Genomic DNA, 72,089 nt, shown 5'->3' with positions numbered 1-72,089 from the left:
GATTCGGTAATGGGGGGAACACATACAAGGGTGGCAGGGTGTCACATTGACACCCTGTTGCACCCCTGATTCGGCCATGTGTGCACATGTGGCACACATACATGCCCTAAGGGCATGTATGTATGCCACATTGCACACTGCTACGCGCGTAAAAATGCATTAACACATACATTAATTATTTACCACCAACTATAAGTTGGTGGTAAATACCGACTCTTAAACACACACACACACTCCCCCTACATCTCGATTTTGGTTTCGGAATTTACCGAATCGGTAAAATTACCGATTCGGAAAAGTTACCGATTCGGTAACATTACCGATTCGGTATTATTACCGAATCGGTAATTTTACCGATTCGGTAAATTCCGAAACCAAAATTCGTCCCCCTACATACCAATAGCCAAAATACCGGTATGTAACGGTATAATTACCAAAAATCGGCCGTTACCGACCGGTATTTGGCTACCTACATGAGGCCCCAACACACTAAGACATTAAAACACTAAAACACTCTAAAACACTAAAACACTCTAACACACAAAACACTCTTACACACTAAAACACTCTAACACACTAAAACAATAAAACACTAAAACAATAAAACACTAACACTAAAACACTCTAACACACTAAAACACTCTAAAACACTAAAACACTCTAACACACAAAAACACTCTTACACACTAAAACACTAAAACACTAAAACACTCTAAAACACTAAAACACTCTTAAACACTAAAACACAAAAACACTAACACTAAAACAATAAACCACTAAAACAATAAACCACTAAAACAATAAAACACTAAAACACTAACACACTAAAACACTAAAACACTCTAACACACTAAAACACTCTTAAACACTAAAACACAAAAACACTAACAATAAAACTATAAAACAATAAAACAATAAAACACTAAAACAATAAAACACTCTAACACTCTAACACACTAAAACACTCTAACACACTAAAACACTAAAACACTCTAAAACACTAAAACACTCTAACACACTAAAACACTCTAACACACTAAAACACTAAAACACTAACACACTAAAACATTAAAACACTAAAACACTAAAACACGCTAACACTCTAACACTCTAACACACTAAAACACTAAAACAGTAACACACTAAAACATTAAAGCACTAAAACACTAAAACATTAAAGCACTAAAACACTCTAACACACTAAAACACTCTTAAACACTAAAACACAAAAACACTAACAATAAAACAATAAAACACTAAAACACTAAAACAATAAAACACTAAAACAATAAAACACTAAAACAATTAACCACTAAAACAATAAACCACTAAAACAATAAACCACTAAAACAATAAAATACTAAAACAATAAAACACTAACACACTAAGACATTAAAACACTAAAACACTCTAACACACAAAAACACTCTAAAACACTCTAACACACTAAAACACTCAAACACTAAAACACAAAAACAATAAAAACAATAAAAACTATAAAACAATAAAACAATAAAACACTAAAACAATAAAACACTCTAACACTCTAACACACTAAAATACTAAAACACTCTAAAACACTAAAACACTCTAACACACTAAAACACTCTAACACACTAAAACACTAAAACACTAACACACTAAAACATTAAAACACTAAAACACTCTAAAACACTCAAACACTAAAACACAAAAACAATAAAAACAATAAAAACTATAAAACAATAAAACAATAAAACACTAAAACAATAAAACACTCTAACACTCTAACACACTAAAATACTAAAACACTCTAAAACACTAAAACACTCTAACAGACTAAAACACTAAAACACTAACACACTAAAACATTAAAACACTAAAACACTCTAAAACACTAAAACACTACAACACTAAAACACGCTAACACTCTAACACTCTAACACACTAAAACACTAAAACAGAAACACACTAAAACATTAAAGCACTAAAACACTCTAACACACTAAAACACTCTTAAACACTAAAACACAAAAACACTAACAATAAAACAGTAAAACACTAAAACAATAAAACACTAAAACAATAAAACACTAAAACAATAAAACACTAAAACAATTAACCACTAAAACAATAAACCACTAAAACAATAAAACACTAACACACTAAAACACTAAAACAGTAACACACTAAAACATTAAAGCACTAAAACACTAAAACATTAAAGCACTAAAACACTCTAACACACTAAAACACTCTTAAACACTAAAACACAAAAACACTAACAATAAAACAATAAAACACTAAAACACTAAAACAATAAAACACTAAAACAATAAAACACAAACAATTAACCACTAAAACAATAAACCACTAAAACAATAAACCACTAAAACAATAAAATACTAAAACAATAAAACACTAACACACTAAGACATTAAAACACTAAAACACTCTAACACACAAAAACACTCTAAAACACTCTAACACACTAAAACACTCAAACACTAAAACACAAAAACAATAAAAACAATAAAAACTATAAAACAATAAAACAATAAAACACTAAAACAATAAAACACTCTAACACTCTAACACACTAAAATACTAAAACACTCTAAAACACTAAAACACTCTAACAGACTAAAACACTCTAACACACTAAAACACTAAAACACTAACACACTAAAACATTAAAACACTAAAACACTCTAAAACACTAAAACACTACAACACTAAAACACGCTAACACTCTAACACTCTAACACACTAAAACACTCTTAAACACTAAAACACAAAAACACTAACAATAAAACAGTAAAACACTAAAACAATAAAACACTAAAACAATAAAACACTAAAACAATTAACCACTAAAACAATAAACCACTAAAACAATAAAACACTAAAACAATAAAACACTTACACACTAACACACTAAAACACTAAAACACTAACACGCTCTAAAACACTAAAACACTCTAACACACTAAAACACTCTAACACACTAAAACACTAAAACAATTAACCACTAAAACAATAAACCACTAAAACAATAAAACACTAACACATTAACACACTAAAACACTAAAACACTCTAAAACACTAAAACACTCTAACACACTAAAACACTCTAACACACTAAAACACTAAAACACTAACACACTAAAACATTAAAACACTAAAACACTCTAAAACAATAAAACACTACAACACTAAAACACGCTAACACTAAAACACTCTAACACACTAAAACACTCTTAAACACTAAAACACAAAAACACTAACAATAAAACTATAAAACACTAAAACAATAAAACAATAAAACAATAAAACACTAAAACAATAAAACACTAATACAATTAACCACTAAAACAATTAACCACTAAAACAATAAACCACTAAAACAATAAAACACTAAAACACTAAGACATTAAAACACTAAAACACTCTAAAACACTAAAACCCTCTAAAACACTAAAACACTCTAAAACACTAAAACACTCTAACACAAAAACACTCTAACACACTAAAACACTCTTAAACACTAAAACACAAACACACTAACAATAAAACTATAAAACAATAAAACAATAAAACACTAAAACAATAAAACACTCTAACACTCTAACACACTAAAACACTCTAACACTCTAACACACTAAAACACTCTAACACACTAAAACACTAAAACACTCTAAAACACTAAAACGCTCTAACACACTAAAACACTCTAACACACTAAAACACTAAAACACTAACACACTAAAACATTAAAACACTAAAACACTAAAACACGCTAACACTCTAACACTCTAACACACTAAAACACTAAAACAGTAACACACTAAAACATTAAAGCACTAAAACACTAAAACATTAAAGCACTAAAACACTCTAACACACTAAAACACTCTTAAACACTAAAACACAAAAACACTAACAATAAAACAATAAAACACTAAAACACTAAAACAATAAAACACTAAAACAATAAAACACTAAAACAATTAACCACTAAAACAATAAACCACTAAAACAATAAATCACTAAAACAATAAAATACTAAAACAATAAAACACTAACACACTAAGACATTAAAACACTAAAACACTCTAACACACAAAAACACTCTAAAACACTCTAACACACTAAAACACTCAAACACTAAAACACAAAAACAATAAAAACAATAAAAACTATAAAACAATAAAACAATAAAACACTAAAACAATAAAACACTCTAACACTCTAACACACTAAAATACTAAAACACTCTAAAACACTAAAACACTCTAACACACTAAAACACTCTAACACACTAAAACACTAAAACACTAACACACTAAAACATTAAAACACTAAAACACTCTAAAACACTCAAACACTAAAACACAAAAACAATAAAAACAATAAAAACTATAAAACAATAAAACACTAAAACAATAAAACACTCTAACACTCTAACACACTAAAATACTAAAACACTCTAAAACACTAAAACATTCTAACAGACTAAAACACTCTAACACACTAAAACACTCTAACACAAAAACACTCTAACACACTAAAACACTCTTAAACACTAAAACACAAACACACTAACAATAAAACTATAAAACAATAAAACAATAAAACACTAAAACAATAAAACACTCTAACACTCTAACACACTAAAACACTCTAACACACTAAAACACTAAAACACTCTAACACACTAAAACACTCTAACACACTAAAACACTCTAACACACTAAAACACTAAAACACTAACACACTAAAACATTAAAACACTAAAACACTAAAACACGCTAACACTCTAACACACTAAAACACTAAAACAGTAACACACTAAAACATTAAAGCACTAAAACACCCTAACACACTAAAACACTCTTAAACACTAAAACACAAAAACACTAACAATAAAACAATAAACCACTAAAACAATAAAATACTAAAACAATAAAACACTAACACACTAAGACATTAAAACACTAAAACACTCTAACACACTAAAACACTAAAACACTCTAAAACACTAAAACACACAAAAACACTCTTACACACTAAAACACTAAAACACTAAAACACTCTAAAACACTCTAACACTCTAAAACACTAAAACACTCTTAAACACTAAAACACAAAAACACTAACAATAAAACAATAAACCACTAAAACAATAAAACACTAAAACACTAAGACATTAAAACACTAAAACACTCTAACACACTAAAACACTCTAAAACACTCTAACACACTAAAACACTCTTAAACACTAAAACACTAAAACACTCTAAAACACTAAAACACTCTAAAACACTAAAACACTCTAACACACTAAAACACTCTAACACACTAAAACACTAAAACACTAACACACTAAAACATTAAAACACTAAAACACTCTAAAACACTAAAACACTACAACACTAAAACACTACAACACTCTAACACTCTAACACACTAAAACACTAAAACAGAAACACACTAAAACATTAAAGCACTAAAACACTCTAACACACTAAAACACTCTTAAACACTAAAACACAAAAACACTAACAATAAAACAATAAAACACTAAAACAATAAAACAATAAAACAATAAAACACTAAAACAATTAACCACTAAAACAATAAACCACTAAAACAATAAACCACTAAAACAATAAAACAATAAAACACTAAAACAATAAAACACTAACGCACTAACACACTAAAACACTAAAACACTAAAACACTCTAAAACACTAAAACACTCTAACACACTAAAACACTCTAACACACTAAAACACTAACACACTAAAACATTAAAACACTAAAACACTCTAAAACAGTAAAACACTACAACACTAAAACACTACAACACTAAAACAGTCTAACACACTAAAACACTCTTAAACACTAAAACACAAAAACACTAACAATAAAACAATAAAACACTAAAACAATAAAACACTAAAACAATAAAACACTAAAACAATAAAACACAAACAATTAACCACTAAAACAATAAACCACTAAAACAATAATACACTAACACACTAAGACATTAAAACACAAAAACACTCTTACACACTAAAACACTAAAACACTAAAACACTCTAAAACACTCTAACACTCTAAAACACTAAAACACACTAAAACACAAAAACACTAACAATAAAACAATAAACCACTAAAACAATAAAACACTAAAACAATAAAACACTAACACACTAAGACATTAAAACACTAAAACACTCTAACACACTAAAACACTCTTAAACACTAAAACACAAAAACACTAACAATAAAACAATAAAACACTAAAACAATAAAACACTAAAACAATAAAACAATAAAACACTAAAACAATAAAACACTCTAACACTCTAACACACTAAAACACTAAAACACACTAAAACACTCTAACACACTAAGGGCCTCATGTAGGTAGCATACCAGTTACCACTTCTAAAATACCGAACGATACCGAATCGGTATTTTAGAAGTGGTAACTCGTATGTAGGTAATGAGTCGGTATTTTTTACCGAATCGTTACTAGTCAGTAATTACCGAATCGGTATTTACCGAATCGGTAATGAGGCATACCTTCCCATTGATGGGAAGGTATGCCTCATTACCGATTCGGTAAATACCGATTCGGTAATGGGGGGAACACATACAAGGGTGGCAGGGTGTCACATTGACACCCTGTTGCACCCCTGATTCGGCCATGTGTGCACATGTGGCACACATACATGCCCTAAGGGCATGTATGTATGCCACATTGCACACTGCTACGCGCGTACAAATGCATTTACACATACATTCATTATTTACCACCAACTATAAGTTGGTGGTAAATACCGACTCTTAAACACACACACACACTCCCCCTACATCTCGATTTTGCTTTCGGAATTTACCGAATCAGTAAAATTACCGATTCGGAAAAGTTACCGATTCGGTAACATTACCGATTCGGTATTATTACCGAATCGGTAATTTTACCGATTCGGTAAATTCCGAAAGCAAAATTTGTCCCCCTACATACCAATGGCCAGAATACCGGTCGGTAACGGTATAATTACCGAAAATCGGCCGTTACCGACCGGTATTTGGCTACCTACATGAGGCCCTAAAACACTAAAACACTCTAAAACACTAAAACACTCTAATACACTAAAACACTAAAACACTAACACACTAAAACATTAAAACACTAAAACACTCTAAAACACTAAAACACTACAACACTAAAACACGCTAACACTCTAACACTCTAACACACTAAAACACTAAAACACTAAAACACTCTAAAACACTAAAACACTCTAACACACTAAAACACTCTAACACACTAAAACACTAAAACACTAACACACTAAAACATTAAAACACTAAAACACTCTAAAACACTAAAACACTAACACACTAAAACACTCTAACACACTAAAACACTAAAACACTAACACACTAAAACATTAAAACACTAAGGGCCTCATGTAGGTAGCATACCAGTTACCACTTCTAAAATACCGAACGATACCGAATTGGTATTTTAGAAGTGGTAACTCGTATGTAGGTAATGAGTCGGTATTTTTTACCGATTCGTTACAGTTCGGTAATTACCGAATCGGTATTTACCGATTCGGTAATGAGGCATACCTTCCCATTGATGGGAAGGTATGCCTCATTACCGAATCGGTAAATACCGATTCGGTAATGGTGGAGAAAATGCAAGGGTGGCAGGGTGTCACATTGACACCCTGTTGCACCCCTGATTCGGCCATGTGTGCACATGTGGCACACATACATGCCCTAAGGGCATGTATGTATGCCACATTGCACACTGCTACGCGCTTCAAAATGCATACACACATACATTAATTATTTACCACCAACTATAAGTTGGTGGTAAATACCGACTCCTAAACACACCCACACACTCCCCCTACATAACATTTCTGGAATCGGAATTTACCGATTCGGTAAAATTACCGAATCGGTAAAATGACCACATCGGTAACGTTACCGATTCGGTAATTTTACCGATTCGGTAGTTTTACCGAATCGGTAAATTCCGATTCCAGAAATTGACCCCCTACATACCAATAGCCAAAATACCGGTCGGTAACGGTATAATTACCGAAAATCGGCCGTTACCGACCGGTATTTGGCTACCTACATGAGGCCCCAAAACACTCTAACACACTAAAACACTCTTAAACACTAAAACACAAAAACACTAACAATAAAACAATAAAACACTAAAACACTAAAACACTAAAACAATAAAACAATAAAACACTAAAACAATAAAACACTAAAACAATTAACCACTAAAACAATAAACCACTAAAACAATAAACCACTAAAACACTAAGACATTAAAACACTAAAACACTCTAAAACACTAAAACACTCTAAAACACTAAAACACTCTAACACACTAAAACACTCTAACACACTAAAACACTAAAACACTCTAACACACTAAAACACTCTAACACACTAAAACACTAAAACACTAACACACTAAAACATTAAAACACTAAAACACTCTAAAACACTAAAACACTACAACACTAAAACACGCTAACACTAAAACACTCTAACACACTAAAACACTCTTAAACACTAAAACACAAAAACACTAACAATAAAACAATAAAACACTAAAACAATAAAACACTAAAACAATAAAACACTAAAACACTAAAACAATAAAACACTAAAATAATTAACCACTAAAACAATAAACCACTAAAACAATAAAACACTAACACACTAAAACACTAAAACACTCTAAAACACTAAAACACTCTAACACACTAAAACACTCTAACACACTAAAACACTAAAACACTAACACACTAAAACATTAAAACACTAAAACACTCTAACACACTAAAACACTCTTAAACACTAAAACACAAAAACACTAACAATAAAACAATAAAACAATAAAACACTAAAACAATAAAACAATAAAACACTAAAACAATAAAACACTAAAACAATTAACCACTAAAACAATAAACCACTAAAACAATAAACCACTAAAACACTAAGACATTAAAACGCTAAAACACTCTAAAACACTAAAACACTCTAAAACACTAAAACACTCTAAAACACTAAAACACTCTAACACACAAAAACACTCTAACACACTAAAACACTCTTAAACACTAAAACACAAACACACTAACAATAAAACTATAAAACAATAAAACAATAAAACACTAAAACAATAAAACACTCTAACACTCTAACACACTAAAACACTCTAACACACTAAAACACTAAAACACTCTAACACACTAAAACACTCTAACACGCTAAAACACTCTAACACACTAAAACACTAAAACACTAACACACTAAAACATTAAAACACTAAAACACTAAAACACGCTAACACTCTAACACTCTAACACACTAAAACACTAAAACAGTAACACACTAAAACATTAAAGCACTAAAACACCCTAACACACTAAAACACTCTTAAACACTAAAACACAAAAACACTAACAATAAAACAATAAACCACTAAAACAATAAAATACTAAAACAATAAAACACTAACACACTAAGACATTAAAACACTAAAACACTCTAACACACTAAAACACTCTAAAACACTCTAACACACTAAAACACTCTAACACACTAAAACACTAAAACACTCTAAAACACTAAAACACTCTAACACACTAAAACACTCTAACACACTAAAACACTAAAACACTAACACACTAAAACATTAAAACACTAAAACACTCTAAAACACTAAAACACTACAACACTAAAACACTACAACACTAAAACACTCTAACACTAAAACACTCTTAAACACTAAAACACAAAAACACTAACAATAAAACAATAAAACACTAAAACAATAAAACACTAAAACAATAAAACACTAAAACACTAAAACAATAAAACACTAAAACAATTAACCACTAAAACAATAAACCACTACAACAATAAAACACTAACACATTAACACACTAAAACACTAAAACACTCTAAAACACTAAAACACTCTAACACACTAAAACACTCTAACACACTAAAACACTAAAACACTAACACACTAAAACATTAAAACACTAAAACACTCTAAAACAATAAAACACTACAACACTAAAACACGCTAATACTAAAACACTCTAACACACTAAAACACTCTTAAACACTAAAACACAAAAACACTAACAATAAAACAATAAAACACTAAAACAATAAAACACTAAAATAATAAAACAATAAAACACTAAAACAATAAAACACTAAAACAATTAACCACTAAAACAATTAAACACTAAAACAATAAACCACTAAAACAATAAAACACTAAAACACGAAGACATTAAAACACTAAAACACTCTAAAACACTAAAACCATCTAAAACACTAAAACACTCTAACACAAAAACACTCTAACACACTAAAACACTCTTAAACACTAAAACACAAACACACTAACAATAAAACTATAAAACAATAAAACAATAAAACACTAAAACAATAAAACACTCTAACACTCTAACACACTAAAACACTCTAACACACTAAAACACTAAAACACTCTAACACACTAAAACACTCTAACACACTAAAACACTCTAACACACTAAAACACTAAAACACTAACACACTAAAACATTAAAACACTAAAACACTAAAACACGCTAACACTCTAACACTCTAACACACTAAAACACTAAAACAGTAACACACTAAAACATTAAAGCACTAAAACACCCTAACACACTAAAACACTCTTAAACACTAAAACACAAAAACACTAACAATAAAACAATAAACCACTAAAACAATAAAATACTAAAACAATAAAACACTAACACACTAAGACATTAAAACAATAAAACACTCTAACACACTAAAACACTAAAACACTCTAAAACACTAAAACACACAAAAACACTCTTACACACTAAAACACTAAAACACTAAAACACTCTAAAACACTCTAACACTCTAAAACACTAAAACACTCTTAAACACTAAAACACAAAAACACTAACAATAAAACAATAAACCACTAAAACAATAAAACACTAAAACACTAAGACATTAAAACACTAAAACACTCTAACACACTAAAACACTCTAAAACACTCTAACACACTAAAACACTCTTAAACACTAAAACACTAAAACACTCTAAAACACTAAAACACTCTAAAACACTAAAACACTCTAAGACACTAAAACACTCTAACACACTAAAACACTAAAACACTAACACACTAAAACATTAAAACACTAAAACACTCTAAAACACTAAAACACTACAACACTAAAACACTACAACACTCTAACACTCTAACACACTAAAACACTAAACCAGAAACACACTAAAACATTAAAGCACTAAAACACTCTAACACACTAAAACACTCTTAAACACTAAAACACAAAAACACTAACAATAAAACAATAAAACACTAAAACAATAAAACAATAAAACACTAAAACACTAAAACAATTAACCACTAAAACAATAAACCACTAAAACAATAAACCACTAAAACAATAAAACAATAAAACACTAAAACAATAAAACACTAACGCACTAAAACACTAAAACACTAAAACACTCTAAAACACTAAAACACTCTAACACACTAAAACACTCTAACACACTAAAACACTAACACACTAAAACATTAAAACACTAAAACACTCTAAAACACTAAAACACTACAACACTAAAACACTACAACACTAAAACACTCTAACACACTAAAACACTCTTAAACACTAAAACACTCTAACACACCAAAACACTCTAACACACTAAAACACTAAAACACTAACACACTAAAACATTAAAACACTAAAACACTCTAAAACACTAAAACACTACAACACTAAAACACGCTAACACTAAAACACTCTAACACACTAAAACACTCTTAAACACTAAAACACAAAAACACTAACAATAAAACAATAAAACACTAAAACAATAAAACACTAAAACAATAAAACAATAAAACACTAAAACAATAAAACACTCTAACACTCTAACACACTAAAACACTAAAACACACTAAAACACTCTAACACACTAAAACACTAAAACACTCTAAAACACTAAAACACTCTAATACACTAAAACACTAAAACACTAACACACTAAAACACGCTAACACTCTAACACTCTAACACACTAAAACACTAAAACACTAAAACACTCTAAAACACTAAAACACTCTAACACACTAAAACACTCTAACACAAAAACACTCTAACACACTAAAACACTCTTAAACACTAAAACACAAACACACTAACAATAAAACTATAAAACAATAAAACAATAAAACACTAAAACAATAAAACACTCTAACACTCTAACACACTAAAACACTCTAACACACTAAAACACTCTAACACACTAAAACACTCTAACACACTAAAACACTAAAACAGTAACACACTAAAACATTAAAGCACTAAAACACCCTAACACTCTATAACACTCTTAAACACTAAAACACAAAAACACTAACAATAAAACAATAAACCACTAAAACAATAAAATACTAAAACAATAAAACACTAACACACTAAGACATTAAAACACTAAAACACTCTAACACACTAAAACACTAAAACACTCTAAAACACTAAAACACACAAAAACACTCTTACACACTAAAACACTAAAACACTAAAACACTCTAAAACACTCTAACACTCTAAAACACTAAAACACTCTTAAACACTAAAACACAAAAACACTAACAATAAAACAATAAACCACTAAAACAATAAAACACTAAAACACTAAGACATTAAAACACTAAAACACTCTAACACACTAAAACACTCTAACACACTAAAACACTAAAACACTAACACACTAAAACATTAAAACACTAAAACACTCTAAAACACTCAAACACTAAAACACAAAAACAATAAAAACAATAAAAACTATAAAACAATAAAACAATAAAACACTAAAACAATAAAACACTCTAACACTCTAACACACTAAAATACTAAAACACTCTAAAACACTAAAACACTAACACACTAAAACACTCTAACACACTAAAACACTAAAACACTAACACACTAAAACATTAAAACACTAAAACACTCTAAAACACTCAAACACTAAAACACAAAAACAATAAAAACAATAAAAACTATAAAACAATAAAACAATAAAACACTAAAACAATAAAACACTCTAACACTCTAACACACTAAAATACTAAAACACTCTAAAACACTAAAACACTCTAACACACTAAAACACTCTAACACACTAAAACACTAAAACACTAACACACTAAAACATTAAAACACTAAAACACTCTAAAACACTAAAACACTACAACACTAAAACACGCTAACACTCTAACACTCTAACACACTAAAACACTAAAACAGAAACACACTAAAACATTAAAGCACTAAAACACTCTAACACACTAAAACACTCTTAAACACTAAAACACAAAAACACTAACAATAAAACACTAAAACACAAAAACACTAACAATAAAACAATAAAACACTAAAACAATAAAACAATAAAACACTAAAACAATTAACCACTAAAACAATAAACCACTAAAACAATAAACCACTAAAACAATAAAACAATAAAACACTAAAACAATAAAACACTAACGCACTAACACACTAAAACACTAAAACACTAAAACACTCTAAAACACTAAAACACTCTAACACACTAAAACACTCTAACACACTAAAACACTAACACACTAAAACATTAAAACACTAAAACACTCTAAAACACTAAAACACTACAACACTAAAACACTACAACATTAAAACACTCTAACACACTAAAACACTCTTAAACACTAAAACACAAAAACACTAACAATAAAACAATAAAACACTAAAACAATAAAACACTAAAACAATAAAACACTAAAACAATAAAACACTAAAACAATTAACCACTAAAGCAATAAACCACTAAAACAATAATACACTAACACACTAAGACATTAAAACACAAAAACACTCTTACACACTAAAACACTAAAACACTAAAACACTCTAAAACACTCTAACACTCTAAAACACTAAAACACACTAAAACACAAAAACACTAACAATAAAACAATAAACCACTAAAACAATAAAACACTAAAACAATAAAACACTAACACACTAAGACATTAAAACACTAAAACACTCTAACACACTAAAACACTCTTAAACACTAAAACACAAAAACACTAACAATAAAACAATAAAACACTAAAACAATAAAACACTAAAACAATAAAACAATAAAACACTAAAACAATAAAACACTCTAACACTCTAACACACTAAAACACTAAAACACACTAAGGGCCTCATGTAGGTAGCATACCAGTTACCACTTCTAAAATACCGAACGATACCGAATCGGTATTTTAGAAGTGGTAACTCGTATGTAGGTAATGAGTCGGTATTTTTTACCGAATCGTTACTAGTCGGTAATTACCGAATCGGTATTTACCGAATCGGTAATGAGGCATACCTTCCCATTGATGGGAAGGTATGCCTCGTTACCGATTCGGTAAATACCGATTCGGTAATGGGGGGAACACATACAAGGGTGGCAGGGTGTCACATTGACACCCTGTTGCACCCCTGATTCGGCCATGTGTGCACATGTGGCACACATACATGCCCTAAGGGCATGTATGTATGCCACATTGCACACTGCTACGCGCGTACAAATGCATTTACACATACATTCATTATTTACCACCAACTATAAGTTGGTGGTAAATACCGACTCTTAAACACACACACACACTCCCCCTACATCTCGATTTTGCTTTCGGAATTTACCGAATCGGTAAAATTACCGATTCGGAAAAGTTACCGATTCGGTAACATTACCGATTCGGTATTATTACCGAATCGGTAATTTTACCGATTCGGTAAATTCCGAAAGCAAAATTTGTCCCCCTACATACCAATGGCCAGAATACCGGTCGGTAACGGTATAATTACCGAAAATCGGCCGTTACCGACCGGTATTTGGCTACCTACATGAGGCCCTAAAACACTAAAACACTCTAAAACACTAAAACACTCTAATACACTAAAACACTAAAACACTAACACACTAAAACATTAAAACACTAAAACACTACAACACTAAAACACGCTAACACTCTAACACTCTAACACACTAAAACACTAAAACACTAAAACACTCTAAAACACTAAAACACTCTAACACACTAAAACACTCTAACACACTAAAACACTAAAACACTAACACACTAAAACATTAAAACACTAAAACACTCTAAAACACTAAAACACTAACACACTAAAACACTCTAACACACTAAAACACTAAAACACTAACACACTAAAACATTAAAACACTAAGGGCCTCATGTAGGTAGCATACCAGTTACCACTTCTAAAATACCGAACGATACCGAATCGGTATTTTAGAAGTGGCAACTCGTATGTAGGTAATGAGTCGGTATTTTTTACCGATTCGTTACAGTTCGGTAATTACCGAATCGGTATTTACCGATTCGGTAATGAGGCATACCTTCCCATTGATGGGAAGGTATGCCTCATTACCGAATCGGTAAATACCGATTCGGTAATGGTGGAGAAAATGCAAGGGTGGCAGGGTGTCACATTGACACCCTGTTGCACCCCTGATTCGGCCATTTGTGCACATGTGGCACACATACATGCCCTAAGGGCATGTATGTATGCCACATTGCACACTGCTACGCGCTTCAAAATGCATACACACATACATTAATTATTTACCACCAACTATAAGTTGGTGGTAAATACCGACTCCTAAACACACCCACACACTCCCCCTACATAACATTTCTGGAATCGGAATTTACCGATTCGGTAAAATTACCGAATCGGTAAAATTACCACATCGGTAACGTTACCGATTCGGTAATTTTACCGATTCGGTAGTTTTACCGAATCGGTAAATTCCGATTCCAGAAATTGACCCCCTACATACCAATAGCCAAAATACCAGTCGGTAACGGTATAATTACCGAAAATCGGCCGTTACCGACCAGTATTTGGCTACCTACATGAGGCCCCAAAACACTCTAACACACTAAAACACTCTTAAACACTAAAACACAAAAACACTAACAATAAAACAATAAAACACTAAAACACTAAAACACTAAAACAATAAAACACTAAAACAATAAAACACTAAAACAATTAACCACTAAAACAATAAACCACTAAAACAATAAACCACTAAAACACTAAGACATTAAAACACTAAAACACTCTAAAACACTAAAACACTCTAAAACACTAAAACACTCTAACACACTAAAACACTCTAACACACAAAAACACTAAAACACTCTAAAACACTAAAACACTCTAACACACTAAAACACTCTAACACACTAAAACACTAAGGGCCTCATGTAGGTAGCCAAATACCGGTCGGTAACGGCCGATTTTCGGTAAATATGCCGTTACCGACCGGTATTCAGACAAGTGAGATGTAGGAGTCCAAAAACCACTTTTCGGTAAATATGAGGCGGTAAATACCGATTCATATATTCCGAATTCTAAAATACCGATTCAAATTTACCGAATACAAAATTAACGAATCGGTAAACATGAAGTGGTAAATATGAAGTGGTAAAATTTTAAAATGACATGTAGGAGCACTCGGTAATTAAGAAATCCTGTAAATTCGTTAAATAAGAGTCGGTAATTAACACGGATGAAAAGCAGGTGGTAACCATCAACAATGGATAAATGCAAACCCAAAATGCTACAGCGTGGACAACATGGCCGCTATGTACGTCATTGCAAGGCGCCTACGTCTACAGGCAGCAGGACTGAGGGTGTGGCGACGGGAGGAACAAATCTACAGACAGCGCATCACACTATTCCAGCTGACTGATGCAGAGATACATGAGAGGTACAGGCTAGACCCCGAAACCATCATGGACTTAATCAGGGACCTACACCCACGCCTGGACCAGCCAATAAGAAGGGCGCACGCCATACCCCCACATGTGCAGGTGCTCTGCAGCCTACATCTGCTGGCATCCGGCAGTTATCAGGTGGTGATAGCTGCGGTGGGTGGGGTATCCCAGAGTTGCCTGTCACGTTTCTTCAGGAAGTTTCTGGATGCCATGATGCAGAGAATGCACCACTACATCAGCTTCCCCAACACACAGGCTGCACTGCAGAAAACAAAAACAGACTTTTATCACATGGCACAGTTCCCCCATGTCATCGGCTGTATTGATGGTACACACATCCCAATCTGTCCACCAGCTGATACAGAGCACATCTACAGGAACAGGAAGTCCACCCACTCCATCAATGTGCAGGTGATCTGTGATGCAGGGAACATCATCACAGATATTGTTGCAAAGTTTCCTGGGAGCACCCACGACTCTTACATCTTCCAGAATAGTGGGATCTACACACGACTGAGTGCCGGAGAATTCGGAGAGGGATACCTGCTAGGTAAGTAACAGTGACGCCCCTTGAAACCTGCAAATCATAGTGTCATGAGGCATGTTACTGATGGTTCCCTTTCACTCATCCAGGCGACAGTGCATATGCATGCCGGTCATTCATCCTCACTCCCTACCTACACCCAGCAACCCAGAGTGAGAGACGATACAACGTGGCACACAAAACAACACGCAATGTGGTGGAGCGCACGTTTGGACTACTGAAGAGCAGGTTCCGCTGCCTGCACAAGAGCGGAGGCGCACGCCAGTACAAACCCATCACCTGCTGCAAGATTATTGCCACTTGTGCAATGCTGCACAACCTTGCCACGAAAAAAGGGACAGATGTGGAACTAACATATCATGAGGACAACGAGGATGAGTCAGGCCAGCCAGAGGGCAACGCAGCTAGAGTGCCAACTGCAATCGATGGGAGAGAGAGACGGGCAGAGATCACAGCCAACTATTTCTGAGTAAGTAAGGGGACACAGCGAGTTGTGAGAAGTCATGACGTAGTTTTAATGTGGCACCACGCCATGAACACATGAACAGGCCAATCTGGCAATATACCATCTATACAAGTAGTATGTCCAGGGTTACGTCACCCAAGGGAAGTGGCAAAGCAGGGCAACATCAATGTTTGCGCATACGCGCTGCAGTGGTGGGTTGCACGGCCTGTGCATCCTCACTAGAGCCAACCCCAAGCCGCCTGCTGCTCCTGCGTGCTTCTGGGACGGGGGTGTGATGCTGCTGCTGGTGTCGATGCTCTCCGCAGCATCCCCTGCAGCAGTTGTCGACGCCTGACTAGGCAATAGCACCCCTAGTGCACTTGTCACCTGCACCATCCCCCGAGACAGGTCGCTGCAGCACTGTGTGAGGCCCTCATGCATCGTCACAGAGCGCCGGCACAGTAGAGAAGTCGCAGTTGCCAGACGGTTGAGTGCCCTGCTGGTGGTGTCCCTTCTCTGGCGTTCCCGGCGCCGTGCTTCGATGTCAGCATCTAGTTTGCTGCACAACTGCTGGATAGACTGGGACATGTCCCGAATGCCCGCAGCCATGCCGCTAATGTTAGTGTCCATGTTGACTAATGTTGTCGTCATCACCCGCATGTGCCTCTGGACTGACATGACTGCCTTTGATTGCAGGCGCTGTTGCTTTAACATTTGGCCCTCGAGCCCCAAGAAGACACCATGGCCGTCAGTGGGTGCTGGTGGACTCTGGACACGCGACCTGCGGCGCCCTCTTGCTTCCGTCTGTGCTGCCTGTGAGGTGTGGGGCACAGAGGCATGGCTCCCTTCCTGGGGCCCGGTGCGGTCTTCTGGTCCCATGCTGTCGTCTGACGAGGTGTCTAAGGCTCGTAGCCTGGCTGCTGGACGCCTCCTCATTCTCACGCCTGCAAGCGGGGATGTGGCTGGTGATTCGAACATGAGTGGCGATGCTGGCTCTGGTGGTGGTGATGCTGGCTCTGGGTGAGGTGATGCTGGCTCTGTGTGCGGCGAGGCTGGCTGTGTAGGTGGTGCGGCTGCCAGTGGGCCTACTCCCTGGTCTGAACATGTGCTGGCTTGCGGCGATATATGTGGCCGGTGTGCCGTCTCTCCTGCAGCATGCCCTGTCCTGCATGGTGTCACATCTGTGGACAGAAATACAACATTGGCTCAGTGTCCCCGAAGGGCTGCATTGCATGCGTCACAATAAATCATTTCACATTCCAATATGTCCCCTGTCTCCTTGTGCCTCGAGTGCGTGACATGCCTTGTTGCCCTGTAACATTTACGTCATGGTTAGTGTTGCCCTGACTACATCTCCCGGAATGCATTGCCTGTCTGCACTGACACGTGTGGACTGCAGTGTGATTCTCGATTCACAATTGGGGGATGTGGGATAGGGGTTGGGGGGGCTACATTGCTGTGCTTTCGTCTTACCTTGGTGTGTTGCGGCTCTGGCAGAGCTGTCGGCGTCCCCAAGTCCCACGACGCTCTCTTGCTCGATTGTGGCCGCCACCAGCTCCTCCAGTTCGGTGAGGGCAGGTGCCCTGTTGGTTCCACCTCCGGTCTGGCTGGCCTCCTTCTGGATGTCGCCCATCTTCCTCTTGGTTACAATCCGGAGGTCATACCAGCGCTTTTTGAGTACCTCAATGTCCCTGTGGGTCACTCCCACAGCATTGACCTGCGCCTGGATGGCCAGCCATATGTTGCGCTTTTCCACCTCAGGCACTTGCAGGGATTGCCTTCCGAACAGCTTGTGGTGCTGCTTCACCACCTCCTCCACCAGCACCTGGAGTTCCTTGGGGCTAAATTTCAGCTTCCTCCTCCTTTCCCCTCCGTCTTTCTGTGTTCTCTGGCTGGACATGCTGTTCGTTTACCCGCTCGCACATGCAACGGCTCCTTGCCTCTCCTCTGCACTCCAAGCCTCTCCAGGGTCGGCTGATTATGTACACCTGCCTGGGTGTGGCCACTTCGGCTAATTTTGTACACCTGCCTGGGTGTGGCCTGTTCCTTGTTGGGTGGGCTGTCGTTGCACTTGATTAGCTGTTTCGTCAAGTCATGTGATTTTCTTTACCGAATCCGTACATGCCGATTCGGTATTTTCCGATTCGGTATATACCACCTCGGTATTTTCCGAGTCGGTATATACCACCTCGGTATTTTCCGAGTCGGTATATACCACCTCGGTATTTTCCGATTCGGTATATACCACCTCGGTATTTACCGATTCGGTCATTTCCGATTCTTAATTACCGAATGTTACCGATTCGGTAACTGTTACCGAATTTTTACCTACATGTAACTTACCGATTCTTATTTACCGATTCGGTACGGCTCGGTATTTTAGAACCGGTAAAATGTATTTACCTACATGAGGCCCTAAAACACTAACACACTAAAACATTAAAACACTAAAACACTCTAAAACACTAAAACACTACAACACTAAAACACGCTAACACTAAAACACTCTAACACACTAAAACACTCTTAAACACTAAAACACAAAAACACTAACAATAAAACAATAAAACACTAAAACAATAAAACACTAAAACAATAAAACACTAAAACACTAAAACAATAAAACACTAAAACAATTAACCACTAAAACAATAAACCACTAAAACAATAAAACACTAACACACTAAAACACTAAAACACTCTAAAACACTAAAACACTCTAACACACTAAAACACTCTAACACACTAAAACACTAAAACACTAACACACTAAAACATTAAAACACTAAAACACTCTAACACACTAAAACACTCTTAAACACTAAAACACAAAAACACTAACAATAAAACAATAAAACACTAAAACAATAAAACACTAAAACAATAAAACAATAAAACACTAAAACAATAAAACACTAAAACAATTAAACAATAAAACACTAAAACAATTAACCACTAAAACAATAAACCACTAAAACACTAAGACATTAAAACACTAAAACACTCTAAAACACTAAAACACTCTAAAACACTAAAACACTCTAAAACACTAAAACACTCTAACACACAAAAACACTCTAACACACTAAAACACTCTTAAACACTAAAACACAAACACACTAACAATAAAACTATAAAACAATAAAACAATAAAACACTAAAACAATAAAACACTCTAACACTCTAACACACTAAAACACTCTAACACACTAAAACACTAAAACACTCTAACACACTAAAACACTCTAACACGCTAAAACACTCTAACACACTAAGGGCCTCATGTAGGTAGCCAAATACCGGTCGGTAACGGCCGATTTTCGGTAAATATGCCGTTACCGACCGGTATTCAGACAAGTGAGATGTAGGAGTCCAAAAACCACTTTTCGGTAAATATGAGGCGGTAAATACCGATTCATATATTCCGAATTCTAAATTACCGATTCAAATTTACCGAATACAAAATTAACGAATCGGTAAACATGAAGTGGTAAATATGAAGTGGTAAAATTTTAAAATGACATGTAGGAGCACTCGGTAATTAAGAAATCCTGTAAATTCGTTAAATAAGAGTCGGTAATTAACACGGATGAAAAGCAGGTGGTAACCATCAACAATGGATAAATGCAAACCCAAAATGCTACAGCGTGGACAACATGGCCGCTATGTACGTCATTGCAAGGCGCCTACGTCTACAGGCAGCAGGACTGAGGGTGTGGCGACGGGAGGAACAAATCTACAGACAGCGCATCACACTATTCCAGCTGACTGATGCAGAGATACATGAGAGGTACAGGCTAGACCCCGAAACCATCATGGACTTAATCAGGGACCTACACCCACGCCTGGACCAGCCAATAAGAAGGGCGCACGCCATACCCCCACATGTGCAGGTGCTCTGCAGCCTACATCTGCTGGCATCCGGCAGTTATCAGGTGGTGATAGCTGCGGTGGGTGGGGTATCCCAGAGTTGCCTGTCACGTTTCTTCAGGAAGTTTCTGGATGCCATGATGCAGAGAATGCACCACTACATCAGCTTCCCCAACACACAGGCTGCACTGCAGAAAACAAAAACAGACTTTTATCACATGGCACAGTTCCCCCATGTCATCGGCTGTATTGATGGTACACACATCCCAATCTGTCCACCAGCTGATACAGAGCACATCTACAGGAACAGGAAGTCCACCCACTCCATCAATGTGCAGGTGATCTGTGATGCAGGGAACATCATCACAGATATTGTTGCAAAGTTTCCTGGGAGCACCCACGACTCTTACATCTTCCAGAATAGTGGGATCTACACACGACTGAGTGCCGGAGAATTCGGAGAGGGATACCTGCTAGGTAAGTAACAGTGACGCCCCTTGAAACCTGCAAATCATAGTGTCATGAGGCATGTTACTGATGGTTCCCTTTCACTCATCCAGGCGACAGTGCATATGCATGCCGGTCATTCATCCTCACTCCCTACCTACACCCAGCAACCCAGAGTGAGAGACGATACAACGTGGCACACAAAACAACACGCAATGTGGTGGAGCGCACGTTTGGACTACTGAAGAGCAGGTTCCGCTGCCTGCACAAGAGCGGAGGCGCACGCCAGTACAAACCCATCACCTGCTGCAAGATTATTGCCACTTGTGCAATGCTGCACAACCTTGCCACGAAAAAAGGGACAGATGTGGAACTAACATATCATGATGACAACGAGGATGAGTCAGGCCAGCCAGAGGGCAACGCAGCTAGAGTGCCAACTGCAATCGATGGGAGAGAGAGACGGGCAGAGATCACAGCCAACTATTTCTGAGTAAGTAAGGGGACACAGCGAGTTGTGAGAAGTCATGACGTAGTTTTAATGTGGCACCATGCCATGAACACATGAACAGGCCAATCTGGCAATATACCATCTATACAAGTAGTATGTCCAGGGTTACGTCACCCAATGGGAAGTGGCAAAGCAGGGCAACATCAATGTTTGCGCATACGCGCTGCAGTGGTGGGTTGCACGGCCTGTGCATCCTCACTAGAGCCAACCCCAAGCCACCTGCTGCTCCTGCGTGCTTCTGGGACGGGGGGTGTGATGCTGCTGCTGGTGTCGATGCTCTCCGCAGCATCCCCTGCAGCAGTTGTCGACGCCTGACTAGGCAATAGCACCCCTAGTGCACTTGTCACCTGCACCATCCCCCGAGACAGGTCGCTGCAGCACTGTGTGAGGCCCTCCTGCATCGTCACAGAGCGCCGGCACAGTAGAGAAGTCGCAGTTGCCAGACGGTTGAGTGCCCTGCTGGTGGTGTCCCTTCTCTGGCGTTCCCGGCGCCGTGCTTCGATGTCAGCATCTAGTTTGCTGCACAACTGCTGGATAGACTGGGACATGTCCCGAATGCCCGCAGCCATGCCGCTAATGTTAGTGTCCATGTTGACTAATGTTGTCGTCATCACCCGCATGTGCCTCTGGACTGACATGACTGCCTTTGATTGCAGGCGCTGTTGCTTTAACATTTGGCCCTCGAGCCCCAAGAAGACACCATGGCCGTCAGTGGGTGCTGGTGGACTCTGGACACGCGACCTGCGGCGCCCTCTTGCTTCCGTCTGTGCTGCCTGTGAGGTGTGGGGCACAGTGGCATGGCTCCCTTCCTGGGGCCCGGTGCGGTCTTCTGGTCCCATGCTGTCGTCTGACAAGGTGTCTAAGGCTCGTAGCCTGGCTGCTGGACGCCTCCTCATTCTCACGCCTGCAAGCGGGGATGTGGCTGGTGATTCGAACATGAGTGGCGATGCTGGCTCTGGTGGTGGTGATGCTGGCTCTGGGTGAGGTGATGCTGGCTCTGTGTGCGGCGAGGCTGGCTGTGTAGGTGGTGCGGCTGCCAGTGGGCCTGCTCCCTGGTCTGAACATGTGCTGGCTTGCGGCGATATATGTGGCCGGTGTGCCGTCTCTCCTGCAGCATGCCCTGTCCTGCATGGTGTCACATCTGTGGACAGAAATACAACATTGGCTCAGTGTCCCCGAAGGGCTGCATTGCATGCGTCACAATAAATCATTTCACATTCCAATATGTCCCCTGTCTCCTTGTGCCTCGAGTGCGTGACATGCCTTGTTGCCCTGTAACATTTACGTCATGGTTAGTGTTGCCCTGACTACATCTCCCGGAATGCATTGCCTGTCTGCACTGACACGTGTGGACTGCAGTGTGATTCTCGATTCACAATTGGGGGATGTGGGATAGGGGTTGGGGGGGCTACATTGCTGTGCTTTCGTCTTACCTTGGTGTGTTGCGGCTCTGGCAGAGCTGTCGGCGTCCCCAAGTCCCACGACGCTCTCTTGCTCGATTGTGGCCGCCACCAGCTCCTCCAGTTCGGTGAGGGCAGGTGCCCTGTTGGTTCCACCTCCGGTCTGGCTGGCCTCCTTCTGGATGTCGCCCATCTTCCTCTTGGTTACAATCCGGAGGTCATACCAGCGCTTTTTGAGTACCTCAATGTCCCTGTGGGTCACTCCCACAGCATTGACCTGCGCCTGGATGGCCAGCCATATGTTGCGCTTTTCCACCTCAGGCACTTGCAGGGATTGCCTTCCGAACAGCTTGTGGTGCTGCTTCACCACCTCCTCCACCAGCACCTGGAGTTCCTTGGGGCTAAATTTCAGCTTCCTCCTCCTTTCCCCTCCGTCTTTCCGTGTTCTCTGGCTGGACATGCTGTTCGTTTACCCGCTCGCACATGCAACGGCTCCTTGCCTCTCCTCTGCACTCCAAGCCACTCCAGGGTCGGCTGATTATGTACACCTGCCTGGGTGTGGCCACTTCGGCTAATTTTGTACACCTGCCTGGGTGTGGCCTGTTCCTTGTTGGGTGGGCTGTCGTTGCACTTGATTAGCTGTTTCGTCAAGTCATGTGATTTTCTTTACCGAATCCGTACATGCCGATTCGGTATTTTCCGATTCGGTATATACCACCTCGGTATTTTCCGAGTCGGTATATACCACCTCGGTATTTTCCGAGTCGGTATATACCACCTCGGTATTTTCCGATTCGGTATATACCACCTCGGTATTTACCGATTCGGTCATTTCCGATTCTTAATTACCGAATGTTACCGATTCGGTAACTGTTACCGAATTTTTACCTACATGTAACTTACCGATTCTTATTTACCGATTCGGTACGGCTCGGTATTTTAGAACCGGTAAAATGTATTTACCTACATGAGGCCCTAAAACACTAAAACACTAACACACTAAAACATTAAAAGACTAAAACACTAAAACACGCTAACACTCTAACACTCTAACACACTAAAACACTAAAACAGTAACACACTAAAACATTAAAGCACTAAAACACCCTAACACACTAAAACACTCTTAAACACTAAAACACAAAAACACTAACAATAAAACAATAAACCACTAAAACAATAAAATACTAAAACAATAAAACACTAACACACTAAGACATTAAAACACTAAAACACTCTAACACACTAAAACACTCTAAAACACTAACATACTAAAACCCTCTAACACACTAAAACACTTAAACACTCTAAAACATTAAAACACTCTAACACACTAAAACACTCTAACACACTAAAACACTAAACACTAACACACTAAAACATTAAAACACTAAAACACTCTAAAACACTAAAACACTACAACACTAAAACACGCTAACACTAAAACACTCTAACACACTAAAACACTCTTAAACACTAAAACACAAAAACACTAACAATAAAACAATAAAACACTAAAACAATAAAACACTAAAACAATAAAACACTAAAACACTAAAACAATAAAACACTAAAACAATTAACCACTAAAACAATAAACCACTAAAACATTAAAACACTAACACACTAAGACATTAAAACACTAAAACACTCTAACACACTAAAACACTCTAAAACACTAAAACACTCTAACACACAAAAACACTCTTACACACTAAAACACTAAAACACTAAAACACTCTAAAACACTCTAACACTCTAAAACTCTAAAACACTCTTAAACACTAAAACACAAAAACACTAACAATAAAACAATAAACCACTAAAACAATAAAACACTAAAACACTAAGACATTAAAACACTAAAACACTCTAACACACTAAAACACTCTAAAACACTCTAACACACTAAAACACTCTTAAACACTAAAACACTAACAATAAAACTATAAAACAATAAAACAATAAAACACTAAAACAATAAAACACTCTAACACTCTAACACACTAAAACACTAAAAAACACTAAAACACTCTAAAACACTAAAACACTCTAACACACCAAAACACTCTAACACACTAAAACACTAAAACACTAACACACTAAAACATTAAAACACTAAAACACTCTAAAACACTAAAACACTACAACACTAAAACACGCTAACACTAAAACACTCTAACACACTAAAACACTCTTAAACACTAAAACACAAAAACACTAACAATAAAACAATAAAACACTAAAACAATAAAACACTAAAACAATAAAACAATAAAACACTAAACCAATTAACCACTAAAACAATAAACCACCAAAACAATAAAACACTAACACACTAAGACATTAAAACACTAAAACACTCTAACACACTAAAACACGCTAAAACACTAAAACACTCTAAAACAATAAAACACTAAAACAATAAAACACTAAAACAATAAAACACTCTAACACTCTAACACACTAAAACACTCTAACACACTAAAACACTAAAACACTCTAACACACTAAAACACTCTAACACACTAAAACACTCTAACACACTAAAACACTAAAACACTAACACACTAAAACATTAAAACACTAAAACACTAAAACACGCTAACACTCTAACACTCTAACACACTAAAACACTAAAACAGTAACACACTAAAACATTAAAGCACTAAAACACTCTAACACACTAAAACAATCTTAAACACTAAAACACAAAAGCACTAACAATAAAACAATAAACCACTAAAACAATAAAATACTAAAACAATAAAACACTAACACACTAAGACATTAAAACACTCTAACACACTAAAACACTCTAAAACACTCTAACACACTAAAACACTCTAACACACTAAAACACTAAAACACTCTAAAACACTAAAACACTCTAACACACTAAAACACTCTAACACACTAAAACACTAAAACACTAACACACTAAAACATTAAAACACTAAAACACTCTAAAACACTAAAACACTACAGCACTAAAACACTACAACACTCTAACACTCTAACACACTAAAACACTAAAACAGAAACACACTAAAACATTAAAGCACTAAAACACTCTAACACACTAAAACACTCTTAAACACTAAAACACAAAAACACTAACAATAAAACAATAAAACACTAAAACAATAAAACAATAAAACAATAAAACACTAAAACAATTAACCACTAAAACAATAAACCAATAAAACAATAAAACACTAACGCACTAACACACTAAAACACTAAAACACTCTAAAACACTAAAACACTCTAACACACTAAAACACTCTAACACACTAAAACACTAACACACTAAAACATTAAAACACTAAAACACTCTAAAACACTAAAACACTACAACACTAAAACACGCTAACACTAAAACACTCTAACACACTAAAACACTTAAACACTAAAACACAAAAACACTAACAATAAAACAATAAAACACTAAAACAATAAAACACTAAAACAATAAAACACTAAAACAATAAAACACTAAAACAATTAACCACTAAAACAATAAACCACTAAAACAATAAAACACTAACACACTAAGACATTAAAACACTAAAACACTCTAAAACACTAAAACACTCTAACACACAAAAACACTCTTACACACTAAAACACTAAAACACTAAAACACTCTAAAACACTCTAACACTCTAAAACACTAAAACACTCTTAAACACTAAAACACAAAAACACTAACAATAAAACAATAAACCACTAAAACAATAAAACACTAAAACAATAAAACACTAACACACTAAGACATTAAAACACTAAAACACTCTAACACACTAAAACACTCTAAAACACTCTAACACACTAAAACACTAACAATAAAACTATAAAACAATAAAACAATAAAACACTAAAACAATAAAACACTCTAACACTCTAACACACTAAAACACTAAAACACACTAAAACACTAAAACACTCTAAAACACTAAAACACTCTAACACACTAAAACACTCTAACACACTAAAACACTAAAACACTAACACACTAAGGGCCTCATGTAGGTAGCATACCAGTTACCACTTCTAAAATACCGAACGTTACCGAATCGGTATTTTAGAAGTGGTAACTCGTATGTAGGTAATGAGTCGGTATTTTTTACCGATTCGTTACAATTCGGTAATTACCGAATCGGTATTTACCGATTCGGTAATGAGGCATACCTTCCCATTGATGGGAAGGTATGCCTCATTACCAAATTGGTAAATACCGATTCGGTAATGGTGGAGAAAATGCAAGGGTGGCAGGGTGTCACATTGACACCCTGTTGCACCCCTGATTCGGCCATGTGTGCACATGTGGCACACATACATGCCCTAAGGGCATGTATGTATGCCACATTGCACACTGCTACGCGCTTCAAAATACATACACACATACATTAATTATTTACCACCAACTATAAGTTGGTGGTAAATACCGACTCCTAAACACACCCACACACTCCCCCTACATATCATTTCTGGAATCGGAATTTACCGATTCGGTAAAATTACCGAATCAGTAAAATTACCACATCGGTAACGTTACCGATTCGGTAATTTTACCGATTCGGTAGTTTTACCGAATCGGTAAATTCCGATTCCAGAAATTGACCCCCTACATACCAATAGCCAAAATACCGGTCGGTAACGGTATAATTACCGAAAATCGGCCGTTACCGACCGGTATTTGGCTACCTACATGAGGCCCTAAAACATTAAAACACTAAAACACTCTAAAACACTAAAACACGCTAACACTAAAACACGCTAACACTAAAACACTCTAACACACTAAAACACTCTTAAACACTAAAACACAAAAACACTAACAATAAAACAATAAAACACTAAAACAATAAAACACTAAAACAATAAAACACTAAAACAATAAAACACTAAAACAATTAACCACTAAAACAATAAACCACTAACACACTAAGACATTAAAACACTAAAACACGCTAACACTCTAACACACTAAAACACTAAAACACAAAAACACTAAAACACTCTAACACACTAAAACACTCTAACACACTAAAACACTCTAAAACACTAAAACACTCTAACACACAAAAACACTCTTACACACTAAAACACTCTAACACACTAAAACACTAAAACACTAATACACTAAAACAATAAAACAATAAAACACTAAAACAATAAAACACTCTAACACTCTAACACACTAAAACACTACAACACTACAACACTGAAACACTCTAAAACACTAAAACACTCTAAAACACTAAAACACTCTAACACACTAAAACACTCTAACACACTAAAACACTGCAACACTAAAACATGCTAACACTCTAACACTCTAACACACTAAAACACTAAAACACTAACACACTAAAACATTAAAACACTAAAACACTAAAACACTCTAACACACTAAAACACTAAAACACTCTAACACACTAAAACACTCTAACACACTAAAACACTCTAACACACTAAAACACTAAAACACTAAAACACTCTAACACACTAAAACACTCTAACACACTAAAACACAAAAACACTAACACTAAAACAATAAAACAATAAAACACTCTAACACACTAAAACACTCTAACACACTAAAACACTAAAACACTCTAACACACTAAAACACAAAAACACAAAAACACTAACACTAAAACACTCTAACACACTAAAACACTCTAAAACACTAAAACACTAACACACAAAAACACTCTTACACACTAAAACACTCTAACACACTAAAACACTAAAACACTAATACACTAAAACAATAAAACAATAAAACACTAAAACAATAAAACACTCTAACACTCTAACACACTAAAACACTACAACACTACAACACTGAAACACTCTAAAACACTAAAACACTCTAAAACACTAAAACACTCTAACACACTAAAACACTCTAACACACTAAAACACTACAACACTAAAACATGCTAACACTCTAACACTCTAACACACTAAAACACTAAAACACTAACACACTAAAACATTAAAACACTAAAACACTAAAACACTCTAACACACTAAGGGCCTCATGTAGGTAGCCAAATACCGGTCGGTAACGGCCGATATTCGGTAAATATGCCGTTACCGACCGGTAGTCAGACAAGTGAGATGTAGGAGTCCAAAAACCACCTTTCGGTAAATATGAGGCGGTAAATACCGAATCATATTTACCGAATTCTAAAATACCGAATCAGATTTACCGAATACATACTTAACGAATCGGTAAATATGAAGTGGTAAATATGAAGTGGTAAAAATTAAAATGACATGTAGGAGCACTCGGTAATTAAGAAATCCAAGAAAATCGGTAAATAAGAGTCGGTAATTAACAGGGATTGAAAGCAGGTGGTAACCATCAACAGTGCATATTAGCAATCCAAAAATGCAACAGCGTGGACAACATGGCCGCTATGTATGTCATTGCAAGGCGCCTACGTCTACAGGCAGCAGGACTGAGGGTTTGGCGACGGGAGGAACGCATCTACAGACAGCGCATCACACTATTCCAGCTGACTGATGCAGAGATACATGAGAGGTACAGGCTACACCCCGAAACCATCATGGACTTAATCAGGGACCTTCACCCACTCCTAGACCAGCCAATAAGAAGGGCGCACGCCATACCCCCACATGTGCAGGTGCTCTGCAGCCTACATCTGCTGGCATCCGGCAGTTATCAGGTGGTGATAGCTGCGGTGGGTGGGGTATCCCAGAGTTGCCTGTCACGTTTCTTCAGGAAGTTCCTGGATGCCATGATGCAGAGAATGCACCACTACATCAGCTTCCCCAACACACAGGCTGCACTGCATAAAACAAAAACAGACTTTTATCACATGGCACAGTTCCCCCATGTCATCGGCTGTATTGATGGTACACACATCCCAATCTGTCCACCAGCTGACACAGAGCACATCTACAGGAACAGGAAGTCCACCCACTCCATCAATGTGCAGGTGATCTGTGATGCAGGGAACATCATCACAGATATTGTTGCAAAGTTTCCTCGAAGCACCCACGACTCTTACATCTTCCAGAATAGTGGGATCTACACACGACTGAGTGCAGGAGAATTCGGAGAGGGATACCTGCTAGGTAAGTAACAGTGACGCCCCTTGCAACCTGCAACTCATAGTGTATAGAGGCATGTTACTGATGTCACCCTTTTACTCATCTAGGCGACAGTGCATATGCATGCCGGTCATTCATCCTCACTCCCTACCTACACCCAGCAACCCAGAGTGAGAGACGATACAACGTGGCACACAAAACAACACGCAATGTGGTGGAGCGCACGTTTGGACTACTGAAGAGCAGGTTCCGCTGCCTCCACAAGAGCGGAGGCGCACGCCAGTACAAACCCATCACCTGCTGCAAGATTATCGCCACTTGTGCAATGCTGCACAACCTTGCCACGAAAAAAGGGACAGATGTGGAACTAACATATTTTGAGGACAACGAGGATGAGTCAGGACAGCCACAGGGCAACGCAGCTAGAGTGCCAACTGCAATAGATGGGAGAGAGAGACGGGCAGAGATCACATGCAACTATTTCTGAGTAAGTAAGGGGACACAGCCAGTTGTGAGAAGTCATGACGTAGTTTAATGTGGCACCACGCCATGAACACATGAACAAGCCAATCTGGCAATATCCCATCTATACAAGAAGTAAGTCCAGGGTTACGTCACCCAATGGGAAGTGGCTAAGCAGGGCCACATCAATGTTTGCGCATACGCGCTGCAGTGGTGGATGGCACGGCCTGTGCATCCTCACTAGAGCCAACCCCAAGCCGCCTGCTGCTCCTGCGTGCTTCTGGGACGGGGGGTGTGATGCTGCTCCTGCTGCTGGTGTCGATGCTCTCCGCAGCATCCCCTGCAGCAGTTGTCGACGCCTGACTAGTCAATAGCACCCCTAGTGCACTTGTCACCTGCACCATCCCCCGAGACAGGTCGCTGCAGCACTGTGTTAGGCCCTCCTGCATCGTCACAGAGCGCCGGCACAGTAGAGAAGTCGCCGTTGCCAGACGGTTGAGTGCCCTGTTGGTAGTGTCCCTTCTCTGGCGTTCCCGGCGCCGTGCTTCGATGTCAGCATCTAATTTGCTGCACAACTGCTGGATTGACTGGGACATGTCCCGAATGCCCGCAGCCATGCCGCTGATGTTATTGTCCATGGTGACTAATGTGGTTTTCATCACCCGCATGTGCCTCTGGACTGACATGACTGCCTTTGTTTGCAGGCGCTGTTGCTTCAACATTTGGCCCTCGAGACCCAAGAAGACACCATGGCCGTCAATGGGTGCTGGTGGACTCTGGACACGCGACCTGCGGCGCCCTCTTGCTCCCGTCTGTGCTGCCTGTGAGGTGTGGGGCACAGTGGCATGGCTCCCTTCCTGGGACATGGTGAGTTCGTCAGGGCCCATGCTGTCGTCTGACGAGGTGTCTAAGGCTCGTAGCCTGGCTGCTGGACGCCTCATCATTCTCACACCTGCAAGCGGAGATGTGGCCGGTGACTCAAACATGAGTGGCGATGCTGGCTCTTGGTGAGGTGATGCTGGCTCTGGGCGAGGTGATGCTGGCTCTGGCTGCGGCGAGGCTGCCTGTGTTGGTGGTGCGGGTGCCAGTGGGCCTGCTCCCTGGTCTGTACTTGTGCTGGCTAGAGGTGATATTTGTGGCCGGTGTGCCGTCTCTCCTGCAGCATGCCCTGTCTTGCATGATGTCACATCTGTGGACAGAAATACAACATTGGCTCAGTGTCCCCGAAGGGCTGCATTGAAAGCGTCACAATAAATCATTTCACATTCCAAAATGTCCTCTGTCTCCTTGTGCCTCGAGTGCGTGACATGCCTTGTTGCCCTGTTACATTTACGTCATGGTTAGTGTTTCCCTGACTACATCTCCCGGAATGCATTGCCTGTCTGCACTGACACGTGTGGACTGCAGTGTGATTCTCGTTTCACAATGGGGGATGTGGGATAGGGATAGGGGGTGCTACATTGCTGTGCTTTCGTCTTACCTTGTTGTGTGGCGGCTCTGGCAGAGCTGTCGGCGTCCCCAAGACCCACGACGCTCTCTTGCTCGATTGTGGCCCCCACCAGCTCCTCCAGTTCGGTGAGGGCAGGTGCCCTGTTGGTTCCACCTCCAGTCTGGCTGGCCTCCTTCTGGATGTCGCCCATCTTCCTCTTGGTTACAATCCTCAGGTCATACCAGCGCTTCTTTAGGACCTCTATGTCCCTGTGGGTCACTCCCACTGCATTCACCTGGGCCTGGATGGCCAGCCATATGTTGCGCTTTTCAGCCCCAGGCACTTGCAGGGATTGCCTTCCGAACAGCTTCTGGTGCTGCTTCACCACCTCCTCCACCAGCACCTGGAGTTCCTTGGGGCTAAATTTCAGCTTCCTCCTCCTTTCCCCTCCGTCTCTCTGTGTTCTCTTGCTGTACATGATGTTCGTTTTCCCGCTCGCACAGGCACCGGCTCCCTGCCTCTCCTCTGCACTCCAAGACTCTCCAGGGTCGGCTAATTATGTACACCTGCCTGGGTGTGGCCACTTCCTGGTTGGGTGGGCTGTGGTTGCACGGGATTAGCTGTTTCGTCAAGTCATGTGATTTTATTTGCCGAATCCGTACATACCGATTCGGTATTTTCCGATTCGGTAAATACCACCTCGGTATTTTCCGATTCGGTAAATACCACCTCGGTATTTACCGATTCGGTGGATTCCGAATCGTGATTACCGAATGTTACCGAATCGGTAACTGTTACCGAATTTTTACCTACATATAACTTACCGATTCTAATTTACCGATTCGGTACGGCTCGGTATTTAAGAAACGGTAAAATTTATTTACCTACATGAGGCCCTACAACACTAAAACACTCTAACACACTAAAACACTCTAACACACTAAAACACTAAAACACTAAAACACTCTAACACACTAAAACACTCTAACACACTAAAACACAAAAACACTAACACTAAAACAATAAAACAATAAAACACTAAAACAATAAAACAATAAAACACTAAAAAAATAAAACACTAAAAAAATAAAACACAAAAACACTAAAACACTAACACTAAAACACTCTAACACACTAAAACACTCTAAAACACTAAAACACTCTAACACACAAAAACACTCTTACACACTAAAACACTCTAACACACTAAAACACTAAAACACTAATACACTAAAACAATAAAACAATAAAACACTAAAACAATAAAACACTCTAACACTCTAACACACTAAAACACTACAACACTACAACACTGAAACACTCTAAAACACTAAAACACTCTAAAACACTAAAACACTCTAACACACTAAAACACTCTAACACACTAAACACTACAACACTAAAACATGCTAACACTCTAACACTCTAACACACTAAAACACTAAAACACTAACACACTAAAACATTAAAACACTAAAACACTAAAACACTCTAACACACTAAAACACTAAAACACTCTAACACACTAAAACACTCTAACACACTAAAACACTAAAACACTAAAACACTCTAACACACTAAAACACTCTAACACACTAAAACACAAAAACACTAACACTAAAACAATAAAACAATAAAACACTAAAACACTAAAACAATAAAACACTAAAAAAATAAAACACAAAAACACTAAAACACTACAACACTGAAACACTCTAACACACTAAAACACTCTAAAACACTAAAACACTCTAACACACTAAAACACTCTAACACACTAAACACTACAACACTAAAACATGCTAACACTCTAACACTCTAACACACTAAAACACTAAAACACTAACACACTAAAACATTAAAACACTAAAACACTAAAACACTCTAACACACTAAAACACTAAAACACTCTAACACACTAAAACACTCTAACACACTAAAACACTAAAACACTAAAACACACTAAAACACTCTAACACACTAAAACACAAAAACACTAACACTAAAACAATAAAACAATAAAACACTAAAACACTAAAACAATAAAACACTAAAAAAATAAAACACAAAAACACTAAAACACGAACACTAAAACACTCTAACACACTAAAACACTAAAACACTCTAACACACTAAAACACTCTAACACACAAAAACACTCTTACACACTAAAACACTCTAACACACAAAAACACTAAAACACTAACACTAAAACACTCTAACACACTAAAACACTCTAAAACACTAAAACACTCTAACACACAAAAACACTCTTACACACTAAAACACTCTAACACACTAAAACACTAAAACACTAACACACTAAAACAATAAAACAATAACACTAAAACAATAAAACACTCTAACACTCTAACACACTAAAACACTCTAACACACTAAAACACTAAAACACTCTAACACACTGAAACACTAAAACACAAAAACACAAAAACACTAACACTAAAACACTCTAACACACTAAAACACTCTAAAACACTAAAACACTCTAACACACAAAAACACTCTTACACACTAAAACACTCTAACACACTAAAACACTAAAACACTAACACACTAAAACAATAAAACAATAAAACACTAAAACAATAAAACACTCTAACACTCTAACACACTAAGGGCCTCATGTAGGTAAATAAATTTTACCGGTTCTTAAATACCGAGCCGTACCGAATCGGTAAATTAGAATCGGTAAGTTATATGTAGGTAAAAATTCGGTAACAGTTACCGATTCGGTAACATTCGGTAATCACGAATCGGAATTCACCGAATCGGTAAATACCGAGGTGGTATTTACCGAATCGGAAAATACCGAGGTGGTATTTACCGAATCGGAAAATACCGAGGTGGTATTTACCGAATCGGAAAATACCGAATCGGTATGTACGGATTCGGTAAATAAAATCACATGACTTGACGAAACAGCTAATCCTGTGCAACGACAGCCCACCCAACCAGGAAGTGCCCACACCCAGGCAGGTGTACATAATTAGCCGAAGTGGCCACACCCAGGCAGGTGTACATAATTAGCCGACCCTGGAGAGGCTTGGAGTGCAGAGGAGAGGCAGGGAGCCGTTGCATGTGCGAGCGGGTAAACGAACAGCATGTCCAGCCAGAGAACACAGAGAGACGGAGGGGAAAGGAGGAGGAAGCTGAAATTCAGCCCCAAGGAACTCCAGGTGCTGGTGAAGGAGGTGGTGAAGCAGCACCAGAAGCTGTTTGGAAGGCAATCCCTGCAAGTGCCTGAGGCTGAAAAGCGCAACATATGGCTGGCCATCCAGGCGCAGGTCAATGCTGTGGGAGTGACCCACAGGGACATTGAGGTCCTCAAAAAGCGCTGGTATGACCTGAGGATTGTAACCAAGAGGAAGATGGGCGACATCCAGAAGGAGGCCAGCCAGACCGGAGGTGGAACCAACAGGGCACCTGCCCTCACCGAACTGGAGGAGCTGGTGGCGGCCACAATCGAGCAGGAGAGCGTCGTGGGTCTTGGGGACGCCGACAGCTCTGCCAGAGCCGCAACACACCAAGGTAAGACGAAAGCACAGCAATGTAGCCCCCCCTACCCCTATCCCACATCCCCCATTGTGAAACGAGAATCACACTGCAGTCCACACGTGTCAGTGCAGACAGGCAATGCATTCCGGGAGATGTAGTCAGGGCAACACTAACCATGACGTAAATGTTACAGGGCAACAAGGCATGTCACGCACTCGAGGCACAAGGAGACAGAGGACATATTGGAATGTGAAATGATTTATTGTGACGCTTGCAATGCAGCCCTTCGGGGACACTGAGCCAATGTTGTATTTCTGTCCACAGATGTGACATCATGCAGGACAGGGCATGCTGCAGGAGAGACGGCACACCGGCCACAAATATCACCTCCAGCCAGCACAAGTTCAGACCAGGGAGCAGGCCCACTGGCAGCCGCACCACCAACACAGCCAGCCTCGCCGCACCCAGAGCCAGCATCACCTCACCGAGAGCCAGCATCACCACAACCAGAGCCAGCATCGCCACTCATGTTCGAATCACCGGCCACATCTCCGCTTGCAGGTGTGAGAATGAGGAGGCGTCCAGCAGCCAGGCTACGAGCCTTAGACACCTCGTCAGACGACAGCATGGGCCCAGAAGACCGCACCGGGCCCCAGGAAGGGAGCCATGCCACTGTGCCCCACACCTCACAGGCAGCACAGACGGGAGCAAGAGGGCGCCGCAGGTCGCGTGTCCAGAGTCCACCAGCACCCACTGACGGCCATGGTGTCTTCTTGGGGCTCGAGGGCCAAATGTTGAAACAACAGCGCCTGCAATCCAAGGCAGTCATGTCAGTCCAGAGGCACATGCGGGTGATGAAGACAACATTAGTCAACATGGACAATAACATTAGCGGCATGGCTGCGGGCATTCGGGACATGTCCCAGTCAATCCAGCAGTTGTGCAGCAAATTAGATGCTGACATCGTAGCACGGCGCCGGGAACGCCAGAGAAGGGACACTACCAGCAGGGCACTCAACCGTCTGGCAACTGTGACTTCTCTACTGTGCCGGCGCTCTGTGACGATGCAGGAGGGCCTAACACAGTGCTGCAGCGACCTGTCTCGGGGGATGGTGCAGGTGACAAGTGCACTAGGGGTGCTATTGACTAGTCAGGCGTCGACAACTGCTGCAGGGGATGCTGCGGAGAGCATCGACACCAGCAGCAGCATCACACCCCCCGTCCCAGAAGCACGCAGGAGCAGCAGGCGGCTTGGGGTTGGCTCTAGTGAGGATGCACAGGCCGTGCAATCCACCACTGCAGCGCGTATGCGCAAACATTGATGTAGCCCTGCTTAGCCACTTCCCATTGGGTGACATAACCCTGGACATACTCCTTGTATAGATGGTATATTGCCAGATTGGCCTGTTCATGTGTTCATGGCGTGGTGCCACATTAAAACTACGTCATGACTTCTCACAACTCGCTGTGTCCCCTCACTTACTCAGAAATAGTCGCATGTGATCTCTGCCCGTCTCTCTCTCCCATCGATTGCAGTTGGCACTCTAGCTGCATTGCCCTCTGGCTGGCCTGACTCATCCTCGTTGACCTCAAAATATGTTAGTTCCACATCTGTACCTTTTTTCGTGGCAAGGTTGTGCAGCATTGCACAAGTGGCAATGATCTTGCAGCAGGTGATGGGTTTGTACTGGCGTGCGCCTCCGCTCTTGTGCAGGCAGCGGAACCTGCTCTTCAGTAGTCCAAACGTGCGCTCCACCACATTGCGTGTTGTTTTGTGTGCCACGTTGTATCGTCTCTCACTCTGGGTTGCTGGGTGTAGGTAGGGAGTGAGGATGAATGAACGGCATGCATATGCACTGTCGCCTGGATGAGTAAAAGGGAACCATCAGTGACATGCCTCTATACACTATGATTTGCAGGTTTCAAGGGGCGTCACTGTTACTTACCTAGCAGGTATCCCTCTCCGAATTCTCCGGCACTCAGTCGTGTGTAGATCCCACTATTCTGGAAGATGTAAGAGTCGTGGGTGCTCCCAGGAAACTTGGCAACAATATCTGTGATGATGTTCCCTGCATCACAGATCACCTGCACATTGATGGAGTGGGTGGACTTCCTGTTCCTGTAGATGTGCTCTGTGTCAGCTGGTGGACAGATTGGGATGTGTGTACCATCAATACAGCCGATGACATGGGGGAACTGTGCCATGTGATATAAGTCTGTTTTTGCTTTCTGCAGTGCAGCCTGTGTGTTTGGGAAGCTTATGTAGTGGTGCATTCTCTGCATCATGGCACCCAGGAACTTCCTGAAGAAACGTGACAGGCAACTCTGGGATACCCCACCCACCGCAGCTATCACCACCTGATAACTGCCGGATGCCAACAGATGTAGGCTGCAGAGCACCTGCACATGTGGGGGTATGGCGTGCGCCCTTCTTATTGGATGGTCCAGGAGTGGGTGTAGGTCCCTGATTAAGTCCATGATGGTTTCGGGGTGTAGCCTGTACCTCTCATGTATCTCTGCATCAGTCAGCTGGAATAGTGTGATGCGCTGTCTGTAGATTTGTTCCTCCCGTCGCCACACCCTCAGTCCTGCTGCCTGTAGACGTAGGCGCCTTGCAATGACGTACATAGCGGCCATGTTGTCCACGCTGTTGCATTTTGGGATTGCTTATCTGCACTGTTGATGGTTACCACCTGCTTTCAATCCGTGTTAATTACCGACTCTTATTTACCGATTTTCCTGGATTTCTTAATTACCGAGTGCTCCTACATGTCATTTTAATTTTTACCACTTCATATTTACCACTTCATGTTTACCGAATCGTTAATTATGTATTCGGTAACTCTGATTCGGTATTTTGGAATTCGGTAAATATGAATCGGTATTTACCGCCTCATATTTACCGAAAAGTGGTTTTTGGACTCCTACATCTCACTTGTCTGAATACCGGTCGGTAACGGCATATTTACCGAATATCGGCCGTTACCGACCGGTATTTGGCTACCTACATGAGGCCCTAAAACACTAAAACACTCTAACACACTAAACACTCTAAAACACTAAAACACTCTAACACACAAAAACACTCTAAAACACTAAAACACTCTAACACACAAAAACACTCTTACACACTAAAACACTCTAACACACTAAAACACTAAAACACTAACACACTAAAACAATAAAACAATAAAACACTAAAACAATAAAACACTCTAACACACTAAAACACTCTAACACACTAAAACACTCTAACACACTAAAACACTAAAACACTAAAACACAAAACACTAAAACACTAACACTAAAACACTCTAAGACACTAAAACACTGTAAAACACTAAAACACTCTAACACACAAAACACTCTTACACACTAAAACACTCTAACACACTAAAACACTAAAACACTAACACACTAAAACATTAAAACATTAAAACACTAAAACACTAAAACACTAAAACACTCTAACACTAAAACACTCCAACACTAAAACACTCTAACACTAAAACACTCTAACACTAAAACACTAAAACAGTCTAACACTCTAACACACTAAAACACTACAACACTATAACACTCTAACACTCTAACACTCTAACACTCTAAAACACAAAAACACAAACACTAACACATTAAAACACTAAAACACACTAAAACACAAAAACACAGAAACACTAAAACACTCTAACACTAAAACAATAAAACACTAAAACACTAAAACACAAAAACACTAAAACACTAATACTAAAACACTACAACACTACAACACTGAAACACTCTAAAACACTAAAACACTCTAAAACAGTAACACAATAAAACAATAATACAATAAAACAATAAAACACTAAAACACTAACACTAAAACACTCTAACACACTAAAACACTCTAAAACACTCTAACACACTAAAACACTCTTAAACACTAAAACACAAAAACACTAACAATAAAACTATAAAACAATAACACACTAAAACACTCTAAAACACTAAAACACTCTAACACACTAAAACACTCTTACACACTAAAACACTCTAACACACTAAAACACTAAAACACTAACACACTAAAACATTAAAACATTAAAACACTAAAACACTCTTAACACACTAAAACACTCTAAAATAGTAAGACACTACAACACTAAAACACGCTAACACTCTAACACTCTAATACACTAAAACACTAAAACAGTAACACACTAAAACATTAAAGGACTAAAACACTCTAACACACTAAAACACTCTTAAACACAAAAACACAAAAACACTAACAATAAAACTATAAAATAATAAAACAATAAAACACTAAAACACTCAAACACTCAAACACTCAAACACTCAAACACTAACACACACTAAAACACTCTAAAACACTAAACACTCTAACCACTAAAACACTCTTACACACTAAAACAATAAAACAATAAAATAATAAAACACTAACACAATTAACCACTAAAACAATAAACACTAAAACAATTAACCACTAAAACAATAAACCACTAAACAATAAAACACTAAAACAATAAAACACTAACACACTAAGACATTAAAACACTAAAACACTGTAACACACTAAAACACTCTAAAACACTCTAACACACTAAAACACTCTTAAACACTAAAACACAAAAACACTAACAATAAAACTATAAAACAATAACACACTAAAACACTCTAAAACACTAAAACACTCTAACACACTAAAACACTCTTACACACTAAAACACTCTAACACACTAAAACACTAAAACACTAACACACTAAAACATTAAAACATTAAAACACTAAAACACTCTTAACACACTAAAACACTCTAAAATAGTAAGACACTACAACACTAAAACACGCTAACACTCTAATACACTAAAACACTAAAACAGTAACACACTAAAACATTAAAGCACTAAAACACTCTAACACACTAAAACACTCTTAAACACAAAAACACAAAAACACTAACAATAAAACTATAAAATAATAAAACAATAAAACACTAAAACACTCAAACACTCAAACACTCAAACACTAACACACACTAAAACACTCTAAAACACTAAAACACTCTAACCACTAAAACACTCTTACACACTAAAACAATAAAACAATAAAATAATAAAACACTAAAACAATTAACCACTAAAACAATAAACACTAAAACAATTAACCACTAAAACAATAAACCACTAAACAATAAAACACTAAAACAATAAAACACTAACACACTAAGACATTAAAACACTCTAACACACTAAAACACTCTAAAACACTCTAAAACACTAAAACACTCAAACACTAAAACACAAAAACACTAACAATAAAACTATAAAACAATAACACACTAAAACACTCTAAAACACTAAAACACTCTAACACACTAAAACACTCTTACACACTAAAACACTCTAACACACTAAAACACTAAAACACTAACACACTAAAACATTAAAACATTAAAACACTAAAACACTCTTAACACACTAAAACACTCTAAAATAGTAAGTAAGGCTCCCAGTTTTCCGTTTTTACTGATTTTTACAGATAAATACAGACAGAAAACCATTTCATTTCTTGTCTGTATTTATTTTTAAATGTGGATAGAAACGGAAATTGGATGCTTTTTGAGTGATTCTAAATACACTTTGGCATGACTGCCAGGCCAATAACTGTGTGGAATGATAGGTAAGGGGGTTAAAAATAAAAGGAATTTTAGTAAAGAGGCTTAAACAGCAGTAGATATGCACTAGGCTGATACTGAAATGTTCATATTTTCATATAAGTGCATTAATTTATCTCTGTAAGTGTTCATATCCCTGAAACCTGTCAGGCATTCAAGCGTGATTGCATATTTATTGGTAAAATAAATGCGGAAATATACCAGTTTCAGCTTTATTTTTTTCACCAAACCCATAATAAATATGGATAAATACAGATAAATTTGACCAAAAATAAATATGGATAAATACAGACGGAAATGTGAAAAAAATAAATACCATAAAACCGGGAGCCCTAATAGTAAGACACTACAACACTAAAACACGCTAACACTCTAACACTCTAACACACTAAAACACTAAAACAGTAACACACTAAAACATTAAAGCACTTAAACACTCTAACACACTAAAACACTCTTAAACACAAAAACACTAACAATAAAACTATAAAACAATAAAACAATAAAACACTAAAACACTCAAACACTCAAACACTCAAACACTAACACACACTAAAACACTCTAAAACACTAAAACACTCTAAAACACTAAAACACTCTTACACACTAAAACAATAAAACAATAAAACACTAAAACAATTAACCACTAAAACAATAAACACTAAAACAATAAACACTAAAACACTAAAACACTAAAACACTAAAACACTCTAACACACTAAAACACTAAAACATTAAAACACTAAAACACTCTAAGACACTAAAACACTACAACACTAAAACACTACAACACTAACACTAAAACACTCTAACACACTAAAACACTCTAAAACACTAAAACACTACAACACTACAACACTCTAACACTCTAAAACACTAAAACACAAACACTAACACACTCTAACACTAAAACACTAAAACACTCTAACACTAAAACACTAAAACACTCTAACACTCTAACACACTAAAACACTAAAACACTAACACTAAAACACTCTAACACTAAAACACTCTAACACTAAAACACTCTAACACTAAAACACTCTAACACTTAAACACTAAAACACTCTAACACTCTAACACTCTAACACTCTAACACTAAAACACTCTAACACTAAAACACTCTAACACTAAAACACTCTAACACTAAAACACTAAAACACTCTAACACACTACAACACTACAACACTACAACACTCTAACACTCTAACACTCTAAAACACTAAAACACAAACATTAACACATTAAAACACTAAAACACAAAAACACAGAAACACTAAAACACTCTAACACTAAAACACTCTAACACTAAAACACTAAAACACTAAAGCACTCTAACACTAAAACACTCTAACACTAAAACACTCTAACACTAAAACACTAAAACAGTCTAACACTCTAACACACTAAAACACTACAACACTACAACACTATAACACTCTAACACTCCAACACTCTAACACTCTAAAACACTAACACATTAAAACACTAAAACACACTAAAACACAAAAACACAGAAACACTAAAACACTCTAACACTAAAACAATAAAACACTAAAACACTAAAACACAAAAACACTAAAACACTAACACTAAAACACTACAACACTACAACACTGAAACACTCTAAAACACTAAAACACTCTAAAACACTAAAACACTCTAACACACTAAAACACTCTAACACACTAAAACACTACAACACTAAAACATGCTAACACTCTAACACTCTAACACTCTAACACACTAAAACACTAACACACTAAAACATTAAAACACTAAAACACTAAAACACTAAAACACTCTAACACACTAAAACAGTCTAACACACTAAAACACTCTAACACACTAAAACACTCTAACACACTAAAACACAAAAACACTAACACTAAAACAATAAAACACTAAAACAATAAAACACTAAAACAATAAAACACTAAAACACTAAAACACTAAAACACTACAACACCAAAACACTACAACACCAAAACACTAAAACACTAAAACACTCTAACACACTAAAACACTAAAACACTACAACACTAACACACTAAAACATTAAAACACTAAAACACTACAACGCCAAAATAGCTGTTGGACCACACCTCCCTAGGGATGCATATAATGTTAATGTCTGCATTGGAGTTGTGGCGGATGATGATCACAGAGGTGGTATGTCATCACTGGATTGGGATGGTGTGTGATGATGCCATCAGAGGTTGTATGTGATTATAGCAGCACCAGGGTCTATATAGAGATGGTGGCTTCAGCCGTGATGAAAGTTCCCACAAAGTTAGAATGTTAAGATAGTTTTATTCAAGTAAACCATAGAAATAGCAAATGATTATAGGAGTTCTTACAGAGATAATGATTGAATGTAATCATATCCAAGTCCCTATAGAGTTAGTGTTTGATTATTGGGATGTTCAAGTCCCCAGGATTAGTGCATAGTGTTCTAGTCCCCACTGAAATAGTGTGTAAAGACAAAGCTTAAATCCCCATCCAGATAATGTGAAGCTAATAATGTTCAAGTCCAAACAGAGCTTGTGTGTAATTACAGTAATGTTATGGTCCCAACAAAGATGGTATGTTATTATAGTGATGCTCAAGTCCCCACATAGATAGTGTGTGATCATAGTGATGTTCAAGTCCCCACAAAGACAGTGTGTTATTATAGTGTTTTTCAAGTCCCCACAAAGATAGTGTGTTATTATACAGATGTTCAAGTCCCCACATAGATAGTGTGTTCTTATAGTGATGCTCAAGTCCCCACAAAGATAGTGTGTTATTATAGTGTTTTTCAAGTCCCCACAAAGATAGTGTGTTATTATACAGATGTTCAAGTCCACACAAAGATAGTGTGTTATTATAGTGTTTTTCAAGTCCCCACAAAGATAGTGTGTTATAATACAGATGTTCAAGTCCCCACAAAGATAGTGTGTTCTTATAGTGTTTTTTCAAGTCACCACAAATATAGTTTGTTATTACAGTGTTTTTTCAAGTCCACACAAAGATAGTGTGTTATTATAGTGATGTTCAAGTCCCCACAGAGATAGTGTGTGAAGATGATTGTGTTCAAGTCTCTATTGAAATAGTGTGTACTTTCAGAGCTTAAATCCCATTATAAAGAGTTTGAAGCTAAGGATGGCCACGTCCACGCAGAGGTTTTGGGTAATTATAGGAAAGCTCAAGTCTCCACAGAGATGGTATGTTATTCTAGTGATGTTCAAATCCTAACAGAGTTAGTGTGTTATTATGGAGATTTTCAAGTCCCTCAAAGATAGTGTGGCATTTTAGTGATGTTCATGTCCCTGTGGAGATAATGTGGTATCATAGTGATGTTCAAGTCCCCACAGAGACAGCATGGGAAGATAATTGTATTACAGTCTTCACTGAAATATTGTGTAAAGACAAAGCTTAAATACCCATACTGTAAGTGTGAATTTAAGGATGTTCAAGTCCAAACAAGGGTTGTGTGTAATTACAGGAATGCTCAAGTGCCCACAGAGATAGTGTGTTACTGTAGTGATTTTCAAGTTCCCACAAACACAGTGTGTTTTATAGTGATGTTCATGTCCCCACAGAGATAGTGTGTGAAGATGATTGTGTTTAAGTACCCACTGAAATAGTGTGTATTGTCAAATCTTAAATCTCATTACAAAGAGTAGGAAACTAATGATGTGCAAGTCTGCACACAGGCTGTATGTAATTATAGAAATGTTCAAGTTTCCTCAGAGATGGTATGTTATTATAGTGATGTGTATGTCCCACAGAGATAGTGTGCTCTTATAGTAATGTTCATATGCCCACAAAGATAGTGTTATTATAATGATGTTCAAGTCCCCACAGAGATAGTGTGGGAAGGTGATTATATTCAAGTCTTCACTGAAATAGTGTGTAATGACAAAGATTAAATTCCCAGGGAGTGTTAAGTTAATGATGATCAAGTCCAGACAGAGGTTTTTTGTAATTATAGGAAGGCTCAAGCACCCACAGAGAGGGTATGATATTATAGTGATTTGCAAGTCCCCACAAAGATGTGTTATTATAATGATGTTCAAGTCTCCACAGAGATATAGTGTGAAGATGATTGTGTTCAAGTCCCCACTAAAAATAGTGTGTAAAAACAATGCTTAAATCCTCACACAGAGCGTTTGAAGATAATGATGCTCAGGTCCAAACAGATTTGTGTGTAATGATAAGAATGTTCACATTCCCTCAGAGACAGTGTTTGAAGGAAATCATGATCAAGTACCCACACAGATAGTGTGTTGATATAGTGAAGTTAAAGGCCTCTTAAAGAGTGCATGTGATTACACCAATGTTCATGCTAGGAGGCATGGCCTGCGTGGCAAACACGACAGACACCTGAAGCAAGCCTCACAGCTCAAAGCTTTTTTAATCAGGCTATTATCTATCCATGCAAGGGAGATTTCATCCCCAGGTCTGTGGTCCAGTGCTGGAGGGTCTGGGGGTGGAACACTGCCTGGTTCTTTGTCCATCTTTGAACAAAAGTCTGGAGCCGGCGGCAGGGCCTCGTGGGCTGTGGGCAAAGCGGGGAAACCTCGACCTGGCAAGGCCCCTATCAGCTGGGTAAAGTGACCCGCGGAATGCTTCCGGGAGGAAATCAATTGGTCCCAGGAGGCCCTGGTGCTCTGTGGTCCCCTACTGCTGATCACTGTCGAGAGTCAGAGTACCCATACAGCAAGTCAGCAGAGCCGCAGTCCAGAGAGACTAGCCACGACCTAGGGCTGCAAGCCCTCTCAGTGGGATTCTGTGGCAACCAAAGTGAAACTCCTGCTGAAAAATCACAGGTGCCTTGCGGAGTGCGTCACCAACTCTGAGAGAACATTGGCTGAGCTACAGCCACCTATGTTTGACCTTCATACTTGGGTACAGGGCTTACAGGACATGGTTCGTACTCTGGAACAAAGAGCAGAGGATTCGGAGGACCGCTCATGTCTCAACAATGTTTCCATAGCAGCAATATTATTGACTACCTGGTAAAAAGACCTGGTCCCCCACCACAGCTTCACATCCATGGAGCATGGAGGGTCTCAGCGGGAGGCCCTCCATGTTTCATAGTGGCCCAAATACTCAATTATAATGACTGGGATGCAATACTAGATAGGACACTGAGTACTGATCCCATACTTGTGGACAATCACTGCATGTTGCATTCTATACACTGACAGTCCCGAGACAGATGGCCTCTTTTTGGGAAGTCAAGCGTAAATTGCATGCCTTGGGGGTCAAGTAGGTCCATAGCGTCAGGCAGTTAACCCAGGTGCCAGCAGCTACATTCCACAAATGCTCTGGTGACCATGGAGTTCCTCCTCTGAGGCCTTGGAAAATGGAGATACTTACTCTGGAGTGCTACAGGAGATGGGGGTCACCTCTCAGGGTTACCACCCAAACAGCAGATGACCTCCTCTAACTGACAGGCCATAGCTGTACTTCCCTTGTGCTTATCCTTCACCAACCCTGGGTCCCACAGGGTGTCTCAGCCTCCTGCGTTTAGGACCACTACTTCAGAAGCTTGATATACCCTTCAGGTCACACTCACATCTTCACCATCAAAAGCATAGGCTACTCTCCCATCTATGATGCCTTTTCGCGTGATCCACGGCCCAATTAGGACTTACCTTAAATTGTTTTGTTCCTACTTGCTGAGAAGTGCAGCATGTGCATGGGCGGTGGGCGCGGGGGTGTGGAGACAGGTGAAGTGGCAATGTGAGCAGACAAAGTGGCCCACTGTGGACTGAGGTGCGGCTCGGCAGCAACATTTGTAGCGGCGTCCAGGGTTGAGCAGGTGGAGCTCGTCAGTGGTGTAGCTGCGGGAGGTATTTGGACCAGGGTTCCTGGCACTGAGTGCTGCCGTACAGATGAGTGACATAGAATGGAGTGATGTAACTCCTTGTCCTCATAAGGTGCTTTAATCAGGACTTTACAGTTAGGGTCTGTTTTGGGCCCCTCTGGGGAATGTTCTCCTCATATTAGTTCCGCCAGGGGTATTAAACAGGGATGCATCTTGGCGCTCTTTACTTTCCTGCTCTATAAATGGATTCAACAAACATCTAGTGGATAAAGGCAAAGAACTCCTCGCATGGGATCTCAACCAGTACCAATTCTCTTATATGCGGATGATGCAGTGCTTCTTGCCCACAAAGTATATGGCCTACATGTCTTCTAGATTTATGTTTTACTTATATGGAAGACCTGGATTTGCAGGAAAATTATTCTAAGTCTTATAGTCTGACTTGTGGCCACCCAAGCGCTATGTTATGGGGAGGACAAATTTAGAAAAGATATAGGGCCTTATTTACAAGAAAGTGATGCAGCGGGGAAACCGCAAGCCATTTGGCTGCACCATGCTGTGTCACTTTTAAAGCACTGGGATGCGTCATATTTACAACAACATGAGGCATCCCTGAGCTCTCCCTGTGCCGGTGCACAATTGGCAGCCATGCGCCAATGCAGTCACCCTTGCGCCATGGCACAAGGGTGTCTGCATTTTAGGGGAGATTGTTTTTGTGCAGGATGGTATCCCTTCCTGCACAAAAACAATCACAGAGGTGTTTTCCTCTTTCTATGTGTGCAGCATTGAAAGAGGAAAAAATGAGGGGAAATAAAAGTATTTCTCATTGTTGCACCTCCTTACACCTCCCCTGGAGAGGCGTAAGATTCTGACGCATTCCCAGGATTATGAAACATTGTAAATCTGGGAATGCCGCAGAAACCCTGAGTGTTGTGTGGGAACACACACAGGAACACCCATGGCACGCTCCTTTCACACAAAGTGCAGTGTGAAAACGGGCCATATTTACAAGCCCACGAAAAGCTATGCAGGGTAAAATAACTAGATAATCTATCAGGCATATCACACAGCAAATAACCAAGCCACTTAATACTATACCAAATTATCGGAATTCATCTTACATATGCAACATGCTAAGACAATCTCTAAAATTTAAGATCACCAACAACCTGTAAAGGTCATCATAAGTGAAATATATAATCAAAGTGCAACAAAACAAAGGAACAAAGTCTATAGTTAACAGTTATTCAGTCAGTAACAGCATGAAAATAATATACATAGTGTGTCATATTTAGGCAAACATATATGTTTACCACTCACTGTTAGTATCAAATATACACAACAAAAGTGTACTCTCACTCATCAAGTCAGAGGTGGCCCATCCTGCTTTCACTTATTCCTCTTTCTCTTACTGTCTAGGAGCAATACACACAGACCAATTGCCAACTACACCTAGTCATGTGATCCAGGATAAAGGCTGCAGACACCAAATGTTTGGAATAAGAAAACGTCAACATTCTAAGAGTGCCATCTTCAGAATTGTGAATTGAAATCCAACTTTACCATTAAAAAGGGCTGTAAAGTTCTATTCTCTAGACACCAACGTCAATATCCCTATCTGCTCCCAATTGAAAGCTATCGCTTGTTCAAAGCATTAAGGTAACCCAATGTTATCCTACGAGAGGTAGGCCTAGTAGTAGTGAAAAGCGGATTTGATGAATTTCACTACCAGGACATGTAAAGCTTAAAAGTACATGTCCAACTTTTTAAATACTCTCCACCCTGCCCTGTGGGCTGTTTAGGGCCTACCCTTGGGGTGACATATGTTTTGAAAGGAGGTTTATTTTGCAAGGTTATAATAGAATAATTAAAACAGCACATACAGGCTGCATTATCAGACTTATGACCTGTTTAAAAGAGCTATCTATGTGGGTAGCTCAATTAGTGCTGCAGGCCCACTACAAGCATTTAATTTACAGGCCCTGGTATAGTATAGTTCCTATTTCTCTAATAGGCTCTGCGCATTGGAATAATATACCCTATAGATTTGGCATAGGACTGAGATCAGTATGCCCCTATCGAGTATATTAAACTTAATTCATTTGTACCAGCTAACTCAGGGGCCACTGGAAACTCCCTGTAAACAAGAAGGGAGTAGTTTCTGGCTACCGCATAAACATGACAACTTTGTTTCCCTTTAGAATCGGAACACTCTCAGAATCGTGGAAACAGCAGATAACAGTTTCGCTCAGCTAATCGTGCATGCTTAGTTTCTTCAGAGTTACACAGAAAGAATAGACGGGCGTTTCAATAAAATGATTTATTGAACAGTTGTTTCTCGTGTAAGAGATATGAGCTGTTATAATCACAAGACAGTATGCAAGATATATTATGTACAGCGTAAGCAGTAGAAAGAAATAATACTGCGCTAGCATTATCTTTTAGCTATGACACATATATTCATACACATAAATAACATAGGCTAAAAATGTGAGTACTCATGAGATGCTTCTCTAACTAGTTCTACCCCAGTGTACCTAACCTAAGTGTAGTACTATGTAAGAAGTAGGTGCTGTATTCTATAGGATGTTATTCTATAGTTCAGTATAGAATGCCAAGAGTCCCTCTAGGTTCTAGTCAGCTCCATACCTTGAAAATGAGAGAGGTGGGAATCTCTTTCCGGGTCTCGAACTCTAACACCCCGCGAAGGGAGTCAGAACACTGGAAGCTGGATTTTCTGCGGGCAGGGATGACCGCATCTCTTGTCGGTGCGTCAGGCTGGGACAAGGGCTCCTCTAAAGTCGAGGTCTCCTCCGTACTTGCCCTCCTTGCCGTGGCAAGGGAAGGTAAATTTATATCTGGAAGGTGCTTAGGAATGTTTGCACTGACGTAAAGTCAGGCAGGGGAAGACGTCATGAATGAACCCTTAAGGAATAGCGGTTCATGCATAATAAATTAGTTCTTGGATAAATCAATAATCCTGGGCTAGGGAAACTCCCAACTGTATAAAAGTCTGGTTTCTAGGAACTCGTTGTGACGTTTGGGTGAACGGATGTAGGTGACCATGTCTGTATTTGGATAGCATGGCTAATGCCTAAATAAGGACTGGGATCTTATGCCTATATAAGGGCAATGCAAATTGTGCCTATCTAAGGACATGATTCAGGAAAACCTATATACGGACACCTAAAGCGGAATACAACACTTGGTACATGTAGTACCAGTTTAGTAGGGGCTTACTCGTGAATTAAATGTGCCAAGTGGGTGTAAGACAATTTTGCCATGTTTAAAAGAGGGAACACAAGGACTTTAGCACTGCTTAGCAGTCGTAAAGTGTGCAAAGTCCTAAGACCAACAAAAAGAAAGATCTGCAAAAAATGGAGGACAAAAGCAGAAGGTTTGGGGGAAGACCACCCTAAGGCTGACAGGTCTAACACAGCCGAAACTCTAATCCACTGTAAAAGTGTTGATTACTACCCTCTTGCCCCGAATTGATCTCAACTGGAGATGTTGCAAGTCCTTGATTAGTTCCTTGGCTGTTTAGACAAGGGTGGCTTCACTTTGTGGGCGGAACGGTGTTGCTCTACTTGCTGAGAGTGCAGTGGTAAACGCATAATAATAAAATGGTCATTACTATTTTATTATTCTGTTTGCTGCTGGCCATAGCGAGTGAATGGGGGGGGAGGGGGCAGATTCCTGCAGATTGTAGGATGACATTGTTGTAGGTGCTCAATACTGCCTGCCGCCTGCCAATCTGACATGCGCACTTCAATGCCCGCAATCCCAGCAGTGTAAAACAGCTGAGGGATTGCAGGCACAGACCCCCAGCCTCAAAATGAGTGCTGGGTCAGCCTGCTCCAACCAATCCTGGAACTGCTCTGCTGCTCCAGGATTGGTTGGATTTGTGTTGCGCAAGGAGGGAAATCCTTCCCTTTCCTTCCTGCTCCTCGTCACCCCCAGGATCGGCGTGGATAGAGGAGCATCGGTTTGAAGTGCCCGGTAGCCGCCAGCCTTTATGGTGAGTGTCTCACCATTAATTAATGTTGCCAGTCGCCACTGCCTATAGAGATATGAGGCTGAAAGCTGAGTTTTTTTGTAAGGTCATGGAAATCCAAGGTGACTTTCAATATCCTTATCATGCACAGCAGGGGGTATTCTTTCCAATGGTCACACCATCACTATTTCCACAAACCACTTGATTCATTGGTGGTAGCTCATTCATATGAAAGAGAAAGAATGTTTGCAAACATGAAGAATAGTTGCAAAATTAAACATGAAGAAATTAATTGCATATTTGTTACAAGAAGATATTAGAATCAGTTTAATACAAATCAGTTTTTTTTTTAAAGGCGCAGTAGCTCAGAATATGTTGAAACATGCATTAAGATTCTGACTTAAACATGTTGCCGGTCTGCTTGCCCCTGTACAGCTAGAAAAAAAAGCAGAAGAAATAAAAGCAATATTTTTTGTTTACTACTTTAAACAGCCGCTTTAGTTATGTTCTGTGAGCTAACTTGACTCTCCTCTCGCCTGCTAACAAGCATTGTGATGCCAGACCTCAACTATAACGAGTTCGTACAGTTGAGCTCTGGCATCATTTCTTTATAATAGATGTCTGGGTGCGTGACAAGTTGCCTATTATAAAGAAATTGGAGATGAGTTTATACAGATGAATTTATACACAGGAATTGCAGAATCCCATGTATTAAACATCTGTACCCCTTAATCTCCTCTCCCTCTAGAACTATTCTTTCTTTCTCTCTCTCCCTCTCTCTCTCTCTCTTTCTCTCTCACACACTTACATAAATTAAGTGATTTATCTGATAATATCACAATAAAGATAACAGTCGTCTCAAAATGCCTTAATGAGCATGAATGCCATGTACTTTTCTTCTTGAAATAGCCTGTATTACGTATTCTATCCTAAATACGAATAAATTACTGAAAGAAAAAAAGATATCTATTTAATTCAAATATAGGACTATACACACTGGAGCAGATTCATGGTGGTCATTTTAGTTCAGAGCAGGTTTTGCCACACAGAGAAATATTTCCCCAATAGAGATTTTTTTTAAAGTGTTTCCAATACAGATTGAGTGTAAACTTCTGCACTGGTGAAAGGCCTACAAAAAAAAAGGTTGCATGACATGTACAGATGTATGCTTGAAACCTGCACCTTGGGCAGCTTGCCAAATGAACAATGGAATTTTCTGTGAATAAGAAAAAAAAACATATGTCCATATCTCGGAGTGCATATAAAGGTGTAGTTTTAAGATTTTGTTTGTAAAGGCCAATTATAGGTATACTCTTTACGTAGTCGATTTTTTCAAACGCCATACATTATTTCTAGATAAGCACATTGGGCACAAAATCTTAAATGGGTATGAAGCAGGACTTTGCACCTGTGATTTGTGTTAGGTACAACCTGACACAAATTGCAGGTTCAAGGTGTGTATATAATTGAAATTCCAGTTTTTGAACCTGGGAATTGATGAATTATATGCATGTTGTGTATAGTTTCCCATTCTGGGTGATGCACATGAGAAATAGATGCAAATTGTACACCAATAAGTACTATGCCGTAGGGAAGCACACATTTGTGGCTTCGCTATTTGGGCAGTTTGAACCTGCGAATTGTGAGATTAAATTAATCAGGGTTTGTGTGCATGAGATCAGCTCGTGGCACCATATTACTATATAAAAGCATATACTGTTGCCTTAGTCAATCCATCATTCCTTTGTTGTTGGTGCAACCACAGTTTTAATATTGGAACGGTGACCAATATTTCTTATTCATGTAGTGTGCAATAAAAAAAACTAGCCAATTACGTACAAGATGCCACCATAACTCTAGATATTTGTATAGACATCCTTGTCCATGTCAGGACTTAAACCAGCAGTGACCCGTATGTTTCCGGGGAGAGACGCTCAGCCCTCTGAACTATCTTAGCAGCCTACCATTTAGGCAGTGCAAAACAATCACTTGCAACACATCTAAGCTACACAACTCACAGTGCTGTTTTTCAAAAGCACTCAGTCCCAAATACGTCTACATCTTTGCAAATTATTTTCCTAATCTATGCCTTGAGAGAAGTGTACCATTTGCAGAGCACACCTTTTTCATAAAGTAAACATCTACTCAACCCTTGCAAACACGTTTACCAGACCTGCAGCAAGATTCTTCAGAACATTTACAATGATCTCTATCACGAGTTGAAAGGTGCTACAGTGCACTTGTGCTGTCAGACCCACAGCCTTGTCCCTTCAAAGGGAGACAAAAGACAGTTCTATCCACTTCCCACAGAATGTGAGGCCTTGGGGCGTGTAACATTGATCTCAAAATCTGCATTATCACACATGAGAAGAGACAATTCGACGTTTCCTCCAACATCTGTCTCCTTCTCTTTACAATGCTAAATAACAGTAGGTGGCATAGTTTGAAAAATGTAAAATATAATACATTGAGGGTACGTGATATTGTCTTTTTATCTATCATAGTTACATTACGTCAAACAAACTGACGTATAATGTTTAAAAGCACTAAAACAGCAAAATTGCCTCATGCTACACCGTTTAAAAGCAAGTAATAATTTCAACAGCAAGAACATGCTCGTCATAATGCGGGCCCTACAAATCGGCTTTAAAGAAAATTAAGAAATTAAATCTTCATCCTTTCTCAGGCGACAGGTCAAAGAGCAGGTGGTTCGCAGTTCCTTCTAGGTAGAGCACTTTCCGGAGCAGCCGTCAAAGTGTTAATGTATGCAGATCGCAGCCTTTGTGTTTCGGCTGATCACAGAGGTGAGCATTTAAGTTAGGAATGAAAGGAACACCTCTCCCCCCCCCCCAACATCCAAACACAGGTTGATTGCAGCAATGAGAAAAACTCTTGAAAACATGGGGGCTTATTTACAAGCCCCCTGTGCCGCCGGTACTCACATTTTTCCAAATTAAAAGTGACGCATCGGTGTCGCAAGGGGTTTGTAATTAGTGCAGACACTGAATTTAACAACGAACCACGGAAGAACCCTTTTGAAAAAAAGTATTTTGCAAGTGACAGTTTGCACAATTAATAGGTATTTGACAAGGGCTGCCCGAAAAGAAGAAACTGCAATTTATTTATTTATTTATTTCTTTGCAGTCTAACAATAACCATATGATTATGCACTGCAATGCCCAGATTGACAACGCACAAACTAAAGGCAATCGTTTTTGATAAATTGTTTTTTTCGTAATTTTTGTTAGTGAAGCAAACGAGAGGGAAGACTTTGGTGCACTACGTCATCGACATATTGTATGAGGACGACACCCTCGGGCAGAACAAAGGGGTCCAATTGCCTTTTCAGGGCTTGACTGTAAATGCTAGGGCTTTCTGTGTAGCCCTGAGGAACTCTACAAAATCGATAAGACCTATTATTCAGTGTGAAACCAAAAAGGTATCGGCTATCAGGATGAATAGGAATCGAAAAGAAGGCATTTTTCAAATCAATAACCGAAAACGTGGTCGCCGTTGGCGGGACCAAAGTGAGCAACGTCGTGATATCAGAAACCACTGGATACTGAGGTATCACGATCTTGTTCACCTCCCTCAAATCAATGATAAACCGATAAACTTTGGCATCCGTATCTTTCTTCAAGATGGGTAAAATCGGACTGTTACAGACGTTGTAGGGAACTTCCTCCACTACTCCCACCTTAATCAAATCCTGCACAATCTGTATAAGAGCCTCCTCCCCCTCCTGGGAAATACGATACTGCGGGAGGCGTGGTAACACCGCCCCCTCCTGGACACTAATATGGACAGGCGGAATCACCATCTGTCCCACATCGGTATCCGAAATGGCCCACAAAGTACGAGGGAGAGAAGCTAACACAGTATCCTCTGCAACCACACACATCCGTTCAGTCAGAGGGTGATTATCGTTTAATATCACACGTACTCCAGCGGGGGAGCAGCGGATCGTAGCTCTGAAGTGCTTGAGCATATCAAGACCCATAATGTTGTCAGGCGTGTTCGGGGCAAGCAAAAACGGACAGGGTGCAGAAAAGGGATCAACCTGGAATGTAAGGGGTCGAGAAAGAGGGCTTCGGGAGAGTGTACCATCAAACCCTACCGATGTAACCATTAAGCCAGATGGGGGAGCCCTCGGAACCAATTGTTTAGACAGCGCGCTACGAGTCGCCCCTGTATCCACTAGGAACTGATCAGTAGAACCCAAAACCTTCGCTGATACATAAGGACCCTTCTGATCAACCGGCACCTCAACTGATTCTAACCCCCATCCAACGCATTCCTATGCATGCTGTGAATCATGGTACCCAGAGCGGTCAGTCCCTGACACTTGATACTGGTGCTGTCGATCAAAGATATTAGGTCTATCTCGTTGCTGCCCGGTAGGTTCAAAACGAGCATGATCATTAGAATTCCCTCTAAAATTCGAGGAACCCACTCTACCTCTCGGTCCACCCTGATTATGCCCCTGACGCGATGCATACAACGCCGGGCAATCTCTGGCCCAGTGTCCCGATTGTTTACAATACGCACATTGATTCCTATTTAAATCTGATCGACCCGAAGGAGGACCATAGAATCCTCCCCTACCTCTATTGACACCCCGACGGGGCGGACCATACACTTGCGCTAACATCACCTTCGTTTTTAAATCTTTCGACTTCTTGTCCTCCTGCCCCTTCGCTTCTTGTTCCTGACGCTCATAATACTGAGCTATAGTCAGGAGGGCTGTCGGAGACGCGGTGGACCAAGAACTTTCACTCGCTTTTAGACGAGCTGCTATTGCCGGTAATAAATTCGCCACATATTTATCAGCAAAAAGGTGCCGACCCGTATCATCCGTAAGTGACTGTCCACTAAAATCATGAAATGTCTCCTCAAAGCGCGTAAAGAAATCCGCAACTGATTCATGAACTTTCTGTTTACACGAAGCTAACATGTTCCAGTCAATCTTTTTAGGGGGAATGATTGTTTTTAACTTGGTCAAAATAGCAGCGGGGAGATCTAAGATAATCTGAGGCGGTTTCTGCGCGGGCTTTCTCTCCCTATCCTCATCCTCAAGCTCAGACCACCGGGCCTTAAAAGCGGCTTGATCATCCACCTTCCGTACAGACCGCCACATATCCGGTGGTAAGATAAGCCCAAAGAACAGATCTATATCCGCTAAGGTCATAGTACAAGAATTCAAGGCCCCTTCGACTTCTTCGTAAAAGGCCGCTGGATTCTTGCGGGGATCAGGCAATGCATTCTTTAATGCCATAACATCAGCCCTATGCCAGGGAGTAGAAACCCAATTGTACACAAAATATCCCTTAGCATCGGCAGAGGTAATATCCGCACTAGTTCCCGCTCCTTTAGGAGGAACATACAAAGGTGCCGCTTCTCGCATGGGTTTAGCATGCACTAGCTCGCTCTTATCTGACTGGGAGGAAGACGGCTGCTGGTCGTCCGCCTGCAAGGTCAAGCTCTCCTCCTCCTTGTTCCGGCGCGCTTTGTCCCGCAGTCGAAGCATCTCATCCCGTAGCGCAAATAGACGTCGGACCGCATCAGGCACCTGAGAGGGAGAGAAAGTACCATTACGTAGTGCTCTAGAATCCGACACTATCTCCTGTGGCTCAAAAACATCAGAATATTTGCGAAAGGCAGCAACTACTTCATCAGAAAAAAATGGCAGCAAAATACAACTTCTCCCTATCCTGCCATCCTTCCAGATCCGGTAACAGCTCTGCAAACGACAGCTTATTTGAAACTGCACGATAAGAAAGTTTCCGAAGCTCACCCAAGCGCTCAAGAGATAACATGGATCGCGTGTCTATCTTATCTTTACCCGATCCAGAATCCTGAACTGTCGGAGCAGACGCACCTACATAAGGTGGCGGGGAACGATCTAATAGGAAAAAATCATCATCAAGATTAGTAAGGACAGGATAAAGAGGCTGCCGAACAGCATATTGACCCGACACTTGCAGCCTACGCTCTTTCTCTTGTCTCTCCGCCTGTTCTTTTTCCTCCCGACGCTTCGCTTCCTGCGCTCGCACATGATCATTCTTCCGTTGCTCTTTATCAAACAGCGCTTTCTCACGTTTTTCTCGCTCACGCACTTCCTTCACCCATAACCGCACACACTCAAACATATCTTGACGAGCACGCCGTTTACACATACACTGTTCCACATACTCAATCTTACGCATATCAAACGATCCATACAAAGGCCATCGTAACTCAGGATCCTTTTTGGTGTATTTCCTCCACACTGTGCTGTACATTATAGAGGAAAGACCATGCTTCACATACATATCCCTATTAGGAGTCCCCTCTGGGGGGGCTGGAGCAGAGTCCTCGAGGTTTAACCGGTTTCCAAAGCAGCAGCACCACTTACGGAGTGCGCTAAAAGCAGGCATGCTCAAAAATAATGCAAAATATGCAGTATTATCAAAACTGGCACTTAAACTTTGCGCCGTTCAAATTTACACTGCTCCGGAGAAATATCTCCACATTACCTGCCTATATGTGTTGCAACGCATATATCCTCACAGTAATCAATACAAGATATGACCGGTCATCACAAATCAAACTCAAATAGCCAACCCAGGCTTCAAAAACTCGGAGCAAGTACCGTACAACGGTTCTTACCAATCAAGAGTGTCCAGATTCCGACTGCCAAGCTCCAAAATTCGCCCAAACGGCTGTCACGGCAGGACCGACAGAAGAGGTCTCAGTCGAGGACCGGCGCCACCCAGATGGTCAGTTCGGAAGGGAAGGAAGAAAACCTCGGGATGCCAGGACTAAAATGCCTCTGGCAGTGATCACATCCCCGGCCAAATTCCTCACCTTTGTCACGACCAGTCCTTCGAGCATCCGAGTCGCCGATGAGCCCCACGTGACGGGCGCCAATTGATGAATACTGGCCCCAGCTAGGCCCGCAGGACACAAGGGTTCGCTCTCCTGCAAATGGAATCTACAAGGAAGTTGGCACGGAAACTGCAAAGTACAAAGACAAAGTTTATTAACCCTTAAGGGTGGTCCTACAATCCATACAACACTCTTCAGTATTGCATAGAGTAGCACAAAAAACTTGCGTACACGTCCCCTTTTATACACAACAGAGGGGTTCATAAGTGGGTGGATACAACATGAGGCAACATTCGTTACCTTTTATGGTCATTTTCGATACAGAATCAATATATGGGCGGAGCTAACACACTCCTTGAGCCCGCGAAAACATGGTCAAGCAAGGACTAACTGATAACAGATGTGGTCAAGTCTGGGCATGCGCCAGACGGACAAAGGAGCTATTTATAGACTGTTACTAGGCAGATTACAAGAGCTAACACGAAGATAGGACTCTTCTCGTGCTGAGCACGTGGAGACATGACAATATAAAATGGAGTCCAGACTTTAGCCAACATAACAGAAGAAACTCGATCCAGAAGGGGAATTCATGTCTTTAGTGAATGCTTAATCACATCGTTGTTTCAATTTTCAACAGTCCCATGCCATGACCAGTAAAATTCTAGCTTATGAGAGCGTTGTGTTGGGAGATGTTTCCAAGGTTCTTAAAGACAAAAAAAAAATGTTAACTACAACGTCACCAAAACGGAAAGAGAAGCCGTAGTGTCCTTGAAGCAGAATAAGGAAATCATGATTAAGCCAGCTGACAAGGGCGGTGGTATTGTAATGCAGGATGTTACCAAATACACCACTGAGATCTTCAACCAATTGCAAGATGGAATCAGCTATAGGAGACTGAGGTCAGACCCCACAAAACAACTGGAGAAAGCGATCTTGGAAATCACAAAGGAGGGTGTAGAGCAAGGATTCCTCTCCAACTTGGAATTTCTGTTTCTAAATCAACAGCAGCCTCTCCACCGAACGATTTACACATTACCTAGGATCTACAAGGATATGGAGAACCCGCCTGGATGACCCATTGTTTCAGGTTGCGGATCTCTGCTCGAACCTCTGTGTAGATACGTGGACTTCTTTCTTAAGCCCATTGCAGAAACAACTAAGGCATACGTAAGGGATACGATGGAGATGATCAACCTAGTGGACCAGCAACCTATCGACCTGGTCCAACAACTTCTAGTGACCCTAGACATCATGTCACTCTACATCAGTATACCCCAAGAACAGGCCCTTGAAGTGATGAAGATAGCCCTGGAACGGAGAATAGCACCCGTGGCTGTACCTACTGAGTTTATTATCAAACTACTCTGTATCGCAATGATGCAGAATTTCTTCTTTTTCCAAGGCCATTTTTACCTTCAGACTAAAGGTGTACTGATGGGGGCGGCCTTTGCTGCAGACCTAGCGATATTTTTATGGACCATTTTGAACATTCACACGTATTCTGCACAAGTAACCCTTATCACACTCGGGTTACTTTGTGGAGGCATTACATAGACGACATCTTGATGATCTGGACCGCTGATTCAGTTGAGCTCGGCAATTTTCATTCATGGCTGAATCAGAGGAGCAAGGATATTCAGTTCACCATACACTGTGACTCAGACAAGATTGACTTCCTTGATATCACCATCAGGAATGAGAACAATTTATTATACGCTACATTATATCGGATGCCATCGGAACGCAATTCATTACTTCACTACAATAGCCACCACCTGAGGGGCCTATGGGACAATTTGCCCTTCGGGCAGTTCCTGAGGATCCATTGGAACTGCTCCAAGAAAGAAGACTTCATGCAGGAATCTGAGGAGCTGAGCGACCGACTTGTACATAGGGGCTACCCGAAGAGACTGGTCAAGAGAGGGCAGGAATGTTTATAATTTCAAGTTCAATAACTATCATTTTTAGTAAATGCCTCTCTGTTTAGTGAAATAATCTAAATGTAAAATGAAACCCTTCAGTATGTTAAAAAGTGCATTTTGGAGAGACTGCATTATATTGTTGTTACATGATTTGCATGCCAACTTTTTTCATGGCTCAACTCATGCATGGGCACTTGGAGCCAGAGCTGACCCTTGGCTCGGTTCTGGCTCGGATCTCCCTGTTAGTTTGTTGGCTCACACACATGAATTGTTTCCTGACTACCCTTCTTTCTCCCTGAAGTTGCTCCTTCCCTTACCTTTAATTTGCACCTGCCTCTTTACTCACGGGTTCTGTTTTTTACTATCTGTGCCATCAATAGGGGTGTGAGAAATTTGCAGTCATTTAACTATGTGAAATTTCTGTGAAATTACACAAAATTACATTAAGTGCAAATCTTTCATCCTATGCTATATTGTTTTTTCTCAAAATGTGTCCTCACATCAATTTTTGAAGTGAAGTGCATTTCGTGCAAAAAATAGTGCAAAACAACTATAGCACCATGAAGAGCAGTTACCCACGTCCTGTTTTTACCGTGCGTTTATGGTAACTTTTTCCCACAAATGGTTTGTGAATATGCTAAGTGGCATCACAGAGTAATTTAAGGAATTTTACATAAAAAGTGTAATCGGAAATTCCCAAAATTATGACGATTAATCAAGTGTAATATACACTTTGTCCAAAGTGTAATATACACTTTGTCCGTGCCTCACTATCACGTCTCTTCTTAGGAGGTAAGTTTTCCAGGTCTTTACAATTCCTCCTTCTTCGTCTTTCCCCTCTATATGGATCTTAATTTTCATATTCTATTTTCCACTTCGACTTTTCCGACTTCTCCTTCTTCCCTACATACATTTCTCTGTAACCCATTTCACTCCATCTATACTCTTGTTTAAATTTAAAAAATGCCAAGGAAATCTATTGTATTTATGTCATCCCCCCACCCTCAATGCCACCACCCCACGCAGGTATTTTGATGTATAATCATTCACTATTGCTCTCCGTCCCTTGAAGAGAAAAGGAGGTGGGAAAGGCTAGGCGCTCTCTCCAGGGGAATTTAGTAAAGCCAATATAGAAAAGCAACAGCTACTGCTACGATCTAGTTATTAGAAAATTATCCAAAATGTACCCATTTCAAAACAAACAGTCACATATCTCCAATAAACTATTACCAAGACGTTTTCCTGTCACTGAGCCTTACCACAAACACAGCTGCTGCTTGCGCAAGAGAAAAGCGTTGTTTATTTACCAGGTAGCATTGAAACAACACAGGTGAATGTAAAGTTTGGCAGGCCACTTGACATTTTTACTGTGTCTGCTTCGTGAGAGCATAAAAAGGTCCGAGCGGTGATTCGGGAGAGCCTATTATACATTGACTCGGCCCCATCGTTGCTGTTGTCAGATTTACCAGATAATCATACTGCTGCCCTGTCTGCCAGCTTTGTAAAGGTGTGCTCAGTTCCAGTAGGGCCCTTCCCCCAGCCGGTTTTCAGCAAGTTCAGGGACTTTCACAGCCATGGCCTCTGGTCATGCTAATCAGTGTTTTGTTATGCGCGATCGTGCATTTGCACGTCCCTGGCTGGGCTAAATTAAGCGCTGCTTGGGGCTCTCACTGTCAATAGGAACAGTTGCATTGGTCAGGGCTTGTTTTCTGTAAACTATTCTCATTCCTACATGTTTTTGTCCTGGCTCTTTATTTTAAACAAGTAGAAGAAAATACAAATAATGGCGGGATACTCCGGCGAGAAACTAAAGAGTCTGCATTACATTTAAATCAGTATTCATCCTTCATAAAATATTGTGAGTGTGCAACTCTTCATGCTGCATGAAACTGGAACACTAAAATTCATGACCTAATGTACATAAAATGGAGCAGCTAAGGAACACATTTTTTTTGTTGTCAGCATAAATTCTTTTCCGTTTTTGTACAATTTCCTTTGTCCATTGTTTGCACCTGATTTCATTACGTTACTTATCAAGACTTTGGCTGATCTTGCTTTCCATGGAATCTGAGAGGTGTTTTCACTGTTATCACCTCCTCTCTCTTTGCACAGGGATATTGCCCTGCTATACAAAGCATTGCATTTGTCACTGTGCTTGCATCAACTTTCACATAGAAATTCCTTTTTAAAGAGGAACTTTATCACTGCTATAATTGATTCGCATGTGCTCGCTCATTAAAGTTTAGTAAATCTAGGTCTACTTTGCTTTCAATCTGTTCCCAATACTGAACAGCTAAACAAGAGGGCATTAGACACACACGTTCTAGGGTTCACATTTATCAAGAAATCAAGCAGCGCAGCATCCCACCTTGCTGCTCTGCGCGATAGGGAAAGGGCAGGAATGCGCTGTATTTAACATTATATGATGCATTCCTGTCTTTTCCTTGTGCTGGCGCACAATGTGCTGCCTAACACAAACGCAGTCACCTTTGCGTCATGGTGCAAGGGTGCGTGCGTTGAAAGCAGGATTGCTTTTGTGCAGGAAGGTACACCTAGGGTTTAGGGTGGGTATGGGTGTTTAGTTGTAAGGTATTTTTTAGGGTTAAAGGTGGGTATGGGTTTTTGGGTGGCATGGGAATTTTTAGGGTTTAAGGTGGGTATTGGTTTTTGTGTGGTAGGGGATTTTTTATGTTTTAGGGTGGGTATGGGTTTTTAGGTTATATGGGATTTCTTAGGGTTTACGGTGGGTTTTTGGGTGGCAAGGGAATTTTTAGGGTTTAGGGTGGGTATGGTTTTTGGGTGGCAAGGGATTTTTTAGGTTTTAGGGTAGGTATGCGTTTTTACGTGATATGGACATTTTTACGTTTTAGGGCACGTATGGGTTTTTGGGTGGCAAGGGAATTTCTAGGGTTTAGGGTGGGTGTGAGATTTTTAGTGGGAAGGAATTTTGTAGGGTTTATAGGGTGTTTGGGTTATTGGGTGGCAAGAGAATTTTTAAGGTCTAGGGTGGGTTTGGGTTTTTGGGTGATAAGGAATTTTTTGTGTTTAGAGTGGTAATCGGTTTTTGGGTGGTAAGCTGTCTTAGGGTGGGTATGGGTTTTTTGGTGGTATGGAATTTTATAGGTTTTAGGGTGGGTATGGGTTTTGGGTGGGAAGGGAGCCTTTACGGTTTAAGGCGGGTATGGGTTTTTGGCGATAATGATTTTATTAGGGTTTAGCATTTGTATGGCAAGAGTATTTTATAGGGTTTCGGATGGGTATGGGTTTTTGGGTGGTAAGGGATTTTTTTAGGGTTTAGGGTTGGTACGGGTTTCTGGGTGGCAAGGGAATTCTTAAGGATTTGGATGGGTATGGGTTTTTAGGTGGCAAGGGAATTTTTAGGGTTTAGGGTGAATATAGGTTTTTGGGTGGTAAGGGATTTTTTAGGGTTGATGGTGTGTATGGGTATTTGGGTGGTAAGGGATTTTTTAGAGTTTAGGGTAGGCATAGGTTTTGGGTGGCAAGGGAACTTTTAGGGTTTAGTGTGGGCATGGGTCTTTGGGTGGTAATAATCTTTTAGGGTTTAGTGTTTGTGTGGGTTTTTGGGTGGCAAGGATTTTTTTAGGGTCAGTATGGGTTTTTGAGGGGCAAGGGAATTTTTAGGGTTTAGGATGGGTATAGGGTTTTGAGTCTTAAGGGATTTTTTAGGGTTTAGGGTGGGTATGGGTTTTTGAGCGGTAAGGGATTTTTTAGGTTTAAGTGGGTATGGGTTTTTAGGTGACATCGGATTTTTTAGGGTTTAGGGTGGGTATGGGTTTTTGGGGGGCAAGGGAAATTCCAGGGTTTTGGATGGGTATGGATTTTTGGGTGGCAAGGGGATTTTTAGGGTTTAGGGCGGGTACGGGTTTTTGGTTGGCAAGATAATTTTTAGGGTTTAGAGTGGGTGTGGGTTTTTTGGGGACAAGGGAAATTTTATGGTTTTGGGTGGGTATGGTTTTTTGGGTAGCAAGAGGATTTCTATGGTTTAGGGTGGGTATGGGTTTTTGGTGGTAAGGTATTTTTTTAGGTTTTAGTGTGAATATAGGTTTTTAGGTGATAGGAGCTTTTTAGGGTTTAGGGTGGGTGTAGGTTTTTGGGGAGCCATAGGCCTTTTTAGGGTTGATTGTGGGTATGGGTTATTGGGTGGCCATGGAATTTCAGGGTTTAGGGTGGGTGTGGGTTTTTGGGTGGCAAGGGACTTTTTAGGTTGGAGGGTGGGTATGATTTTTATAAGTGATATGGGCTTTTGTAGGGTTTAGCGTGTGTATGGGGTTTGAGGTGGCAAGGGAATTTCTATGTTTTAGGGTGGGTTTGGGTTTTTGGCTGGTAAGGTATTTTTTAGGGTGATTATAGGTTTTTGGGTGAGAAGGGCTTTTTAGGGTTTAGGGTGGGCATGGGTGTTTGGGTGGCAAGGTCATTTTTAGGGTTTAGGGTGGGTATGGGGTTATGGGTGGCAAAATAATTTTTACCGTTCAGGGTGGGTATGGATTTTTGGGTGACAACTGAATTTTTTAGATTTAGGGTGGTTATGGGTATTTGGGTGGAGAGGGATTTTTTAAGGTTTAGGGTGGGTATAGGTTTTTGGGTAGTAAGAGATTTTTTAGGGTTTAGGTTAGGCATAGGTTTTGGTTGGCAAGTGAACTTTTAGGGTTTAGTGTGGGTATGGGTCTTTGGGTGGTAATAATCTTTTAGGGTTTAGTGTTTGTGTGGGTTTTTGGGTGGCAAGTCAGATTTTTGAAGCCATGCAAAGCCACTTTGCATGGCTGAGTGGTTCCAAAAATCTGGAGTAACACAATGGAAATTGCGAATAGCTGCGTTGCATTACTCTGCCCTGGGAAGGAGTTGCCTGGCTGTTCCCATGCAACTCCCATGGTTTTTGATGCATCACCAGATTTACCAAAACTGGTAAACCTGAGAATGCACCAAAACATTATGCCTTTCCAAGGGAGGCACAGCAAGGGCAAATATCTGTATTAAATAGGGGACAGGGGAAGGAAGTGAGGGGCTCAAGGAGGAGTCCTGAGGGACCTCTTGTCCAAGCAGGTGGTTTAGAGTGATAAGGGCCAATAGAGACAGTCTAGACCCTGTCATAAGAAAGTCCTTCAGCCAGTTGAGTGCGGCGCCCTTGATGCCAATCTGTTCAAAACCTTTGTGTTAGCATGGAATGTGAGATGGTATTGGATGCCACCAACAGATCAAGCAAAACCAACATGGCTGGATTTCCAGCATTAAGGGATAGCCTGATAGTATCTGCTGAGGCAAGAAGGGTCGTCTCCCTGCTGTGGGAAGGTCTGTGACCTGTTTGAGAAGCATCCAACAGGCCATAAGTCTCCATATACGAAGACAATTGTTTGTTGATGTGGGTCTCCAGAACTTTACCCAATAGAGGGAGGAAGAATTTCGGGCAATAGTTAGCTGGATTGCTCGGGTCTGCATTTATTCTTATCAGTATTTATGTAACCTGGGCTGCTTCCCAATGTTGCAGAATAGAGGCTTGAGTCAGGGACTGGTTGCATAGAACTGTGATAACTGGAGCAAGAAGAGAAGAGAGAGTGGCAATGATATAAGGGGGACAGAGGTCAGAACGAGAATCAGATTTTGCATTATGCAGCAGGTCATGCGTCTGTGTATTAGAGATAGGGTTAAATCTTTCCAATATTACTGATGCAGTCGTTTGAGGTGACCCATTGGTTATAGAAAGGTCTGGTGCATTAGTCAGTATATTAAAACTATTGTGAATATTGCCCATTTTAGTGTGAAAATGTCTTGCAAGGTGTCACAGAGTAGTTGAGAAGCAGGTATGGCCGCTAAGCAGGCTTGAGGTTTAGCAAAGTTGTATAAGATTTTAAATAATTCTTTGGAGGAATTGCCTGCTTGTTCTATTTGGTTGACAAGGAAATGCCTTCAGGGTGATCTTTAACAGTGGTAGGTTCGAAGGGCAGATTTATATGTTTGTTTGTCTGTATTTGTTTTAGTAGCTCTCCATTTCCGTGCATTTTTTTGTCATTTTTCAGATCAGCTCTGTACCACGAAGCATTAGGCCTAGACATTGTTGCGGGAAGTTACTTATAAGTGGCAGCGATATCAAGTGCCTCCTGAAAAGGTGTCATGGAATAGGGCCAAAGCTGAGTTTATGTCCTGTGAATTGTCTAAATTGGGAGCAGTAAAAACAGATTGGGAAGTTTCCATAGTAATCTGCTTCCATTGTCTCAAACTAATGCCCTTCTGAACTGTAGGTTTGGCAGATCTGATCCTGGTAGGAATCTGAAAACGTATCAGGAAATGGTCGGTCCAGATTAGGGAAATTGGGGTGTTAGCTTGAAGAGAGTGGAGAGTAGAGAAAATTAGGTCCAGTGTGTGTCCCACTGCATGGGTAGGACCAGTCTTGGTCAAGTGAAGGTCTGGCAATCTCCAATCTACCCTACTCCATTCCAATTTGCCCTACTCTGATCCACCCAATCTGCCCCACTCCACTCCATGTTAATCTATCCCATTTCACTCCACTCAAGTCTATCCTACTCTACTCTACTCCTCTCTTCCCCCAACTCCACTCCACCCCACTGTAATCGATCCCACTCCACTCTACCCCAGTCGAGTCTTCCCCACTCCAATCCATCCAATTTGCCTCACTCCACTCTACTACGATCTACCACACTCCAGTCCACTCTACTCAGGCTACCCCACTCCACTTCACTGCATACTACCACATGCCACTCAAATCTACTGAATTTTAGTCCAATGTAACCCACTCCAATCCACCCAATTTACTCCACTCCACTCCATAATACCACATGCCACTCAAATCTACCCCACTCCAATCCTATCTACTCACCCCAATCCACCCAATCTATCCCACTCAACTATACCCCAATCTACCACACTCCATATTACCACATGCCAACTCCACTCCAATCTACCTCAATCCACCCCACTCTACTCTTCTCCAATAACCACACTCAAGTTTAATCTACCCCACTCAACCTCGCTCCATACCACCACATGCCACTCAAATCTACCCCACACCAGTCCAATGTAGTCCAATCCAATCTGCCCCACTGCAGTCCACTCTACCCTAACCAACCAAACTCAATTCTACTCTACCCAATCTACCATACTCCACTTCACTCCAGATTACCAAATGCCACTGTAATCTACCCCATTTCAGTCCAATCTACCCACTCCAATCGACCCAATTTACTTGACACCAGTCTACCCCAATATACCACATTCTATTCTACTCTAGCCAATCTACCCCACTCGCCTTCACTCCATACTACCAGATGCCACTCAAATCTACCCCACTCCAGTCCAATCTACCCACTCCAATTCACCCTATCTACCCCATCTACCCTACTCCTATCTGCCTCACTCCAATCTACTCAACTCCAATCTACCCCACTCCAATCAACCCCACTCCACCCCAGTCTACAATATTCCACCAAATCCACCACACTCCAACCCAATCTATCCCACTCCACCCCAACCCACCCCACTTCAATTTGCCCCCACTCCAATCTACCACGCTAATCTACCCAACTACACCACTCTAAATTACCCCACTACAATCACCCCACTCCAATCTACCCTAATCCACCCCACTCCATTCTACCCCAATCTACCCCACTCCAATGTATGGCAGTCTACCATGCTCCACTCTACCCCAATCTGGCCTATTCCACTATACCCCAATCTACCCCTCTCCAGTCTATCCTACCCCACCCCATGAACTTTTAGCCTTGCTGAACAGCAGACGCAGTGGTGTACAACATGGCTAAAACACATTGCCAAAGCCAATAGCAATCGCATAGGTGAGACTTATTGGATTTGCCAATGCTTATTTGTAAAGCTTTAGGAATAGTTTTTAAATTAAGCAATTCAAACAATTGAAATGTAATTGCATAATATGATAATAATAGAATATTTATCTTCTAAGAAGTTCATTCATTTTATAAGAACATACTTCAGTTCACTGTCTGCAAGAATGTAACCCATAGCAAAGTGGAAGCTTAGTCACTCGCTTATCTAGCCATCATCTAAAAAAACATATTACAGTGTGCATATAAATATGTAAACTGAGGAAAAGCAACATACAATTCTGAATTCCTGGTACAGACATTAACATGTAACAATAGGCATTGATGCCTGTAGGTTATGTGCACAAAAATTATTAATTCAGTTTATACTGAATCACAGTGTAGTGCACCATCATTGTTTAGTTACAAATAAGGATCAAATGGCAAAAGCAAAGAATGTTGGGATTTGAAACTGACCCAAATTACTTTTAGCAATGTTCATAAAACCACTAATAATTTTTACATACAAAAAAATCTAACATCAATAGCTTCATGTAAATAAAGTTTTATTTTAAATAAATAGAGAAAAGTTTAATATGGATGAAAAATATTTGGATAAACACAACTTATGGAGCTTTTCCTTCGAAATATCTGTCCTTTCTACTGCTACTGGGTGTTTTCTGGTCAGCAAAGTGTGTTTAAATGCAAAGTGTGTTTAAGATTGCAGTACCGCCTAGTGTCTACGGGGGCAGAGCTGAGCAGAAATATAAACACACTTGATGAAACACAGGTCCCCACAAGATAATTTTTTAAAAAAGTTGTAAAAATTGGCACAGATGTTCCTGAAGTCATTTTTTATCATTTAGAAGACATTGCCTTGTGGGGACCTGGGTTCAGGTCCCCACAGTGCAATCAAGTCCCCACAGCGCGAGTGTGTTATCACACCCAAGTCCCCACAAGGATAGTAACACAAACCCACACACACACGCAGACACACAACCTCACACACGCACACACACACACACACACACACACACCTGTCTGGCTTTGAGTTTGTAATAAACATTCTAAGTCCAAGTTATTGATTCAGACTTTTATTGTGTTGTCCTAATGACCACACTGCACTTTGAGATCTACATTGTTGGTAATCCCTTTTCCTCTCACGTTACTCAAAAGTTCTGTTGACTAGAATTGAATTAAAAGGGCCAGCCCAGAGCCTTCACAAGCTTCTGATTTCCCAACAATAACGCTGATATATCTTGTTAAAACACAGTACATGAGAAGCAGGACATGAGGGGCTTTAAGGGGCGGTGGAAAGAAAGAAATGGGTGGATTTTGAGAGGCATCTAAATCACAAATTGTTTTAAACTAATCAAGATGTTTTAGGGCCCTCAAAACAGGGACACAAGAGTGTGTGTGTATGTGTTTTTGTCAGTGAGGACATAAAAATCTAAGGTGAAAACCAGCAGACACCACCATACCCAACTGAAAGCATTTGTACCCAACTATTTACTAGAGAATAATATTCTTTGGAGGGGGTGTAACACCCCAAATACCCCCCTCCTTGAAGCTGCACCCCTATCCAAAGAATACAATCACAAAATCAACTTTCTGTGCTGTTCCATTGATCCATCAGATATGAATTATAGGCAGTGTAAGTTCCAGAAAAAGGCACTGCATATGCTGTTGATAGTACGAGGTATAAATATCTGAAAATCTCTCTGGTAAGGAGCCATATATGTGCTTGCTAGGTATTGACGCTCCCACCCAGCAAAGAGCATAGCTCAATGATAAAGCAGGTTACCTTGGTGGGTGAGGGCTTGTGCTTTGGAATGGGATGTTCCACTGACCCCAAAAATTCCACTGCTCTAACTGAGATCGGGTGGATCAGCTGAACAGCACTCCAATTTGATTTATTGTTTGTAACAGGACAGGAAGGACGCATGCTGGACCCACCTAAACGTCTCCCCCCTTCATTGTAGATATCTAAGGAATATCCTTCACAGTCAGTCCACACATCCTTCGTAGGAACAGGCGTTGGTATGTTTTAGATAAAATCCCTAAGTCCACCTCAAGGACTTAACAGGGATGTGTACTTGGACCCCAGTTATTTTATCAGTTTATAGCTGATTTGGAAAAATAAGTCAATACCATCATATTATACATCCCATGCCGTCTAATCAAAGTATCATTTAACTGCGGCATGCATATGACATAGGGTTCTTGATCTATACAGAAGTAGGATTTAAAGACTTACCACTACATTGGGTACAGTTTGTAGGCAGAATAACAAGGAGGTAAAACTGAAAAAGACAGTAATGTTTGGGAGAAGGACATGAAGCTGCGATTCAAGGCAGCTAAATGACAAATTAATCAAGAGGGTGCCTATTTCTAAATATTTAGGAGCATGGTTTGAGGGAAAGGGAGGCAGCAATATGTATTTACCTACACTAAAAGGCAAATAAATTCCATATGCCATGATATATGCTTAATAGCCAAACGATTAGCAAGCCCCTCATTGAAGCCAATTCTATCCACGGCAAAGGCACAGCTGTATCCACCCCTAACTTAAGAAGCTGAACCATTTGCTAGGAAAATGCCAAAGTTTTGCATCTGGCATATGCTGATGTTGTAGCATGTCTGTGTGGCCAAATCTGCAAATAGCAACTACGTTTAATGCCCAGAAGGACAGCAGCGAAAAGAGGCAGGAAACTTCCTTAAGTTGACTCATATCCCGGTCAGCAATAAGTCCACAAGTGTGACGTTACAATAGCCACCAGCTTCCACACCGTATGTTTGTGTTATGACCAATGTTCCTTCGCTTAACAAGGGGATGGTAGAAAGTTACCATGAACTGATAAACAAAGTTGCCCATTGGCTCTCAAGAAGATATGGGTTTTTGCAGTGCCCGTGGCATGAGGAGATCATCATGGTTGATATGGTGGGGTCACGGATAAAGTAGGGCATTGAGACTGTATTGTGGTTAATGTTAGAAATCCATGGAGAGTTCATCATATTCTGTCTTATTTCAGGTCCTTTTCTTTTAAGAGCACTGATATTGCACTGTTCTCCCTAGGTTACTTTTACCCACCTGAGAGAACAGGTTTTAGATAGACAACTAGGTGTATTGCACCACTGTTGGGGAGAGGTCCGTCTCCTCCCTTTATGGCGGCCACCCAGGCATCCCCAACTGTCAGGCTTTGTAATAGATTTGCCCCTTTGTCCAGCCTCAATGAGGTGGATTGACTACCCACTTTAAATGCAAGAAGTGAGGAGGTGCCTAGGGGGATAGAGGACAGGAAATGTAATACAAT

The sequence above is a fragment of the Triturus cristatus genome, chromosome 10 (genome assembly GCF_964204655.1).
Source record: "Triturus cristatus chromosome 10, aTriCri1.1, whole genome shotgun sequence".
Lineage (NCBI taxonomy): Eukaryota > Metazoa > Chordata > Amphibia > Caudata > Salamandridae > Triturus > Triturus cristatus.
This window is presented reverse-complemented; position numbering follows the sequence as displayed.